This window comes from Tetrao urogallus (assembly GCF_951394365.1).
Source record: "Tetrao urogallus genome assembly, chromosome: Z".
In the NCBI taxonomy this organism is placed as follows: domain Eukaryota; kingdom Metazoa; phylum Chordata; class Aves; order Galliformes; family Phasianidae; genus Tetrao; species Tetrao urogallus.
Window position 1 is genome coordinate 7,785,274 of NC_136816.1, and position 72,089 is coordinate 7,857,362.

Consider the following 72,089-nt stretch of genomic DNA (forward strand, 5'->3'; position numbering starts at 1 on the left):
GCATTAAAAAAAAATTACTTACAGCAGTCACTAGTCAATAACTGCAGTTTTGCATGCCATTCCAAGTGCAATGATCACAGGAAAAGACTTTCAACTAGCCACTTACATTCAGAGTTACAGGAAGTACCATATAGTATTATCACAGCAATCATGGTAGTTTAACTGAACAAATAAGAAAATAGCAAAACAAAACAAAAAAAACTAATGCTTATCTTTCCAGTAAGATAGTGCATTGTAGACTACATATTTGCATAATATTTAATGCTATTTTTTAATCTAAGAAGGAAGCCATTATAAGATAGGTTATCCAACCAGGATAGATTTTATCTGACTGGTTCTGGGGCAGATACAGTGAAGGCTTGACCTACATTTCTTGTAAAGTTTGTGTAACACTATTATTTTGTGGGCTTTCTGATAAAATGTGTCTTGTTGTGGTGGCATACACATGTTGAAAGAGGTCTTGTTATCAGAATAAAGTTTTGATAGTCCTTACTTATTTCTTGTGTTTACTTATTTCTAGTGTTGAAGGGGCGCCTGGATGAGGAGCTACGAGAGATGGTTTAGTAGCTTGTGGTACTAATAGGAATGGGAGGGTGGTTGGACTGGATGATCTTGCAGGTCGTTTCCAACCTTGTGATTCTGTGATTCTGTGATTCTTGAGTAAACATTGCTAATAAGCTGCACTTCAGACTAAGCAGTTTAATATAAACATTTTGAGTTGCTATTTTCAAATTAAGAAAGTACAATTAATGTCAGTCAGATTCCACCTACTGGCAGTGGAAACTGAATTTACATCAGGCAGTTGGAGCAGTACAATGATTAACTTAAACCAAATTTCACAGTAAAATGATTAGTGAATCTCATAAACATTTATTTCTTTATAGCTCTGAAACACACGTAAGTAAATGAGGGTGAATAAAACAGCTCCTTCTCTAAATAACAATTTTCATTATAAAATGTAGAGAAAATAAAATGAATTTGCTTTCCAGCAGTGGTTAAACAATTCCTCAACCAAGAGCAGGTAACAAAGGTAATTAGCATGAGCGTGCCTTCTTTTAAGAATAATGAAGGCTAAAGATTTAAAGGACTAAGCCACAAGAGATCTATCATGTCTGAATAGCTTTATATACAATGCAAGAACAAAAATATAAATCTAAGATTTCAAGCCCTACTAAATGTTGATGAACCTAACAGCAAATCTGAGTTTAATTTGGAGAGAAGATACCTATAAATGTATTCTGGATATTCTTGTCAAAAAGTCAGATGTAGAAGACCTTCAAGTCGAGGAAAAATGTTATATACTTATATATATAGTGGCACAGAACCTGTTCTTAAGCTAAAACTAGCCAAGCAATCTCATGAAGGTGCTGAGAAAATGAAGGAATGACAGACACTTTAAATTCAGTAAGCCACGACAGAAATATGCCTTCCTCTTTCCAGAAGAAAAGAATATAAAATTTTCTGCTGTGAACAAGCAGCAGTATGCTCTGATCCCATCACTCAACTTTACAGCACAGCTCTTTCCTGTTCCTCTCTGCCAGCAAGCCACTAACGACAGCAATCAGACTGAACAAACAGAAGCAGTGGAGAACATCAAGGAAAAGCAGCTTTCCACTTCAGCAATGAGTTTTGCCATCCTGCTGATAGGAAATGAGATTAATGTTTTCATTATCATCATTTTAACTTGATACTGAATTGCTGTTTATTGTATAGTGACAGCTTCTCCTATTACTAAACTGTCTTAGACTTAGCTGCAGACAGGGGCTTCTGATGAGCTTGACAAATAAAGAAACACAATTGGATTAATTGGCAAGACTTTTCCTTGAATTATTCTTTTTGACCAAGTAGGATTGATCGTGTCCCTGAACCTTAAAGACCTAAAAATTACATTGTTAAGTAGGAGTCTGTCATTCAATGTCTGGATAATACCTTCACTGAGTATGAAGATGGTCAACTCAATTTATGTGTAGCTACTGCTTTTTGGGTTTTTTCTTCGTAGTTTTTCTTTCTGGCTTGTTCCAAAATTATTTTGCTTCAGTGGAACTTAAAAAAAGTTCCTTGTCTTGAATTTTCTAAACTTCTAAAGATTTTCTAGACTAGCACAGCCAGGGCTTTTTGTCCTAAGACAAAATCATTTTTTTTTAAGAGTTTAAGATAGCTATCATACCCTAACATGGGAGTCTTTACTCTTTTTTGGAAAAAGTTTCTCTAGATTTTTCTTGAAGCAAATCTGAATCCAAAGAGTCTAATCTCTGCTGAAGGCTTCTGTACTGAATGACATTTTAAAAGACTGTATATAAACTATGTTTTTCTTTCTGCATCTTTTTTCTTTTTTCCTTTTTTTTTTCTTCTTTCTTTTAACATGTATACAGTTATGATTGATGACCACCTGTAGTTGTTTTGCCTTTTTTTTCTCTTTAAATTATACTGTTAAAATATAATAAGAGATCTCACCATCACTTACATAGCACAAATCATTCCCTGGGTAATGATTAGAATGACAATTAGTAAAATTTTGCTTCTAGTTCTTTCCTCACTTTATTTTGTAAACTATGTTTGGTCTCTTAAAATGAAAGCTCTTGCCTGATGATCTGTCATGTTGCATGTCTCATGCTGATATTATATTTACTTTGTTTTAGTAATAAAGCGAATTGTTGTAAGTCAACATAGTCAGAACGTAGTCAGATGATTTGCATCTACAACAGCACTCTCACTTTAGTAATAATGAGAAACAGCAATAGTGAATTACAACTGATAGTTTAAAAAGCTGCAGTTACTTATCTGACCCACAGTCTTTAACAGGTTGCCAGTACAAAGTATAATTCTTGCCTATGTGATGGATGAAATAGGCTGGATCCTTCAGACCTTTACACCTGAGCAAGAAGAGTATGACAATAAATTATGAGGTTTAGCACCACTATAAATGAATGTAAGGAGAAAACGGAAGTGACATTGGTGATTTTATACTTTGGTAGACATAGTACTTTCTGATGCCAAAAGTACACATTTCTGCTACTAATATTGACTTTAAAAATGTACTGGGGAATTGTTCCCTAATTTCAGGTTTGATTTCAGATATCAATGCAAACTTTAAAAACAGTGTCACTCATTATTTCAGCACTATTGAAAGCTATGGGCAGTTTAATGGTAACTTATATGACACACAAAGAAATAAAAACTACTACTTTAAAACAGAAAAGGAAGGTTTATGCATGCTATTGCAATTGCACCCAAAGAAATAATAGTCCCATCCCCAAAGAACTCAGAGATAAGGAAAAGATAATGTGCAGGTAAACACACCTGAAAATAATAAATTTGCTTTTAAGTATCTATAAGTAGCTTTGGTTTCTCAGGCCCCATTAATACTTTATTTTCTGGTCAGGTGCACTATTGATTCTTCTGCACTGAAGCTATTTTTTCCTCATTAGCTTTCCAAACTTTTCCTTGCCTCAATTTTCTTCAGGTACAAAAGCTGAGCAAGATTATGTGAGACTTGTTGCTTGGCAACAGTCCTATTCCTAAAACGATAATGGCTGAGCACTCCTTGTCATCTTCTCTTTAGAGAGGTCATATTCCTCTCTTTTCTCTATGCTGTTTTGGATCCTTCCTCATTGTCTTTTTACTTAAATGAATGTGCAAAATGAGAATTATTCACAATTTATATTATTTATATTATGCTCACATATGCAAATGATATATATGTAGAATTAGGGGTTCTGTGTGCAAAAAAAACCAAAAACACCAAAACCAAACCAACCAACCAAACAGAAAAACTCCTAATATTTCAGAGGGGAAAGAAGCATCCCAAATCTACCAAAGTTTATTGAGGGAAGATGGGAGAGAATGGGAAAGATTTAGGAGAGAGAAAGTTCTATCCTTTACTACTCTCAGAGATATTATTACTCTTAAAGTCCTTTTGGCACTGCTAGTCATAACAAATCACATTAAGCCTCATGGAATTAAAGAATGCAAATATGTAAAGGAGAATGAGCTTCCCATCTAACAAAGAGTAAATCAAAACAAAGTCCTCATCCATTAATATCTCACAAAACAGTCCACTTAATTGCTGGTAGAGTTTTCAACAAGGAAGAGACCTTTTTAGAAAAGAAAAATTAACTCACTTCTGAGGGAAAGAGTGCACAATCTGTACAGTACATATGACAGATACTGTGGTGGAACCATATGAATCAACACTGGGAGAATATGAATGACAAGAAAAATAAACAGAGAACTGGGGAAAATCTTTGAAGTTGCTGAAGGGAGGCTGGCAGAGAAAGCAGGTCACTGTTTATGGTGAGTCTAAAAGACACCGGAAATGGAAGAGAGTATATGCTATGCATGAGCCCAAGGCTTTTGAATTCAAACATTCACTGGCTACACTGATAGTAGGCAGCATACATCGGGGTTGCTAGGAGTATATGGTAAAGGAAAAAAGGGTTAGGGAAGGAGGGGGTGAGGTGTGGGGGGAGGCAGGAGTGTTAGGCAGTGGTTAACAACAAACAGGTATTTTTGGTTCTAAGAGGGCAAATTAGTTTTAATTAGCCTTAAACAGTACTCCAGAGGTAACTGAAGTACTCTTGTTTCCAGAGAGATATTTTCTGCATACAGATGTCAAAGCCGTCCTTGCTGTCCCATTTGCTCTGTGATGGAAGAAACAGCATTCACTGACTTAAGAACATCTACCAGCTGCAACCAAAGTGTCTACCCTGAGGAACACAGGGGAGAACAATTACCAGAGACCATTTATGATAGAAAAGGCATCTGTGCTTTTCTACTACTAGTAGTCCTCCTTCAAGAGTGGGCAAATTATTGAGGTCCTGTCTAGGCAGTTTGCATCTGGCAGCAGAAAAGTGAAAGTGGGAAGATGTCATTAGAGACAACTTGGAGTTGCCTACACTGTACTGGGTTTTCATCTTCAATGCCTTTTCATCTCATGACTATTAGACTGAGATATGGCTCTGTATCCTCAGATGCTTGGAAGCCTATAACAGGTTCCAGCATCTGACAGACGAAACACTCCACACACTGCTGTAGAAGCTGCCTTTTCTTCTAAGTCAACTTCTATAAAGTCACCTACAAATCAGCCAGTTGTAAAAAATTGATTCCTAAAAGTATTGGTATAAAACACATTCTTCCATGTTTCCTGCCTCAAATGTCATGAACACTGTAACTAACTGTGCTAAGTTATTATCTTCGTAATTTTTTGTCTTCGTCAAATTCCTTTCTCTTCAAAGTGGCTCCTCAGTGCCTGCTTCTCTGTACCTTAGTGTCACAGGTTAGGTTCTACTAAAGCAGAAAGGGATCTGATGGTGTTGGTCATCAGTATAGGTTATGAGGATCACCTGGAGAACAATTTATAGTGCTGGGTTCCACAGTGTGAAAGGGATGTCAAAGTCAGTGAAAGAATGTGGAGAAGAGCAACAAAGCTGATAAAAGGAGTAGAAGGCATTTCTATGAGAAGAGTTTGAGGACACTTGTGTTGTGTAATATAGTGAAAAGAAGATGGGAGATGACTTCACATATCTCAGCAAATCCCAGAGGGGGACAAAAGGAGAAGGAAATGCTAGTCTTTTTTCCCTGGTAGGGGAAGAATGCAAAAGAATGGCACAAAGCCACATCATGGGACGTTCAGACTGAATATTAGAAAAATAAAATAAAATATTTAGAGGGAAAGTGGTTAAAGACTGGAGCTAGAGAGGAGGCCGATGTGCTAGTAGAGGTTGTTCAGACAGATTTTGAAGTCTCCCTCTTTGGAGATGCTCAGAACTAGTCTAACATGGATCTGGGTAACAAGCTCTAGGAGTCCCTGCTTGAGTAGAGAGATTGGAACAGCTGATTTCCAGAAGTCCCTTCCACCCTCAGACACTCCACAATTCTTAGAAATGGTCCAAGTTCATAGCAGGCTGTCTCTCTTGTTAGTTTTCCAGCTATGTGCATTCTGCCTTGTATTTAATGTATGTATACCTGATTACCAAGAGGAAAGAATTCAATATTCACCTCAGACTTCTCATGCGACCTACAACCTTTCAGGTAGGGCAGATAAAGACCAGAGAATATGCAACTTCAGCCATAATCAGAGCAGAATCCTGAAACCAGCTAACACACACATTGTGCTTGTGGGAGAAGCACAAATACCAAATTACTGAGCAAAATTTTGAGTGCTTGATAGATTTTATGAGGTCCTTTGCTTCCAAGCAGAAGATTGTGGTAACACAAGGGAAGTTGTATAGCATAGAATCACAGAACCACAGAATCATAGAATGGCCTGGAGTGGATGGAATTTTAAAGATCTTTCAGCTTCAACCTCCTGCCATTTGTAGGTTTGCCACCTACCATATCAGGCTGCCCTGGGCCCATCTAACCTGGCCATGAATGCCTCCAGGGATGGGACATCAACACTGTAGAATGGTACTAAGTATTCCACTGCTTTCCAACCAACATAAGCATTTATTAGTTATTTCAAACGCTATATTTTTGTCCTCTTTCATACTTCTAATAGGCTGTCTTCTGTATGATGTAACTACTAGAGTCTAATATAGCCCGGAATTGAATGACTTATAAAAACTATTGGGGAAAAAGACCTTTAAATTATCTTCCACTGCTTGCCTGGAAGAGTACCCTATGTACTTTTCTTGATTCTCTATCCTCATTTATTACAGAGTGAGCCCAAGCCAACATCTCTTTCCTAAAAGACAGGAGTTCCAGCAGCATATACAGAAAGAAGACTTCAAAATGACCAAAGCAATACTTTCTCTTTGATCTATTAAAAAAAAGGATGACACTGTAATACTAAGTGCACTCTATGTAGCAGAATCTTTGTAATCTGACAGAATTTAGAATGGGCAAAACAAAACAAGGCAAAGTGATTCTCACAGGTGTTTTTTTGCTGTTCAAATGAACAGCTGCAAAATGCATATCATTTTCTTTTTCAAAGGCAGAGAGAAGAAAATCTTCCTCCTTTACTTGCTCATATGTGCGTCTTGTTGGACTGTTTCTTTTTCTTTTGACATCTATTATGAACTTTCCTGCAGAGCTTTCATAACTAATGTTTCCATTTTGGCTATCTGCTCTCATACACTCCATACATCAAGTCTTCTGTTGCTTAAATTAATATTATATGATTCACACAGCTGCTTATTAAATGAGCCTCGACACTGTAATTGGTAGTATCATGAGTAGTTGAATGTACTGATTCACCTCCTTTCTTACTGGCCTTTTCCAAGAAACTGTCAGGTTTATTTCAACATTTCCACCACAGTATTCATCTCTACTAGCTACTCATCCAGATGAAAAAAATTAGTTATGTATTTCCATGGAAAATAATGAATAAGTAAGAAAAAAGTGATAAAACTTAGTGGAGAAAGCAGTTGATTTTTGCTTTGTCTTGGGCTGTCTTGGGAAAGATTTTTTTTTTACTTAGTTTCCACAGCAGTTGTACAAACAGTGCAAGATGCTGCAGTGAGAGGCAGGATATAAAGAATGGGAGGGGAAGAGGCAAGTCAGGTTTTCTATTGTGCATAGGTTTTTCTGAATGTTTGAGACTGTTTTCTATGCATGATAGAAGTAGGCTCAGAGTCACAGTTCCTCACTCCTTGTTACTTCCTTACGGGCAGTACATATTGAACTGACTGTTGAATGTACTTAACACATCATCGCCAAAAACTCCTGGGTGAACACAAAGCATGAGCTATTGCAGTGTTTAAATGAGCCTTCAGAGAGAAGTAATGTCTGTTTAGGGCAGGAATGCTATCAAAATGTTTGTTTTGTAAATGGCACATAAGCAATAATAGTTTTGAAATTATTATAATACTCATGGAAATGGTAAGATACTCATTACTCCATACTGAAATCCTCCTGTATTTTACATGATTGCAAATAATGAGAAGACTTGTGCAATACATGAACTTGCAGCTGGTTTTGAACAAATTGTTTTCAATATCAGTCATAAACTCTTGTTTCAAAATCTGAAAACTTTTTTTGTCAGCCTCTAAGAATTTTTATCTTCTGGATAGCAAAGGGATTTGAAGGGAAAAGCTTAACTCCGTGGTATGGGTAAATATTGGTTGGAGAAGATTTTCAGGTTCACCAAGTCCAAAATCAAATCCTGCATTCTTCCTTCCTTCCTTCCTTCCTTCCTTCCTTCCTTCCTTCCTTCCTTCCTTCCTTCCTTCCTTCCTTCCTTCCTTCCTTCCTTCCTTCCTTCCTTCCTTCCTTCCTTCCTTCCTTCCTTCCTTCCTTCCTTCCTTCCTTCCTTCCTTCCTTCCTTCCTTCCTTCCTTCCTTCCTTCCTTCCTTCCTTCCTTCCTTCCTTCCTTCCTTCCTTCCTTCCTTCCTTTACTGGAAATCTGGCTTTATTTCTTCCTTTTCAGAGTTGTTTTTTGTTTGTTTGTTTGTTTTTGTGGTTTTTTTCCCCCTCCTTTTTTCCTCCAGCCTGTAGAATCGTGATTTTAGTTTCACACTTTCAAAGTTATTTGACTGCTTTTCTTGTTAAGAGTATTTTTTGCACAGTTTGCCCATTGGAATGTTTACCATATACATTCTTTTGTCTTGATCTTCTCTGTCAGTTCTTATTCTGTAAACATTTTTCTCTCTTATTAGTTAAAAACCTATTTCTTTCCCTGTTACTAAGGCCGCACTAATATCTCATAAAGCTGTGGCTCGTATTTACTTTAGAAGTGCAAATATTAATCCATTTATTCTCCTGATAATAAACACTGATTTTCTAAATGAAACGTGTCACATGGTCTCTGAAGGTATTTTATTTTCCTGAACTCACTTTTTAGAGTCTTACTTGTATTATATTGTCCCATGCAAATATAATATATAACATATATATATAACACTGAACCTGCATTTTTTAGGCCCACTGCTCAGGTTGAGCACTCTTTCTTAGCATGATCTGAGTGGAGCTAGCAGATAATTTAGGGTCATTCATTGTTCCTTGTAGCAAGCTGTGAAAGTTGCATAGGAAATACTTAGTTTGAAGAAATAGAAAATTTTCTACAGTTCCCTTTTTCTCCCTTTCACTAAGAATAAATTTTGAGGAATGTTAGAATTAGAAATGTTTAATAACAGGTCTGGGGATTCTAAATTTTCCCTTGGTCCACATGAACAAAACTCTACCTCCAGTAGTAGAACACTCTGGAAAAGATGATTTTTTTAATGCTTTTGACTGGTGATGTAGCTGCCTATTTTCAGATTGTCACAGAAGTAAAATAATTTTAATATGTTTGGGAGTTACATGAATACTTTCTGATGCTGCTACCAATTAATTAATCTCCATACGTCAGCTCATATGAAAGCAACAAAGAAATTCTGACTTATTCTTATTGCATGGCAATTACATAGAAGGTTATCCTGTATGTGATAGCTTGGGATTACAGTCTTTAAGATTATAGCTACAGAGAATTATCCTTTATTTTTACCTTTCTTACTTTCTCTTTTCCCTACAAAGATTACTTAACTCTAAATACATGTGTATCGGATATATTCATTTGCATCTGCTTTCTCAGGCCTACTGAAGTTGAAAAGTTCAGGAGATATTCTGAAGAGTATTCCCCCTTGACTCAGCTGTCACAGCAAAGATGATTCAGGTTCTACAAAGCTTGATTTTTTCTTAATTCCCTGCCCTGAATTCCCTTAATTCCCTGAATTGTGGCACTCAAGATTTCTCCTAGCTCTATTTTAAATTCTAGTTTGAGACTTCGAAGACATCCTCAGACCAGGGAATTTGGTTCCCTTTCACCTTTTCCCTTTATCCTTTTGCTTTTCTCTCTACAGTTACCAGTGCTTCCCTCTTCTTCACACTTCCATCTGCTTTGTAAGCAAAATTGTTACTTTTCTTACAGATAGCACCCTCAGCTTTCCTCCTAGTTCAGCTGTTAAATTTACTTTTCTTGGACAAATGTGATGCCTTGTTTGTTGGTTGTTTTTTTTTTTAACCAATGAATTCCTTGAACTCTTGCACAGAATTTAGTGCAAAAGTGCTGGAGTAATGCACCAACCTTTGCTGTGCATAATGTATGCAAAAAATACAGCTCTACACTTCTTCTACCCAAGAAAAGTTGTCAACTTTTCTGCAGTAGCATAATCACAATAAGCCCCCTACAGTTTTCCTATTTTTTCTTTATCCTTCCCTAACCCTTGATAGGAAAATTGGATTGAGTGACTTGCCAAGATCCTATAATGAGACTGCAACCCTGTTTGAAATTTCCCTTAGTAGGTTCTTGTTGATTGTCAATCTGTTGATCATGTTGAATACTTTCTCCCTTCACTACTGCATGATTTCAGGGAGGCAAATACCCTAAGAAGCTATGAGCCTGCATTCTGTGATGAGCTTTGGAAACATGCTGCTAATTGCCATGGCTGTGATTCTCAGTTCGACTGATAGCTCTAGGAATCAAAGTGTTGTCTCTGGAGTTCAGCATGATTTACAAGTGAGCCCTCTGGCTTTCTTATTGCCAACCATTAGCAACATTTCTCCCTAAATGCATAACAGTCTACAAGCTTTTCAACTTTCTGTACATATCAGTGTAAGTGGTCTAATATACATTAAGTTTTGTTTAACAGACAATGTATATTTTCCTTTTATTCTTAAGGTTAGGTATGTGCATATGAAATAAGTGTGCATATAACAATCAACCTGTGGGCTACTATCACATGCATACTGTAATTCTTTATGTGATTTACTATGATGTTTTTTGTTGCTCTTGTTGATGTGTGTGCATTTATTTAAATGAGGTCTTATAACTTCATAAATTTAAATAAAAATCTGGACATGTTTTGTTTTCAAAATATCTCCCATATAACTCTGAAGTTTTTTTTCAAAGTCATTTCTATAAATCAAAATACCCACATCAGATTGAATATAAGAAAAAAAAAAGTTTTAGTAAGAAAAAGATGGATGTACGCATGTCCACTTTATGATAAGTGCTGAAAATATAATACAGATATATTTGTGGAGTTTGTTGAGATCCTGTTATAAAAAATTCTCAAAAAAGTATCATAGTATCAAGTCCTTGCACAGATGCTAGTATGTGTGTGGTGTAGGAGTATATGTGCACATATATTGTGTATGTGTAATATTTTTCTGCACAAAAATCAGATTTCTTGTTTGTATTTTGCAGTCTGTAACAAATTTTTGTGTGACTTAAGAGCCTCATGCTCTTGTCTTCTTGCAAATAGGTTTCTAAAAGAAAATTGAAATATTAAATAAATACCATCTTCATTAACTTTTCCACAGTTTTTCTGCTTAGAACAAAAATGTTCAGGGAGGAGAACGACTATCAGTAGGTGAGCATTGAGTCACGGGCTATTTGTGTTAAATCAGTCTATACAGATCTGTTGGACATTCAGATCTGCACATGATTGTGCTGAGACAACTGGTTTCACTGCTCTCAATTTTTTTTCAATGATGGTGAAGATAAGGTGAGGCTACCAACTGGAGAAAGGCAGATATCATACCCATTTTGAAAAAGAACAAGAAAATTGGTATGGGGAAATGCCAGTCGCTCTGACTTCATCCCACAAGAAAATCAGACTATGTGACCATTTGGAGCACATTCCTGGGATCACAAGGAAATAGAAATTCTGACTAAGGCAGGCTGCACAGATGATGAAGGGTGAATCAGGACTTAGCCTGTTGGGTATCTATGATGAAAAGACTAGATTTGTGGACAAACAGTGAACAAGGAATATCATTCACATTGACTTCGGTGAGGCTTCCAATACATTCCTAAAATGCCTGAGTGAGTAGAGTCTGGGTTGATGCTCTGTCAGATGGGTAAACCCTTGATTGGGTAATTTGGCTCAGAGATATCAGTTACTGATTTGGTGTCACAAGTCCTGCTCTGGAGCCTGTCTTATTTATTTCCCTAGTAATGAGCTTGAGAAGGAACTCTGGCAGGTGATGTCAAATGGGGTGAATAGCTGATGCACATGTGGGATGGGCCATACAGGGAGACCAGAACAAGGAGAAGGAAGGACCCAAGAGAGACCCTGTATCCTTGCGTCAAGAGGAACGAGCAAGTGGCCATAATCAGCTCTAGTGATAAGGTTCTGGGCCTGTGTTAGACAGTGAACTGATCAAGATCAAAGAGGCTGGAGTGAAGTGGATAGGTCCAGGCAGTGGGATAGGTCACAGGAAAGTGGTGTCACCTCTGTTCTTGGAAGGTTTCCAGCCCTCAAGAGGGAAAAGCCTTAGCAACATTGTTTGACTCCACAGCTCATCACCCTCTGGGAATGGTATTGGAGTAGGAAGTTTATAAACATATTAGACCTTGTTTTTTTTAGGAAAGCAAAAATATCATTTGATATCCAGTACAAAAAAGACAGGGACCTCTTGGAAAGAGTCCAGCGGAGGGCCACAAAAATGGTGAAGGGCCTGGAGCATCTCCACTATGAAGAAAGGCTAAGTGAACTGAGTCTGTTTAGCCTTGAGAAAGGGGATCTAATCCAGGTTTATACATATCTGAGGTGTGGGGGCCATAGTGGTGAGGCCAGTCTCTTTTCAGTGGTACATAGAGACAGGACAAGGGGAAACAGACATCAGCTGCAGCATAGGAAGTTCCGCACGAATGTGTGCAAGAACTTCTTTACAGTGAGGTGACAGAGCACTGGAACAGGCTGCCCAGGGGGATTGTGGAGTCTCTTCTCTGGAGATATTCGAGTCTTGCCTGGAAGCCTACCTGTGCGACCTGGTATAGGGAACCTGCTTTGGCAGGGGGGTTGGTCTTGATGATCTCTAGAGGTCCTTTCCAACCCCTACAATTCTGTGATTCTTTGATTCTGTGATGTGAAGCATCATATATAGTACAAGGGCAAAAATATGGATTTTGCAGATAAAATGTTCTCACCGTTCTTGTAGTGAACTGCAGCCTTAGTGGCTAAGAATTTTTTGTGGTGCAAAGTAAGATAATAGGCAGTGACCTGTTTCCAGAATTGTTTGGAATAAGCAGCTCTAAAAATGTGAGCTACTGGAAGATATTTAACTGTGTTTTATGGTAGCTGTTTCCCAAGTTTAGGCAATAAAAATCCACCTAGGAGAGACAAAGAGAGCTGAGATTTCAGTAACGGGTAGCATTCAGTGAAAGGAGCTGACATGCTTTTGAATTCTTCTGGGATCAAGAGCAGGAGAAAGTAGGTTTATTTATTTTTGGAAATCATGTCTTAGCTGCTAAGAGCAGCTTTCACAGACCTTCTTAGTTGGCTGTGGTCCAGATAAACTTTACATAAATCAGCATAGCGAGTCTTAAGAATGAATTTCACTCCAACATCAAGACTCTTCAGAGCAATGAAGAATCCTTATTCTAATTCCTGATTAGTGCAGCGCATCTTTTTGGGGGGAGGCAGGAAGCATTCACTGCTTAGACACACAAACACTGCCAGGTGGGATGAATCAGATCAGAGTATCGTGTTATTTAAAGGATGAGAGTTTTAAGGAAAAATAATAGTGATTTTTAGATTTTGCTCCTGAAGTATAGCTTTAGACACCTTTTTACTGTGTCTCTGAGCAACAGGACCCTTAATTGAGTATTAAAACACACCTAAAAAATAAGGTCCTCCTTATTAAAGAGGCTATATAACTTCACAGCTTTATAAATATTTCCAGTTTTACTTCCTTTTAAACACCTGTCTGACATGACTATCACTCTTTTCCTTTTGTATCTGAAGTTGTGCTGTCATTCATATTCTCCTAGCACTTGGGTCTTCCTCTGGATTCTTAGAACTGAAAAGTTGTTGAGTTTTCACTCTTAAGTCCTGCTTTTTCATCTTACTGATGCTGTTCAGAATGACCCAGCTTTGGAAACTCCCCCATGTGCCATGGAAATGATTACTATCTTCTAATAATGAACAGGGGATGCTTTGGAATACAGAAAATAATATTAGCTTTGTAATTTATTTCTCTTCTCCTTTCATGCTCTCGTTTTTATTTTATTCCCTTATTTCCCTTTGGAGATGTTAAAGATGACTGCATATAGTTCTGTCCAGGCTCATATCCTGTGTTGGGGAAAGTCAGTGAAGAAACTACAAGTGTGCCCATGCAGAAAAAAACAACTAATGAATATACAGACTTCTCCAAAATGGATTTGTCTATGTTCAAGATATGTTAATAGAAAAATTTTGAACTAAAATGTTCAGAAACATGAAAACAGATGGTGATCACGACAAGCTGGTTAATATGATTTAAAATATTTTTCCTATTTCCAATTAATAAATAAAAATGATTTCATTTCTCTAATTAACAGACTGGAGAGCTTGGGAACAAGGCACGGAGAGAATCTGAATTATCTGGAACACAAAGGGAGACATGTCGTTCCAGATCCAATATTTTACTGTTCTTTATGCTTCCTTATGGAAACAATTTGGAAACAAAACACTACAAAATTCAATTTCAGAAGTGGTAAATGTTGTTAGATACTTAAACAGCTTAATTTTTAAAATTAATTGAATGAATTATTTAACTAGTGTTATTTTTGAAATTTTGATTAAATTTAAAAGAACTTTTTTTTTATCTTTAAGTTATTTAAAAGAAAAATTACAAAATATCAGGGTAAAATTCTTCATCTAGAACAAGTATTTCTCCATATGTCTGCTCAAGATTCAGGTCAAAAGAAAAATTTGAGCAGTGAAGGGTATTTTCTGTTGGAGAGAAATCATAACTATATGTAAAGTAGCAAGGATTCTGGTCTGTTATTTTTAGATAGGATGCTTTGTGGTGCCTTGATGGAGCAGTTATATAGACCAAGATGAAAATTGTAATCTGTGGCAAAAAAAAAAAAAAAAAAAAGATAGTGTTTTATAGCACAGATTAACATGGCATTTTGAAAGTGTAGTCTTCAGAATAAAATACCAATCTTAGCAATAGTCTGCCAAAGAAATATGGTACACTTTTGACTACTTTGCTCTAACTCATATAAAATCAACTCAACCTTCTTGGGCTGTGCTGCTATATATATCATGGCCTTATTTCCACAAGTGTAGATCACTAATTATTTCACTGTTGCTTTCACATTCTTTCTGTCCACAACAAAGCCTCTAAACAAATAATCTATGCACTTGAATTAGATTTGGTAGAATTTTGCCAACTTTGTTTGCCTCAGTGCAGGATAAAGACAGAGATGGAAAATTTCAATAACACTGTATTTATTTTTAAACATCACGTAGAAGTTCCGTCCTATGCAGATACTGTACAAGCTGACCCTCACCTCCTAGAGATCTCAGAAGTCATTTTTACACATGGCATTCAAAGTAATTTATTTTCAGCCCAGACTTAACAACTATTCAAAATTACAGCATTTTCCACTTTTACTTCATTTTGAGAGAACAACATTGATATAACTAATATTTTTAAGATAGACCAATGTCAATTTGTCATTTGACGACCCATTGGTGAAGTTTTAAAAAGAAATCATTCTGAGTGTTTAAAAAATGCAAATGTTCATTGTCACATCAAGAAAAGGAAAAGGATGTGGAAAGAAAAAGGTATTGATCATAGTAGGTAAAAGCCATTCAAGTGTTCATGCATTCATGCTGGTATTTCATCGCATATTTGTCCCTGTTGAATCAGATCACAATTAAAATCGAGAATAACAGCACTCTTGAAGATAAAGAAACACAAAATCTACTGCTCATTATATGTCATATGTTCAGTTGAAATCACATCTACCAAGTTATCATTAAAAAAAAATCTGAGAGTAGAAAGCATTTTGGATTACATTATAGAAATTACAGAAGACAGAGATTAGGGTGATTCCAGTGTCTGGTGTATAGTAAATTAATTTGTGGCTTTGTTGATAATAACAGGAGTACTGATAGAAAAATTTCTCAGGAGCTGTAAAAGAATGCTTGCAGAAAAAATAAGCCAACTGAAAAGGCGGTAACAGGAAAGCAAAGCTCAAACAGGAAGGAAAAGGTGTCAGTTTAAAATTATTTCTTCTAACAGTTGGAAATAATTACTTTTCATTTCTGTGCTTTATATAGTATTAGGGAATACTGTCATTGGAATCAAATCTATTGTAGAATCTTAGAATCATAGAATCACAAGGTTGGAAGCGACCTATAAGATCAGCTAGCCCAACCGTCTCCTCATCACCACTGCCATCACAAGCACTAAGCCATATCACGCAGCACGTCATCCAGATGCCTCTTGAACACTGCCAGGAACGGCGACTCCACCACCTCCCTGGGCAGCCATTCCAGTGCCTGACCACTCTCTGAGAGAAAAAGTTCTTCCTTATGAATAATCTAAACCTCCTCTGATACAACTTGAGGCCATTACCCCGTGTCCTGCTCTTTGCCTGTATCATGGCTGTTGAGGAAAATTTTGTTAGATAGCTCAGAAGTTCTCCAAGGTTATGATACTGGAGAATCAGACTCAAGGCCAGGGTCACAGGTAAGGTGTCAGTTTACAAATGTAGCCCTTCAAAGGTAATTTAAAATCCAAATCCAGTTCCACCAGGCTATTTAGAGTAAAGGAAAATGAGGATGATCGAGGAATATTTATTACATTTGCCAGGAATGTTAAAAGTTATTAACATTAAAAAATTTCTACCAAAAGAATGTGAATTACATTTCAAACTGTACATCTGATTGAAAGTATGTTCATGCTACAAAATTAGCAACAACTTCAATCTTGATTTGGAGTATCCTAGAAGGAGTGAGCTGCTAGAGTGAAATTCATAAAACGTTTCCCAGATCTAATGAAGTCTTTGGTAAGCAAGTGAAAATTCAATATTAAGTTTGATTAGTCTGCATTTTTCCCCCTTTTTTTCCTCTTTTTCCTGCATGCTTTTGAAATCCTTCAACTGTTCTTGCTTTTAGCACTACTATTTTTTGCAACATTATTGCAACTACTTTTACACATGTGTACATATATATATGAAAAGGAACTCAGTGCAAGAAAAAGGTTTAAGAAGTATATATATATATTTAAAATGATATATAAAATTGCTACAATAAAAATGCTATGATACTTCACAGGCATGCAGATAGTTACTTTGTGCAGCTATAGATGGTAAGGCAAGACTGCTACATTTTATGAAGAGCAGGTAAGTATCATAGTTGCCAGCAATGGCAGGTGGCGACCAGCTCTGTGTCAAGTTAATACTTTACCTCAACTATTTTCATCAATTATTGAGAAGATAGCTGAAGAAAAATTTGGTATGGCACAAAGATTTTTCAGAATTATGAATGAGGAAGATCTGACATTCAGGAGAAGGTGAAAGCTTGCTTGATAGGCAATTCTCGTGAAAAAAAAAGGATATACACATGCAAAATTAATATTGTTTGAGTATGCAGTACACTGTATAGAGAAAGATTATATTTATAAAACACTGACTGAAAACAGGCAAAGTATCTACTTTAAGATTCAGCTCAGCAGGTTCTCTCAGTGCCCTGCTGTGATATAATGGTCCACAAAGGAAAGGAATACTGACTGAGTTAGGAATAGGCCTTGCCTCCAAGAATGATATTCTCTCAAATGAGTTATTATTCAGGTAGCTGCATGTTACTAGAAGCTGATATGTAAGAGAGGTTCAAAATTCTATCAAAATAATTAAAGAGATGAAATTATTAAGAAATGTTTAAGTGTTAATAATTAAATGAAATTGATTATTTGATACCAAAGAATAGCAATTCTCATTTTTCATCACAAGAACCCCATGTAACACTACGGGCTTGGGGAGGATTGGCTGGAAAGCTGCCTGATGGAAAGGGATCTCGGTGTACTGATGGACAGTCAGCTGAATATGAGCCAGCAGTGTGCCCAGGTGGCCAAGAAGGCCAATGGCATCCTGGCTTGTATCAGGAATGGTGTGGTGAGCAGGACTAGGGAAGTCCTTCCGCCTTTATACTCAGAACTGGTGAGGCTTCACCTAGAGTACTGTGCTCAGTTTTGGGAACCTCGGTACAGAAAAAACATGGAGCTGGAGCAGGTCCAAAAAAGGGCAACAAAGCTGGTGAAGGGCTTGGAGAATGTGCCCTGCAAAGAGCGACTGAAGGGACTGGGGCTAGTTAGTCTGGGGAAAAAGAGGTTGAGGGGAGACCTTATTGCTCTCTTCCAATATCTGAAAGGTGCTTACAGCAAGAGCACAGTTAATCTCTTCTCACTGGTAACAGGATGAGAAATGGCCTCAAGTTGTGCCAGGGGAGTTTAGTTTGGACATCAGGAAAAACTTCTTTACAGAAAGGGTTGTTAAGCACTGGAATAGGCTCCCCAGGAAGGTGGTTGAATCACCATCCCTGAATGTGTTTAAAAACCATTTGGATGTGGTGCTCAGGAGCATGACTTAGCAGAGGGTTGTTAGAGTTATGGTAGTATGATTATGGTTGGACTTGATGATCTTTAAGGTCTTTTCCAACCTGAGCAATTCTGTGATTCTAAGAAGGAGCCATAAGTCTTGCAAGGGCTTTTAGATCAACCTGAGAGGCAATGGTTTAACAGGAACATTGAATAAGTTCAAATTAGCACCAGACAAGACCTTTTAAATGTGGTATAACTCCTGAAATAAGCTATTTAAGGAGGGGTTAAAATTTCCATTCCTGTAATATCAGGGAAAAGTGGTACCCTCAGAGAAAGCATATTTGTTCAAAACTAAGATGGAATCAAGGAAGTAGTAATTGAGGGAAACAGGAAGTGTATGAAATTCAGTGTGGAAGACTGCCTGAGATGTAGCTCTTGATCTTCAGCTCATTAAATCTTTGAAAATACACACCTGTTTTAGGAGTGCCTAAAGGAGACTGCTTTACCTTTCTAGCATGTTGTCACTGAAAAATATAGAGATGTTATATTAGGCTTCAGAATTTCAGTATTTCAAAGAATCATTTTCTTCCAGTTTGACTTTATGTTTCCCTACTTCTTTGCTTGTTAACAAGTTGAAAATGTCCAGCCATTGCCTGCAAATATTGCCAAAGTTCGTTGTTTTATTTTTGTGTGTGTGGCACTTTTTCTGTAATAGTTTAATTTGGGTTAAATCCATCTCAATCCTTTTGAGTGACAAAGGCAGAATATCTAGCTTTACTCTTTTTTTAATACTTAGTATGTTTCAGCAAAATAAATTGTGGTTCTCTGAGCAGTCAGCAGATATGAAGAATAATACTAATATGGTCCTACAATTTGACACTTGCAATTCTTAGTTTTGTGTGAAAGGTTTTGTATTACTATAAAATGTTGTTTACTGATTATGCTGACAGTGTCAGTGAAGTTAGACCTGTTTGAGGTTTCAGAATAAGAATGAGCTTCATGCCAAATCATATTCTTACTTTTCCTGTTTTCATATTTCTCTTTGAAACCTCAACTAAGGAGATATTTTCTATGGTATTTTCCAATTTACTGATATCATTATATTATTTATTGCAAGAGAGAGTAGGAGAGACAGGAAAGGAGAAGTTGATGAGCAAATACAAAAATGGACTGAGGATATATAATTACTGCTGCTTACTTTACATTCTAATACACTGTGTATCTTTTACCCTCAAACTTCACCTCTAGTCTGTAAGCAAAAATTGCATGGAAGTACTTCCTGTTCAGAGTCACTTGATCAATGTTCTGGTTATTTCTCTGTGCACAAGTACATATCTACTGCTCCTGTGCTCTTCCACATCTGGATGTGAAATGTATTGTCGAATTTGATACACTCTGCAACAATCTATTATTCCCTTTCCATTTTTAAATTTTTTTCTCTGTGAAACTACATTTTTAATTCTCTCTGCCTGTCCTTTCGTTATTTGGACTTCAACTGCACTTTTTCAAGATTCATGAAGACTTTTCTTAATCACTGTAATGCACTCCTCCATTTCCTACCAACAAATTCTGGTTCATCAACTATTGCAGAGGTGATTTGAAGAAAGAGAGATTGGAACTCCCAACTCTTTTCTTAAATCTAACAGACTCCTTTCTAATACATTTCAATTTTGCAAGTTTATCTTCCTCATAATTATTATTTATAGCCTATCTTCAGTAAAAATTTTATTGGTAAAGTTATTGTATGGGTCCAACAGCACAAAGCAGCAGAACACTTGTGTCACTGAACGTCATTAAATAGAAGTGATGTTTGACATTAAGAATGGCAGTCAGCCACAACAGATGATGCAACAAGTTTCAGATAATTTATCCACATGAAAATAAAAGGTATTAGTTCTAGTTTCCGTGGAATACTTTTGATACATTGAGATACTTACTGTCATTGCATTCATTCAAACCAACAGAAGGAACAATCTGTTCTTACTGTGGTGGCCTAAATTTACATTAGCAAATGTATGCTCTTTGACAGTAAGAATTGTTGTTTGTAACTGTCTGCAGCAGAGCAATTCAGTCTTTCAAAAGCAATACCACATGCCTCAAGACCTAGTCGTAAGATAAATACAAAGTTCAGTTTTATTTTAATAGCTCTCATTCAAAATATCAAAAACCAGTTCATAATGATGCATAGAGCAGAAAGGGAACATTCTGAAGTGCCAGACTCATCAATCACAAATGCACAGAAAAATGAATAGAAGACTGATGCAAGAAGACAAGAGAAAAGCAATAGGTTAAGGGACAAGTTTCTCCAGTGACAGGTAAGAGGTGAAGGTGATTACTTGGGAACCACTCACTGCAGTGAGGGCTGCTCTGAAATGAATGCCAACTTATTATTTTATTGTATTACTCAACATTAGCAGCAGATGGTGGTGGTACGGAGTAGAGGCTGAACTTTCCTACCGATGCTCCATTCCATTTTGTTGCTATGTGACAGATGGCAGCAGAGAGGCAGTCTGACGCAATGGCATCCAACGTGGAAGTGTATATGGAGCAAAAGTGTGTCACTGAATTCCTTCATGTGGAAAAAATGGTGCCCATTTACGTCAGTGCTTGCTGAGTGTTTATGGAGACCAAAAAGTCAGTGTGCGCACAGTACAGTCATAAATGGAATATTTCAACAGTGGTGACTGATACTGTGGTCACCTCCTGTGATGAAGATATTTATGAGCAAAGCATGCAGGTTCTTGTTCACTACTGGCAGAAATACATAGCTGAATATGATGAAAAGTAGCACTTCATAGCTAAGAATTTGCTGTATCAATAGTGTTATTTTGCTCTTTATATTTGTTGTAGTTCCCATGGAATTAAGCAAGAGGCATTATTTTTGGAGTGACCTGCGTGACTCTCAGCGCTGATCTTTACCATGAGACTTTAGTTTAGAAAGGAATTCACTAAGGACCGTTTTATTTCCAAATTCTATTCCACTGTCAATTGCAGATATGCATTCAGGGTGCACTGGAGGAATAGCTGAATGCTTTTAAAATCTCTGTGACAGTGCAAAGTGTTTCTCTGGAGACGAAGCAAGTCAACAAGTGGGATTATCCTAACAAAAGTGAACTGAGGGATTTAGGGAAGCAATCACAGCTGCTGTAGTCAAAGTAAGCATTATGAAATAAGAAAAATAAAGATAATGTAAATAGGCTGTGAATTCTTTAGCTTCTTAATCATCTTTACAATCCAGTGCATACAATGTTAAACATCAAAAAGAAAACTAGAGCTAATGTAGTTGAGAAATTGAGGCAGTACTTACACATATAATTCATTTTGGCAAACATAATTTTGTTCTGTTACATGTTGCCACTAAGAGTAGCCTGTAAAACACACAAACTGTAAGTTTTATCAATATTGTCAACGTAATATTAACTTGATTTGAACACAAGGGTAGTGTGCTAAAATAGTGTAACCAATATGTGATAACATTGCCAAATACTATATATAAATCTTTCCACTAAAATAGCAATGTTCCAACAAGGAGGTAAACAAAGTCTTGAATGGCTGTACTTAAGCAGTGTTAAGAAGCAGTTCAATTATTGAACTTCTCAGGAGGTAAAAACAGAGCAGGATAAGTACAAAGAACTGCAAACAGGCAGAATGTCCTGCTCAAAAATAAGAAGAGACATCGCTAAAAGCCGAAGTAAGCTAAGTAGGTCAGAAGCAGATCAAACCTCTCTTTCTGGATGGGGACAGGAAGCACATCTGTATCAAATAATACAAAGGGAAAACAGAAGGAAAATGACAAGACTTCGCCTTCTCAGACTTTCTTTGTTGGAGAACTTTCATGGCTGATCACTTCAGCCTCTGTAACTGGGGCCACATAGGGCACAGATAGGGCACAGGATGAAGAGGACAGTGATAAGAATGGACAATTTTGTATTTTTTACAACAATGTTTAATAATTTGTAGCCATAATCAGAAAGTGCATTCTTAAAAATTTTGATTTTCTCCTTGATAAATGTATATTATATATATAAGTTTAGTTGCAACAGTGTTTACTTTGAAATCAGCATGAAGTTGGCAGACCTGAGAGAGTGGTAGATAGCCCTAAGGAAGAATGGCACTATGTTCAGCCACAAAGCAGGTAGCCAGTGCTGCAATAAATTGAATCTTAGAAGGAGGATAATGCTGTAAGTTCACAGCTCTTGAAGTCCGTGTCAGCCAAAGAAATGCAAATTTGATCATGGCTATATGTACTACCTGAAAGCAACAACTTGTCTTCCCAGTGATGAACAGAGAATGTACTGAGCAGTCCTTAAATGAGTTATGATTCAGGTATTTTACAGAGTTCCCTGTTAATTTAGACGTAGAATAATCCACATGCTTTAAAAAGTCCTTTGCACCAACAGTGTTGAAGGTGGCAGCAGTACAAATGAGAGCTGGAATCATTCCTATTCAAAACAAAACAAAACTCTTGGAAAACCCTGAGACATTGGGCATGGTCTAGAAATATCATTGAAAATGAGTTCAAAAATAAAACTCCAGTAGTACTCTCTACTGGAGAGTTTCTTTTAAATTTCTTAATAATCAAAGCAGAGGCTTCTTTCAGGTTGTTGGTGAGTTTTATTTATTTATTTATTTTTGCCCTGGGCATAATGTTGCATTCATACATTCTATTTTCTATAATCAGAATCACATTCCACCTACTGTATCTAAGTAAACTGATTAAAAAAAAAAATCTGGAACTGATGAAATAGTTACATTACATTTTGATGTCTTTTGAATGTTTGTGGTATTCTACATTGACTCTCAGTGACTTTAGTTTTGAGTGGTTGGGAAATGCAATTATGAAAAATATAATTAAATGAAATTTAGAGGCCCTGAAGAATTAAATTTATCTTTCTGAAAAGCATGAATAATAATACCTAACTTCATAAAATGATGTGAAATTTGAAGATATGAAATGTTATCGGATAGTAATACTATTAACTTTTCCAGAAACGTAGTGTAAAATCTCATGATGTTGCATTCAAATTAAAAATATTCTGATTTGACGTTCATATTACTGCTCTTGTGAATGCTCCTTAATGCTTACAAGCAGATAAAAATTGTCTTTACAAAAGTATATATCAGGTTGTAGTAGTTCAACGTAGCAGGCAGCTAAGAACCAGGAGGTTGTTTGCTCATTCCCTCCACACAAAGTGATGAGGGAAAAAAAGGTAAAACTGCGGATTGAGATAAAGACAGTTTAATAAGAAGAAGAAGGAAGAGAAAAATATTATTATATAATGAATATACAAAACAAGTGATGCAATCTTTAAATGCTCATCAGCTGCTGGCCAGTACCCAGCCACATCCTGAGCAAAAGTAACATCCCCAGAACACAGGGCCATATCAGCCACTAGGAAGAAAATTAACTCCATCACGAGTGAAAACAGGACTGTCATGGTTTTGTGATTTTTGGTTTTCTGTATTCCACATCATAACATCATGTGGGGCACTGGGAGTTTAACTGTTAATGCTCAAGTTCTGGGTACCTGTCCAGAAGAGAAGAAGAACTACATTCCCCAGGGGACTTTGCGGTCACAGAGATGAGATAGAACTCCTGGCAAGGTCACCTGATGGGCTCTTTTTCATCCTCTGTTCTTCATTGGCTCTCCTCCTGTCTCCCCGCTGCTCAGCTGGACTGCTCATCTCACCTCAGCGTTGTGGTGAGGCCTATCCACCTTTTGGACATTCTCTCTATCATTATATTTGATTTATTAACTTCAATTCTCATTATATTGTATTATAGTGTGTTATCTTGCATTCCGATACAATATTTAGTAAATTAGTTTATTTCCCCTCAGTTGCCGCTGTTTTTAATTATTTTGGCGTCCCCTGTTCCCCTTTTCCGGATGCGCAGATTTTGCAAAATCCCTCTCCCCCACTATTCACGGAACTGGGCTGAACCAGCCCGTAAACCGCTGACAGGACACAGGTGAATTTTTCTTTTGAAGGCATATTTATCAGATTATGTCAATGTATTTACCAAAAGAAAGCCACTACTTGCTCATTTCTGAATAAAGGACACTACAGCAAGTAGACAAGCAGCACAGTATGGCAACTGAGTTTTGCAAGCTCCAGTGGAGACACCGAGGAGATTAGACTTATTTAGAATCATACAATCACAAGGTTGGAAAGGACCTACAGGATCATCTAGTCCAACCATCCTCTCATTGCCATTACTACCACAAACTACAAAACCACATATCATAGCTCTTCATCCAGATGCCTCTTGAACACTGCCAGGGATGGTGACTCCACCACTTCCCTAGGCAGCCATTCCAGTACCTGACCACTGTCTTAGAGAAGTTTTTCCTTATGTCTAATCTAAATCTCCACGGCACAATTTGAGGCCATTTCCTCGGTTCCTGTTTGTTGCCTGGGAGAATAGGCCAAACCCCTCCTTCCTTCAAGAAGTTGTAGAGTGCAATGAGGTCTCTCCCAAGCCTCCTCTTCCAGATTAAACAATCCCAGCTCCCTCAGCTTCTGATAAGACTTGCGCTTCAATCCCCTGAATAAGCTTCATTGCCCTTCTCTGGACAAGTTCCAGGGCCTTGATGTATTTCTTGTAGTGAGGGGCCCAAAATTGAACACAGTGGTGATGAAGACAAGGAAAGATGAGAAACTCTCAGAAAGAGAGTATGTAAATATATTGGAAAAAACAGTAAAGTAACTGTTTTTACTAAGCTCACACAGCTGACAGAAGGAGGAATCCTCAGCACTGCAACACCAAGTACTGGACAGAAAAATTCCTAGGGAAAGCCCATGTGAATTCCTTGACCCTCAAGGGCCTTCCTCAAGGGAAGGCAGTGTATTGGAGTGAAAGTGGAGGGGGTCTCAAATTAGATGTTGAAAATCATTATATTTTATCTTTATTTCAAATTCCACTTTGCATTTAATTTTTGTATGCAGTGCTCCAAATGGTGAGGGCAGGCTGTGATCCTTCTGTGTCATCCATTCACCTCTGCTTGAGAGAGATGATCACTTTGAGAAAGGTGAGAAGGAAAACGTGTAGTAATTGCTTCACAGAATCACAGAATTGTAGGGGTTGGAAAGGACCTCTAGAGATCATCAAGACTAACCCCCCTGCCAAAGCAGGTTCCCTATACCAGGTCACACAGGTAGGCAACCAGGCAAGACTTGAATATCTCCAGAGAAGAGACTCCACAATCCCCCAGGGCAGCCTGTTCCAGTGCTCCGTCACCCTCACCGTAAAGAAGTTCTTGCTCACATTCGTGCGGAACTTCCTATGCTGCAGCTTATGTCCATTTCCCCTTGTCCTGTCTCCATGTACCACTGAAAAGAGACTGGCCTCACTATTATGGCCCCCATAATATCTAATCTAATCTGGATTAGATCCCCTCTCAGTCGTCTTTTCTCAAGGCTGAATAGACCCAGTTCACGTAGCCTTTCTTCATAGTGGAGATGCTCCATCATTTTTGTGGCCCTCCGCTGGACTCTTTCCAAGAGATCCCTGTCTTTTTTGTACTGGGGAGCCCAGAACTGGACACAGCTTCAGTAATCTAATCACATTCATGCATGTGATGAAATGGTGCACTGATATCTTTTAGTGGCAATGCAGTAACAGATTATGTGTACATATTTAGGCATATAATTGCAAGAAGCATCTCAAATTCTCTCCAAAATAACATATTTTACTTCACAGCTTAAGGATGATACAAGAGAACATGAAGACTGCTATTGTCTTTCAGTGGCCAGACACTAACTTCAAAATTACCATGAAGGTGTTGTGATCACAAGTTTGAACATTCCACTCTCCAGAGATATGTAATATTTCATGATTTCATGAATTCACTTCCTAGCCCTAGTGACAAGCATTTAGCTGATGTAAATCAACATAGCTTTATTAACTGTGGTGGGTCTACATCTATATATATGCACTAAGCATCCAGACCAAAGGCTATGTTTATATTTTTAAAAGGGTCTCAGAAAAATTTTAATATCCAGTGTTAAACTAAGCTTGGTTTACCAAGTTCAACACATCCAGTATAAAGAAAATGAAGCACTATGCAGCAAGACCTTCCAAGACAAGCAAAATAACTTACTAAATTATTAATTTGTTATTTTGAAGTAGAAATTTTTATTTCTAACCCAGGAAGCAATCATCTTTTCTAGAAAGCACTTCTTAGACTGAATCTAATTTTTTTCTTGTTGTTTTCTCCAGGTAGGCTGTTCACCTTTAAGGACATAAACCAGGCAGTGGAGAGGCATTTATATCTGCAATGCATTGGCAGACTGCCATCAACCCACGACTCTGACCACCAAAATGGCCATCTATCTTCTGACATTTTATGGCAAAGATATTTATAAAGTTAATTCTGGCAGTGTAAAGAACAACCGTCTCACAGATCATGGAAAAGATGAACAGATACACTTTGGAACATAACTCATAGCTTACGGACATTGTCATCAGGGGTTGTGACCTTTTCATCTGCTACTGAGCATAGATGGACAGAACATAATTCTTCTGAGCGTTGTAACACAACAGCAATTCATCCCCTTTATGTCAATCCACAACACAAAACTTATAATGTTATAATGTTTCATTATATCTTTCAGGTCAGTGCTGAATTTCCCATCCCCTTTCCCCCCCCCCCCAAAAAAAACTTTTGATTTTCACCATCTTAGAGAGTTTGCTATATAAAAGAAAGAATATGCATTATTTAAAGTAAATTTGTAATTTAAAAATTTCTTAACTTCCTATATTCTGTTTCCAAGTGAGTGTCATGAACGTCCTTAAAGAAAGAACTGCTGGATTCACCAATCATCAAGCGTAACTCAAATTGTCACATTAATGGAGAAGAAAAAAAAGAAGGTGAAAGGGAAGCTGCTCAGCTATTTAGATATAATCCTAAACAAACTTTCAAATAATATAAATAAGTTTTTTGAAAAGTTTTCGTAGTTTGTGCTTTAAGTTAGAGTGAACAAAATAAAACATTAGACCACATATGAAAAAAATTAAGTTCCAACCAAGCATCCTACACATATGAAGTTTGAAATTAAGGTTGTCACTCATAGTTCATGGTTCATTTAAGATCTTAGGGGAAAAGAAAAAAAAAAAAAAAAAAAAAAGGCTGTTTTTAAGCTTTTCTGTCATTTGTCTGCTCTCTCACAAAAAAAAAAAAAAAAAAAAAAAAAAAAAAAAAAAAAGCAGAAAATGTGTTTGGAATATAAGATAATTGAATTCTTCTACCTCTGAGCATACTAGATGTGGAAATATATAAAATATTTAGCACTGTGAAGCAAGGAGGTCCAACAGAAGGTTGTCAAAAGGCATGCCCTTTACATGGATGGTAGGCTTATACATGCCCTTTATTACTTACCTGCAAGAGTGAGAACCAGAAGGAATGAGTGCAGATGACTCTTGTATTAGTAAGGTCATTCTTGCCCCCTCTCTCTTTTTTTTCTCTCTCTTTTGTCAGAATTCTTTCCCCAGTTATTTTTAATGATTCTGCAATGCTCATTCCCAAGGTCCAGGCTTAGTGACATAAAATACTTTAGCTGAATTAAATAGATGTGTTCATGACACCGGGCAGTTGTAAGCTGAGCAGTCCTTCTATCACAGTAAAACTGCACACAAGAGAAATGAGATAAGCAAGATAAACAAGATAAATCAGTTGACTGAAAAATGAAGATATTCCACTTATATTAAATTAAACCCAATGTAAAAAGTTAATATAATCTTTCCATCTCTTTGTCTCTCAGTGTTGGCCAGAAAGAACTAAGTATTCATTGATCTCCTTTAGTTCCATATTACTGACGCAATCTGAATTTTTGATTATCGTGACTATCTATCTTTAGAAGGCACAGTCATCCATCAAATAATATTTTAATTTTGTTAGTGCGACCTTTAAAATTCAAATGAGATTTCTAACTTGTATCTTTAAAAAATTAACCTAGACGCACAGAAACCAATTATGTTCTCATTTACACTTCTATTGATTTTACCAATTAGCTTCAACAGCAAAACTGTAAAATTACATTAAATGAAAGTAACTTCTGTTGTTCTCTAATACTGCCTTATTTTATTTATCTGCTTATTTTAAAGAAATTGGAATAAAAGAATAGAAGGCTGTATATAAACAAATGCAGACTTCTGTAATTTACTTACATTTTTAGCATGTAAAAGTATATTATCAAATAATTTGATATATTTCACAATCCATGTGATTTTCAATAGGAGAAAGGATGATGAAGCAATTTAAATGATCTAATAATATATGTTCTGTAAAAAGAGTCAGTCATGTTTTATTCTTTCAGATGTCTCAAACTGCACATTCAGTGATCAAAAATCTCACTATCTCCTTTTGCTTTGACTCATCTCTCTTGTACTGAGGCCAGCCTATACACAGCGAAAAATAAAGCAGGTAAAAAACATGTTCAACTTTTATTTTGTGGTAGGCAACAGATTGTAGGGGATAATTGCCAGTGAACAATTATGGCAGTTTGGTTTTGAAACAAGTCCTTGTTAAGCAGCAGTAAACCTACAGCAGAGGCTCTTGAGTTACCGACATGTTACAATAGTTCAGATTGAGGTAAATAATCATTACAGTCTAGAATGTTTCCAGTTTTGCTTGCAATTTTGTAATTGAAAATAATTATTCTCTAAAGCTTTTGCAGTTACATGTAGTTTTCATTGTTATTTTTTAGGTTGGGAGCTATGAGTTTTACCCATCCTCCTCTCTCACAAAAGTACTTACACACCTCAGTTGGATAGAAGAACTGGATGTTTCTCACCTGGGTCTTACAAATTGATGCTTGGAGAAGGATTTTATGTCATTTTCTGTCTATAGCACTGATCTCATTTGAACAAGGTTTGGAGGAAAGGGTGTTATCTTAAAAATGCAGCTGAAATTTGCAAATACTTGTGGGAACGCAGAAAACGTCTTACTAAAGGGAAGGTCTAATTTCAACCTGCATGCCTTTGAAAATATATATTATATATAAATATATATGTATGTGTATATATATGTGCATTTAAATACATATGTATGTATATATTATGTATGTAAATATATCTATATACATAAATACATCCATTTAGTATGTATGTTACCCTTCAGTAAGATGTAAAATTTAGAAATCATCTTACCCTTTAGTAAGATGTTTTCTGCATTCCCAGAAACATTCACCAATTTCAGCCTTCACTCCAACATATATTATATGTTATAACATATGCTCCTATATATGCACGTTATATGTGTATTTATATATATACATTCATATATAATGTATATACATGCATATGTGTTAACATGCACGTATGTGTACAGATACATATACATAGACTAATATATATAAAATATACAAACTTGGATGTCTTGGAAACTTTTACAGAAACCCTGATACCTTCATAAGTTATTCAACAGTAAAAACATACATTTATATGCTTTTAATTTTATGCCCTTCACAGAAAAAATGTTTTGTACTACAGCTTTTAAAACATGTGAAGCATGTCTGTGTACTTAACGATAGATAGAAGAAGCAGTGACTCAAATGCCAAAGAAACTTGCAAATGACCCAAAGAGAACAGGTTTTTTTTTTTTTTTCAGATTTAGTATTTATAAAATTGAAGACAATTTTTATTATGCACAAACAAGTTTTGTTAATCTTTACTTAGAATTTAGCTCTGAAAACACTAGCTTCATTAATTTCAATTGTCTGTCAACTCTAAGTAAAGTTTTATAAGACTGGAAAAATGTATATGTTTTGTCAGTGTTTTGCCAGAGCTCAAAGAAAAGCCTTACAACAATCATAGGTAGAAGCTGATGAAAATTATAAATAAACACAGATTATAGAAATTTATTGATCTAGATTTTTTACAAAGAAATTAGATTTCAGATTTTGTGGTGAATTTTGTGTTAAACAGAGAGAGAATTCTGCAGGTGTAGCAAAATGAAATTTGTCTTCAAGAAGACATTGTAGTAACTACAGCTCATGCAGACTTCATTAGTCTATTTTTATACCAGTTCTTTTGCTTATTGCTGTTGTGGTGCGATGCTCTGGGGGATATGTATGCTGAATATCTTCCTGGATTCCTAATCTCTGCTTACCCAGGGTTCCTATACACACATTAAATATACATATTAAAAAAAAAAAAAAAAAAAAAAAAAAAAGAAAAAGAAAAAAAACCACCACATTATTTTGCCTCTATAAGAGTAAATTTCTCACTCCTTTCCGTGCCTTGTTATTTACATGTTGCAAACAAAACTATCCATTACTGTCAATAGTGGTGATTAGTATACTGGAAGCAGCAGAAAAATTGCTAAAACAGAAGGAAGAAGAGCATCATGGACTTTGAACATTTTCACATGTATTTGGTCTGTTGCCAAAATATTCTGCTGTTCATTATCCGTTCCTTGGCAATGTACATTCTATAATTAGTCAAAAGTTTCAGATTCTTAGTACCTTTTATAAACTGCTATATAAAATCCTCAGAGTTTACACTTGTAATTTAAAGCCATATTTTGTTTTGCAATAGGAATATCTTCATTCTTCTCTATGAATATGGTTACAAGACTACAACACTGTCTTCAAATGGAAGAAATATTTATTAATACAAAATATTTCTGTAGTATGTCATTAAATTCTCTTCTAGCAATCTGTTCTATCTGGTTTTGATGATTCACTTCTTTGGTTCAGGACGATTGCTAACTGCAATCTATATCAGTTGCACAGGAAATGGTGTTGATAGTCTTATACAATATATCAATATATATACAATATACAACTCAGAAAAGCATTCCTGAGTCATGTAGTATTATTTAGTCACATATAAATCCATCTATCTGAAATGAATGACACAATTAAATATTAATTTAAGTAGGAAGTGACTTAAATGTAAAACTCACTGTTTTCTCAGTACTCCTTGATGCAAACATAATTTTATTCAAAAAATTATTCTTCCAAATTTCTATATCTTGTTAATGCTTTATAAGAATACTAACGTGACTAAGTGCTCATGATGGGGCTTAGGACAACCTGTTCTTGTGGGAAGTGTCTCTGCCCACGGCAGCAGGTTTGGAACTCGGTGATTCTTAAGTTGCTTTCCAACCCAAATCATTCTATGGCTCTATGAAATTCTACTAAAATAAATGGAATTTAGATGAAGAAAATCTGTGAGGACATTATGTTATATGTTATAGAATTTAATTGCTATCACATCTAGCTTTCATGTTTTCAATTGCTTTTCACTGAAATACACCACACTTAGTTACTTCTTGGTAAAATAAATCTCTATTTCTTAAAACTAGCTGTGTGCATACATCGTTTTCATACAATATTTTGTTTGCATAGAGTGAATATTTAAAGAGAAAATGTTTGCTAAAGCACATTCTTCTATACCCAACACACACTTTGGTGTAATGCTCACTTTGTATTTTTTTTTTCACTGTGCCTCAACTAAGCTGCAACAATAAGAAGAAATTTTTGAAGTCTAACTACTAAAAGTCAAGTTAAAACCTAATAAGAAATAACAAGTGCTGTTGATACTGTTTAAGGATGTACTTCCATATCTTTATTTCTCAGTTCGGGCAGCCCCAGACAAGTCAACATGACTTTGCTGGAAGAAGGACAGTAAAGAAGCATGTGGTGAATCACAGTATCACTGCTTTTTCAATGACTCACTTATAGCTCAAACCCAAAAAGTGCAAAAACAGAAAAAATATATTTTGCTGTCCAGGAACAACTGGGCAGCTTGTATCCCAGTACAATATTTTTTTCCACTTCTAACACTTGCATCCTCTTTTTCACCTATTAACTCATTTTGCAGAAAGAAATTCTGTCAACAAACTCTGATGACTGACCTGAGAAGGAGATGTGCCTTAAGTAGCTCATCTACAAACAGAGCTGCATTTCACTCCTGTCTATTTCAGAATTTTCCATCTAACGTGGGGAGATGATTACTTTTTTCTTCAATCTGAGCTTCCTCAGCTGTAAAATAAGAATAATAACATTTGCTAGCATTGGTTTTGTTTTATAGAATGTAAGCTCTTTAGGGTATAGACCAACTATATACATTTGCATAGCACATAGCAAAATCCTGGCAAAGGTCTCAAAATGCTAATAAAGTACATAAAATAATAAAAAAAAAAGAATGCATTGTCTTTAATTGGTTTTACTTTATGTTCCCCTAAATTCAAAGCAATAAGTTTAGGTGAGGAGCAGTGCAAAATATGATACCATTAGTGTCACATCACAACATGGGGGATTATTTTATCCCCTGCAAATAAAACCTGCAGAACTCTTAATGAAGAATTCTCTAGACGTACTCTTCCCTCTTGAAGAGTTCTCTCTTCGAGAGTTTTTCCCTTTCAAGGCACTACAGTAGTAGGTATATTTTAAGCTCAATCTGTCTCCTAGCTGTTCAAACCTTTTCTAATGCTAAAGAGAGGAGAGGGGAGGAGAAGAGAGGTGAAAATAAGGAAGATATTTTTCTACAATAAAAGCCTTGAGACACTGGAGCATATTTTTCAGAGGAGCAGGTTTTGGCAAAGGAAGTCTTTAAATAAACTACTACTTGCCAATTATATACTTTTTTTTTTTTCCTTTTATTGCTCTATGACTTTTCATTCTTCTTTTTTTTCCCTGAGTAGAACAGTCCTCGGTGCCTTCATGCCTTCATGAGGTTCCAAGCTATAGATTTGCGTGTAATACTAAGCACTAATACTCTGCTGTTAGACAGGCTTTAAATTGAAAACTCCAGAAGCTATACATTTTCTCCATGTTTGGAGGGACCAACATTTGTTGATGACAGCTAAGGCTTTTACCAAAAGCCTTCTTTGTTACCCCTGAAATGGGTAACAGGAAGCAATGGGCCTGAAACTAAAAAAATAATTTGGTAATTCAGAATAAGATAGTAATTGAGCAATCAGTGGAAGGGACAAAATTTATTTGCTGCTTAGTTATATTTATGTACTTTATATTTATATTTATTACTTCTTGCCTTCTGTCCTGAATTGGCAAACCAAATTAATAGTACAAACATGAATAAGCTAGATAATGTAGAAATCATTCACAGTGTTCAAGCTAATTTTGTAATGCACTTCAGAGCTAGTGTAAAGCTAAGCACGAATAGAGCCACAGAGTACAACTAGTCTTTCTCCTATTCTGTGTAGCAATATAGAGAATGAATAGGCTTGAGATGTTTTAATGTGATGTGGAAATAAAAACAGGGAGAAAAATGAAAGATTAAAAATGAACTTTATTTCCAATTATCTAAGAAAATTAAATAAAGCAAATCCACTTACAGAGTTTTCTTAGACAAGGAGATTACAAACTGTACTGTTCTGTACCTGAAGGCAATTTTTTTCTTCATTATGTTCAATTTTTTTCCAATCTGTTATGCTTTTTTTGTACACCAATATCAGAAGTTTGTAAGTAGTCCTGATGTAACATAATCACAGAGAGGATTCAAATTGTATTATTCCTGATCTGTCCAAATTTTACTGAGCATTCAGAGAAGTGGATTGACCTTCCTTTTAGAGTTCATTGGCTGAAAAACAAGTAACAAAAAAGGTCCTTACTGCTTGCACACAGTTGGTTTTGCTGGATGGATAGTTCCTTCTGATCTCTATACTGTAGATGTTTCTTCCTTGCAAAGGATATTTTAAAATGTTTATTTCCTATTTTTAATTACTTCCTGTTTTGTTTGTCAGAAATTTAAAGGCAAAAATATCTTGCTTCAGAAATGTTGCCTGAGAACTGCTAACTGGGTTTCCTGGTGGAACTGAACTATCCCAGTTCTTAAGGAAAATGCTGTTCGTGTGTCTGCTTGTTTTAAGAAAGGCATTGCTCATTTATGGAGTTTGCACTATGTGGAATCAGACTATACATTAAATGGGATGAAGAAATTTTAGCCCAGTATGAATTTATCAGAACATTTTGAAAACATTTTGAAACCTTTAAAATCTTGGTCTTGGGTCCTTAACACAAGAAAGATGTAGAATTGTTTGAACAGCTCCAGGGGATGACCACAAAGATGCCCAGAGAGCTGGAGCACCTCTCTTATAAAGAAAGTCTGAGTGAGCTGGGCTTATTCAGTCTGAAGAAGAGAGAAACTTAAATGCTTCAGTGACACCCTAGTACAACCTTTCAGTATTCGAAGTAAGCCTATAAAAAAGATAGAGAGATTTTTTTTTTTACAAAGTCAGATAGTGTCAGGAAAAAAGAACAGTTCTAAACAAAAAGAGAAAAGATTTAGGTTAGATGTTAGGAGGAAATTCTTTGTTGTGGTGTGTGTTGTGCACTGTAAGAGAACTTGTGGGTGTCCCAAACCTGAAGATGTTCAAAACCTGTTCGGATGGATGGGCCCTGGGAAGCCTGATCCATTGTCTAATTTAGTGGTTAGCAACCCTGTACATTTTCATCTTTAAGATCTATTCCAAACCAAGCCATTACATGGAAATATATTGCGAAGGTATCACCTCATATGTGACTTCTGTACATCCATCCTAGAATGTTTGCAACCAGATCATTAGTGCATTCACCCCAGAGAAGAAGAAGATATTGCTCACTTGCCACTGCCTATTTCAAAATCTCACAAATACCACAAAAAAGAACTGAGAGTAAATTAGAATTGAGAAACTTATTTATGAGGATACCTCTAAAGTTAAGCATTTATTTGAACAAATTATACCCAATTTAACGTAAAAGATTGCAGTGAGAAACGTATCAATATATTAAACTCTATCATGAGGAGACTGATAGCATGTGTAATCACAGTGCAAGAATATAGTCCTTTTAACTTAACTAAGACTTGCTACTACTGTAAGAACAGCAGTGGGTTTTGGAGGTTTATTTATAGTTTTACTGGTGACAAGAATGATTCATATTCTCTTAAGCAATGAAAAGGAAGAAAAAAACTCTGCCATTTGGGTTCTGAAGGAGCTGGCTGAGGTGGTTGCTGAGCTGCTCTCCATCATTTTTGAAAAGTCATGACTGTCAGGTGAGGTCATAGACGACTGGAGGAAGGGTCTCATCACTCCCATTTATAAGAAAGGGAACAAGGAGGACCCTGGGAACTACAGCCCTGTGAGTCTCACCTCTGTGCCTGAGAAGATCATAGAACTGATCCTCCTGGACAACATGCTTGATCACATGAGGAATAAGCGTGTGATCTGAGACAGCCAGCATGGCTTCACCAAAGGAAGGTCGGTCATGCTTAACCAATCTGGTGGCCTTCTATGATGGAGTGACGGCATTGGTGGACGGCGACCGATGGACTTGAGCAAGGCCTTTGACACGGTCCCCCACCACATTCTTATCTCCAAATTGGAGGGATGTGGATTTGATGGATGGACCACCCATTGGATAAGAAACTGGTTGAAAGGCCACAGACAGAGGGTGGTCATCAATGGCTCCATGTCCAGGTGGAGGCTGGTAATGAACAGCATCCCCCAGGGGTCTGTCTTGGGACCAGTGCTCTTTAACATCTTTATCAATGACATCGATGACAGAATCGAGTGCACCCTCAGTACATTTGCTGATGATACCAAGCTGAGTGGTGCAGTTGACACAGTGGAAGGAAGGGATGCCATTCAGAGGGACCTTGACTGGCTGGAAAGGTGGACCTGGATGAACATAATGAAGTTCAGCACAGCAAAGTGCAAGGTTTTGCACTTGGGCTGGAGGAATCCCACGTATCCATACAGACTGGAAGGAGCAGTTCTTGAGCCCTGCAGAGAAGGACCTGGAGGTCCTGATGGATGAAAAACTTAACATGAGCCAGCAGTGTGCTCTTGCAGCTTGGAAAGCAAATGATATCCTGGGTTCCATCAGAAGAGGGGTGGCCAGCAGGGACAGGGAAGTGATTGTCCCTCTCTACTCTGCTCTTGTGAGGCCCCATCTGGAGTACTGTGTCCAGGTCTGGAGCCCCCAGTACAAGAAAGGCAGAGAGCTGTTGGAGAGGATCTGGAGGAGAGCCACAAAGATGATCAGGGGACTGGAGCTACGAAGACAGGCTGAGGGAGCTGGGCTTGTTCAGCCTGGACAAAGGAAGGCTTTGGGGGGATTTCATTGCAGCCTTTCAGTACCTAAAGGGAGCCTACAAACAGGAAAGGGATCAACCCTTTGAAAGGGTAGATAACAGCAGGATAAGGGGAAATGGTTTAAGTTGAAGGAGGGAAGATTTAGGATGGATGTAAGGAGGAAGTTCTTTACAGAGAGAGTGGTGAGGTGCTGGAACAGGCTGCCCAGAGAGGCTGTGGATGCTCTGTCCCTGGAGATGTTCAAGGCCAGGTTGGATGGGGCCCTGGGCAGCCTTGTCTAGTATTAAATGGGGAGGTTGGTGGTCCTGCCTGTGGCAGGGGGATTGGAGATTCATGATCCTTGATGTCCCTTCCAACCCTAGCCATTCTGTGATTGTTGGTATGTAAAACTATGTTCTGACTTTATCAATTCTAGACCAAACAAAAGATGAAGGAAAATAAACACAGAGATCTACTTTAAAATATCATTACTAAATCCCACTTTTTTTTTAATAATAGAAAGCTAAGTCAGCATTAGGTAAAAAGTTAGCTGTGTTTGAATTCTATAGTGATGCCACAGGTGAGATTTTAATGCTGTAGCAAATGAAAAATATACATGAAAAATTGGTCTCGTAGCCAATCAGCCTCATGGCTGAGCTCTGCTTTCTAGTGACAGTGACAGAGCTTGAGGGAATGGCATGGAGCTGTGTCAAGGGAGGGTTAGGGATGGACTCTGTATTAGGTGGTGGTGGGGATGGAATGGTTGCCTCAGAGTAGTAGGTATAACAGTGGACAATGCACTCAGACATAGCATTTGAATTTTGGTAACCCTATTCAGAGTCAAGAGTTGGACTCGTAATTCCAACTTGGGATATTCTGCTATTCTATGTTTCTAAAGGGTGTATTCAAAATGATATGTCAGTCTTTAGATTACAACCTAAATGGCCTAGACTTCAGTTGAGCATGTCATCTGCTTTCTGCAACTGTATATTCAACTTTTAAATTTCTCTACTTTATATTTTCAGTCTTAATTAAAATCAGGACACTTTTAGATTATGTAACCAAGCAGGGAAATAGCTCAAGCACATAAGTGCATCAGAGAAAATGTGCTCCTGGAAAATGACAAACCTTGTCCAGGTGTATCTCTAAAATCCCTTTGCTTCTTACAAGTTTCTCCTTGACTTTGATGTTTTATTTCTATGGCAATGTGAGTAATACAAATAACAGAAACTACATCCTTAATACATCAACCACTGACATAATAGATTCAAAAACAGTTTGTACCAAGTGAATGTCGTGGTACTTGTGAACTCTTCCCTTTTGTAAAGTAAAATCATCTCTTGAGTCAAGATAGTTATAACACCAATGGTAAATCATCATGTTAGCTAATAAGAAAACAGAAAAGCGGTATGTTTTCTGTGAGAGACATTAGAAAGTGATTTCTTCCTTATTCATCTCTGTATCTGTTACATTATCCACTTGCAAGTTCCTAGTGTGGACTGTACTTTAGTTCAGATTCGATTAGGAAGCTTTATGATAGCTCTGTAATATTTTTATGCAGACTGAAAAGACACATTGACAAATTGATGACATCAAGGTACTCTTTCCTGTAAAAGTTTCTCCAACTCAAAGCAAGAAAATCTTTTGCTAGCAACACATATTTTGTAACTGCACTAAGCTTAACAAATTTCTGTATATGCTCTGGGCAGATTACATATTTGCATCTTATATCCTGCTGGTCTCACAAGAAATTTCTTGCAAGAACTTAAAAATCTTTCCTCTTTATTTACTCATCAGAATGTTACTGCTGCAGGTAGGAGCAGGAGTGAAAAGGAAGCCTGCAGGAAATATTTATAGGGAATAACCTTTAGTTAGCTAGGCTCTCACACACACACATTTCTACTGACTACAGCATGCCTGTGTTCCTCCAAATTGAAACTTTGCCAAGATAATCAGTACCGTGTTGGTAGACAGAAGATAAAAACAAAAGAAGGAAAAGCCTGAAGTCTTTTCATGAAATCAGAACTAACTTCCTGTCCTGGCTTTAAATCCAGGCAGCCCTCAAAAGGGCTGTTGTTTAACATCCCAGTGTCAGGAGTTATAGTGTTTGTTTTTAATTTGTTGTTTTTGTGGCTTATGTCAAAGCTGTTTTGTTTGACGCATTTCTTTCTGAGAAATATATGAAAACTAGGACATTCACCCTTTTTATCCTATTGGAATGCTATATTAATTGAAGAAAACAGCTTACATTTTTGGCAACTTATATTTTCTGCATCCAAATAGGCATAATTGAGGAAAGTTATACCTGAGTACTTAGCTATTTATTTAATGATTTTTCCTTAATTCAAGAACAATAGAGAAATGGCCAGTGAAATCTCTGATGATAAAAGGAATTATTTAGGTCACCTTGCATTGCTGAGGTGAACTATTTCCACAAACTAGGGACCAATCTTTGTATGTTCCAATGATGATTACTTTCCAGGAAAAATGCTCTTCAGAGATTAGGTGTTTTAAGTCTAGCGATTGTTATAGGTTTCTGTACCTCCTGTGCACCTGTAGAGTATTGACTAAGCATTGCACAATATGTAACAATAGCTAGAACATAACCAGTGCCTCATTGACTTGACAAAGTAATTGACTGGCATGTCAGTTTGGAAGTTGCTTTTTTCAGACACAAGACAAAATGGTAAAAAAATTTTATTTGAGGAAGGTGTAGGTGGATGTCCTGTTTCAGCTAAGACAGTGTTAACTGTACACCAATGTTCGCTTTGCTGCAGAGTGATGGGCCCAGGGCCAGGCTGGGCTGCTCAGTAGGGAAAAACCACTGTCATTATTGGGTAACTGGGATAGAAGAGAGCCAGGACAGCTGGCCTGAATTAGGCAACGGGTTATTCTGTATAACATGACGTCATGCAGAAAGCCATAAAGATGTGGGTATCTGGCTGAGAGTCACCTCTCAAGGACTGCTGTGCATCTATAAAGCGGTGATGAGTAGATGCATTGTGGATATCTATGTTGTTATCATCACATATTTTTCTCTTCCTTTTCTGTCTTAGTACATAATGCTTATCTCAGCATGTATGTTCTAATATTTTGTCCCTTTTCTCTCCCCAGAACCACTGGGAGGATGGAGAATGAGCAAATGGTTGCATGGTACTGAGATGCCTGCTGGGTTGAACCACAACAGTGGAATTTATAAAACACATCTAAATAAACAAGGTAGCTATTTCCCAAGATTTTCAAAAGCGTTTTTTAATTCTACTACAACATTTATCACTGGTTGTTGATAGATATTAAGCTGTGTAAATCATATTTTAGTTCAGCTTGGAGTTTTCATTTTAATAATTCTCTTCCTTGAATATTCCATCAACTCTCTCAGAAAGGGGAGAGTTGTTAATGGAATCATTCCAACCTTTTCAGAAGAAGATGTAAAAGCTACTGTTTTCTTGGATTTCATGAATTGCTGCAGCATTCACACATACTTATAATGCACTGTCATGAGAACTGGCAGCTGAGAGAATAACATGCTATGACTTTTGGTGACACTTAGGCATGAGAAGCCTACTGTGCTTTTGAAAAACTTCAGTTGGGCACTCCAGTCACTTGAGGACTTCAAAAATATTATCTCCTAACTTAATATGATAGGTAGGCAGAGAGAACTATCTGGAATTTAGAGGAAGTGTTCAAAACCTAGTAGAGAAGAAGTGGTGAAGTAGAAATCCCTGGCATCCTCATACAGAGAAGCAGCCCTGTAACAACACCAATGTCATGACATGATGACTAGTAGCTTGTAGGAGAATAAATAGTAAGATATTAAGGAATAGATTGGATGGATAATTTTAACTTTAAAGCTGCATCTTCAGGTCATGAAAAACATCATACTGTTATTCAGTGGTCTCTCATATTCGTTGACATTATTTTTGGAAATTTTGTGTTAATTCCTGCAGCTACTATACCTGAAACTCACCACACTAAAAATAATTTTTGCATTAACCCCAAAAGCAAATAGCATCTTGTTTTACAATGAAGAGCTCCATGTTTCATTTACACACACTTCCCTTTTTTTTTCCAAGCCATTCACAAAAGTATATGTTCCAACATGTGTAAGCACGAATGTAGTGCAAGTATGAATGGAGACTGCTAGTAGAGAGTTGCAAAAACTGAGACCTGATGAGACAGCATCATGTAAGCAGCAGACAGGTAAAAATCCTTCAGTACAAATGGACAGAGAAGAAGAGGAGGGATGGTCTTCAATGTAATGGAGCAGCCCAGCCACAAGACTCTGTAAAGGACCAAAGAGAGTGTAAGAGAGCTAGATGTCAAGGGATGTCAAGAGGAGAGAGCAGTGAGACAGTATTTGTTGACATGAATAAGCAGGTAGAATTAATTACCTTCTTGCAGGATAATAACAGCAAATGCCAAATTATTTTTTTTTTACTAGAGCTAAAGAAGAAATTTACTGTTGTAGTACTAAGATAGTTTACTGTGAAATTGCCTATTTCTTCCATGGTAGCAGTGTATTTTAAAAGCTTTTTCTAACTCACGTACTCCAGTTATGGAGACCATAGTTGTAATAAGACCTCCATCTCCATCCTGTTTGTATTTCGCAGTCATGAGATATTTCATTTCATTTTCCCAGTTTTGGTATTATTCCCTTAAATTTTGTGAATCAGATTCAAATTTTAAATTTTTTAATTTTCAGACACCTTCCAACAGCAACATAGTTTGATCAGAACTTTATTTCATTTTGCTGAATTATTTTTTTTTGTATTGTTGCCATCCAAAAAATTGTCCCCAGACATTAGCTGGCTCTTAATGATTTGATCAGATTCATTCCTGAATCCAAGATTGTTCCTTCCAACCTTCTTTTGCCACCTCCAGGATATTCTATTTATTGTTAATCATCATTGTCCTGGTATTCTTCCAATTGTAACAATTCTGTGTCTCAACAAGATTTTTTTGAATATTGAACAATAATGCAACAATGAACTGAATAACAAGATACCAGGACTTTGCAGCATTGAACCTTAACTGCACAAATATATAGTTCTAAGAGAACTAAGAGAACTAATTTAACTAAGAGAACTAATTTAATCATTGCCCTAATAAGCAAAATATGAGCAATTTTAACATGATCTTACTAAATAAAAACAAGAAATTTGAACACAAACATACCAAAGTTTATTAAAGCAGGAGAAAAGCACACTTTTCAAATTGACAAGAGATGATACCTTTAATGAATAATCTCACCTGCTGTTGTGAACACCTGGCGAAACTTTTATACTCTTTGTCAGTATTGGATGTCTCCTTCACTTGGCAGCAATTCTGGACCAGACAATTAGAACTATCCTGAGCTCAAGTTGGGGAATTACTGTGAGAAGGATTGTTACTTTTGGTCATAAAACTAACTGCTTGATGCAAGAGCACCATAGGAGTTTTTACAAGGTTGCTGGATCACAAATAGTGGACTACATTCTGGCAAATAATCTTATCTATATTCCTGAGGACACTATTGAGTAGTGACTGAGTAAATATTGCTGTGTCACCTGTGAATAATCCATGTATATATTTAAGGACCACTGTGCAATAAATCACAGGTTTCTTTGTTTAAGTTGACTATGCAAACATGTTACATCAGCATCCTATTCTCCTGTTGTTCCATGCCCTACTTGAGGAGAGTGGTGTCTTGCCAAACTATTTCTCAAAATACATGTAGAATTTTGGGCTGGGTTACTGCTTGGCACAGTTAATGAACAGCCTATTGGGGTGATAAACTACTGGATCTGCTGTCCACAAACAAGAAAAAAACTGAGCAGGTAACAATCAGCAACAGCTGTGACTATAGTGGCAGTGGAAAAGAAGGGTGCAAAATCTCATAGAAAGAGAGGTAGGTGAGTAGCAAAGCACAGATCCAGGACATCAGGTGAGCACATCTTGATTTACACATGGAGTACGTGGAAGAGATCCTAGGAGAGGCAGCTGTTGAGGACCAACATTTAAGGGCAACATTCTCCAAGGGTGAGAGTGATCATCCCCATACTCAGGCTGACACATCAGGACATCAGTGCAGCTAAGCGGGGAATTCATCACAGAATTTCAATCTAAAAAGCAGCAAATGGAAAGGGAACAGGCAGTAAATAAATAAATAAATGAATAAATGAATAAATAAATAAATGAGAGAAATTTTAAAATGACACCTGAGATTATAAGAACAGTGATAGGGAATGTGAAACACATCTGGAAGTGAGACTGCAAAGGATGTCAAAGGCAACAGGAAAAACTCCTATGACTAAACTACAGAATGAACATAAGAACAAGGTGAAATGGACAAGATTATTAGGAAAATGGGCAGATAAATCTAAAGAGCACGGCATTTTTTTTTACTTTGTTTTTCAGCAGCAAGTTCTCACGTACTTCTCCGAATTAGTAGAGACTGGAATTACATGTATTTTGGCCAGGAGAAATGTCTAGCCCTGCCCCAAGCATGTGGAGCTGTACCAGTGACATTAGTAGAGACAGAGGAAGCTCTGGGGTGAAAGTTGCCCAGTAAGGCAGCAAGTTAGGCAGGACCAGAGAGGCTGGTGTTAAAATTTTCCTATGATAACTATGATGCATTGTAACGGAGGACTAGAAGGGCTGCATGATGGTCTAGATCTAGTTATAAATTTGGGTATGATCCTGGTGAAGTACTATATTTATCTTGTAAAATATTAAAATATTTCTGTCTACATTATTGCACTGTAAACTTTCAGTTTGCAGTGAAGGAAAATAAATAAGTAAGCTGTTTGGGCATAAACTACATTACACAAAATAAACATAGTATTTCTGTGTTTTGGGGGTTTTTTTTTGGTTGTTTTTTTTTTTTTTTAAAGAGAGAAAAAAAACTATAATAGTCTATTACAGCAAGAAACTGTTGTTTATATCCAATATAGAGTTCTATAAAAAGTGTATAGGTAATTGAATATGTACTGAATTTTCACTGTGGAGAAAAAAAAAAGACAATACCTGCTAAGACCAAACATCTCTGGTACAAGTATCAAGCTGCTAGCACTAGTGATGAGAACAGAGTCAAGCTTCCCATAATATATGTTCACAGATTTTGAAAACAAGTTTTTAGGTCCTGAATGTCTCATTCAGACTGTCACAATGGTAGTTTTTTGTTTTTTTTTTTCCATTAGTTGATTTATTTCCTTTATCTTTATATTTTTGAGTTATATTAAACTTTTGACTTCAGCAATCTCATGTGGCAATGTATTGCAAATGTTATTTGTTATTAAAAAAAAAAAGCTTTACTTAAATAGCTTTAAACCTACTGCTTAATCAACATATTTAGTACCCTAGTTTGATTCTTGTGTTATGAAATCCACTGAACAATATTCCTTCCAATCATGATTTTATAAAATTCAAATCCAGAGAGAACTAGCTTATTTGATTTCAGTAAATGTAGCATTTACAGAATGTGTTAGTTATGCAAGGATCTGCAAAGCAGGAAAATAACTTTCAACTCATGGACTTTTTTTAAACCGCCCCACAGCAAGAGCTGTGTCTTTTGGTGACAAGTAAATCACTACTTTTTACCTGACGTGTGCAAAATAACTAACTGGAACAAACCAAAAATGAAAACCTCTTACCAACAGCACATTGTAAAGTGCTTTATAAGCACCATGTTAATTTAAAAAATATGAGGGCTTTTTTTTTTCTTAAAGTTTCTCACAGCAAATACAAATTTTGCAAAGCCATTTTCAGCTCATTCCTTGTGCAGCTGTGATAAAAAGATCTGAAGACCTTCAATTAAATCGAGTATAATTGAACCACAGCTTCCTTACGATTATTCAACTTATTTGCTTTAATGCATTGAAGATCAAGATACAAATCTCTTCCCAATTCTTGGCCAAAATTAAATGCTGCTAATGAAATGCTACCACCTATTGAGAGTCAGTGTTTGACAAGATACAGTATATCTATGTGAAAGGCTGAAGAATGTTTGCATACACAGAAATGTTCTCAATCTGCAGCTTCTGTGCTAAATGTGAAACTTCTGCTGGCTACCCTAATATATTGGCTCTCATGAGTTTTGAATATAACTAGAGTTTGTGAAAATATCCAAAACGGTTTGAAAAGAAGGAAGGTGACAGAGCAAAACCACACACCTGTATTTCCAGAGATCTAACTTTTAAAATGTGATAAATGCTGCAGTGTAAAGCTCAAGGTTTTCATACTAAAACTGTCTAGCAAGGTTTATATAGTGGCTGATAGATGGTTTAAATCATATGTTAGAAAAGGGTAATGCATCTTATCCACCCGATGGATGCTTTTACACCTAGCTCAGTCTCTGAGTAAATGAGAACAGAGAACTACCAGAGAAGTGTGAAATGTTTTTTTGTACAGCCTGATATGAAAATTTGAATATCCTCTCATTCTGAATATGTGTTCACACTGCCACCACCAACAAAAGCACCACCTCCAAAATACACACACACACACACACACACACACACACAACATCTTTTATGAAAATACATCCCACAGTTTGTTTCAATAATAGAAAAGAGTATACAGAGAACCTTCCATCCACCAGGTTTTTCAAACCACACTGTCCTTGATTTCCATGTATATTAGAAAGGGGAGCATGAACACAACCTGTCTGCCGGGAAGACAGAGTTTGGTTAAAGCTCTGACAGATGTTCATGAAGACTGTCTTCATGACACCATGCCTCATGTATTACTTTGACTTCTAACACAGCAGAATATGAGCAATCCACAGTTTATGTTGCCTTCACCCTGACCGTAGTTTTCACAGGTACCATCACTTTACTACATAGAGAAAACATAACTGTTGGTCAATTTCTTAATTTCTTCGTGTTATTTTAGAAATTTCCCCTACAATAAATGAATTGTATCTTTTCTCAGTCAAAATCAGCTTCACTTTTCTTTGTTGTACTATGTTCTATACTTTACTATACTGTACTATACTGTACTATATTTTCCCCTATATTCAGCACTAGTGAGGCCGCACCTCGAGTACTGTGTCCAGTTTTGGGCCCCTCACTGCAAGAAAGATATTGAGGCCCTGGAACGTGTTCAAAGGAGGGCAACAAAGCTGGTGAGGGGTCTGGAACACAGGCCATATGAGGAGAGGCTGAAGGAGCTGGGAATGTTCAGCCTGGAGAAGAGGAGGCTCAGGGGAGACCTCATTGCTCTCTATAACTTCCTGAAGGGAGGTTGTAGTGAGCTGGGGGTCGGCCTCTTCTCTTGTGTCATTAGTGATAGGACCAGAGGGAATGGCTTCAAGCTACGGCAGGGGAGATTCAGGCTGGACATGAGGAAGTATTACTTTTCAGAAAGGGTGGTCAGGCACTGGAATGGACTGCCCAGGGAGGTGGTGGAGTCACCGAGCCTGGGGGTGTTCAAGGAAAGGCTGGATGTTGTGTTGAGGGACATGGTTTAGTGGGAGCTATTGGGAATAGGTGAACGGTTGGACTGGATGATCTCTTAGGTCTTTTCCAACCTTGGTGATTCTATGATTCTATGATTCTATGATTCTATGATTCTATGTAAGTCATACCCAAATAATAATGGGCCTATTTAATCTTAGCATATCTTTTGGAAATAAAATCTGAAATCCTAAATCTTAGAGCTGGTTTCTTTAAAATAATCCCAGCGTGTTAGCCCTTGCACAGACTCTTTTTTTTTTCCAGGCCTCTGTAAATGTGAGTGCACCTCAGTCAATGCCAGGCTGAAAGAGCTGCACAAAATCTTCTTCCCATTCCACTTACCCACAGTATTTTCCATTGGAGGAAAGCATGGGCCTTTAACCCAGAAAAAGAAGTCACATTTTACTTCATCCAGATCTTCAGTCTCAATAATCATGGATTGATGAAACCATCTTCCAGTACTGTCGTTTCACTAATCCCCAGCATTGCAATCAATGGGCTCTGGAAGTCCTCAGGCAAGAAGAACTGGCAACCAGCAAGCTGCTTCCTGTAGTGGAAGAATGAAAACTGTAGTAGAAGGACCATGTGGAGGAGAATATGACTGGGAGCTTAAACAGAATCTTTGTTTCAGGTTTCTTTGTTGGCTTCTAGATGATGTGGTACCGTGTTTGACATTTGTTCATTCCTTTCCTCTTCAAAAATAAGTCACAGATTAAGTTCTAGTAAGCCACTCATCTGCCGTAATAGAAACATGATTCTTTATAAAAGGTCTTTTTATCTTCTCGCATTTACAGGATTCACATGTAAATCTGTACTTAAACTTCTCAACCAATGTTATAGGAGAGGCTTCTGAACCTCTCAGGAATTAATGTTTTTACAGAATCATACAATCATAAAATTGTTTGGGTTGGAAAAGACATTAAAGATCATCTAGTTCCACTCCTGCTGCCAAGGGCTGGTTGACAAACACTGGTTCAGACTGCCCAGGGCCCCATCCAATCTGGCCTTGAGCAATTCCAGGGATGGGGACATCCACAGCTTCTCTGAGCAGCCTGTGCCAGTGACTCACCAACATCTGCATAAAGAATTTCCTCCTAGTATCTAATTTAAATCTCCCCTCTTTAATTTAAAAAAATTCTGCCTTGTCTTATCATTATCAGACTCTGCTAAACTTGCTCTCTCTCCATTTAAGTTTCTTTTAAGTACTAGAAGGCTGCAATGAGATCTCCTTGGAGCCTTCTCTGTTCCAGGCTGAACAAACCTGGTTCTCTCAACATCTTTTCATAGGAGAGACGCTTTGCATCTGGTCATCTTCATGGCCCTCCTCTGGACCTGCTCCAACCAGTCTATATCCTTCCTTACTGGGGGCCCTAGATGTGGATGCAGTACTCCAGCTGGGGCCTCACAAAGGTGAAGCAGATGGGAAGAATCCTGTCCCTCTCCTTTCTGACCTCTTTTGATCCAGCCCAGGATGCAGTTGGCCTTCTGGGCTGCAAATGCATACTGCTAGCTTGCATCAAGTTATTCACCCACTTTTCACCAACTTTTGGTGGTAATTTTGTGTGTCAGATAGTGAAGCATTGCCTGCGAAGAAAAGATGCATACACTGAGCATGTGTTATTTCCTCTTCCACTGAAATATTCCAAAGATTGATTTGATATAATTAATACACAGTCATGTAAATAATTAAAATTTCCTGTGTTGAGTAACAGTTTCAATCTCCTCATGACTATGAATGCATGTTATATAATGCACTGTTTATGATAATTAATGTAGGAGTCAATGAAGGAACAGTAATTAGGCAAGCTTTCTAAATCATTACATTCTCAGGTTAATAGTGTAAGACAAAGGAATACAAGCAGACCCTTTTTGATAGAAACCAGATATACAGAGAATATAATGGTGCAGAAAGGAGGAGTTAGATCAAAGTGCAATGAGATATCCAGAGTAGCATTCAGGCTGACTTAATGTCAGTGATATTGAGTATTGAGCCATATCACATTGTAAATTCTTTAAAGACTTAGGACTGTGCCTAATGACAATTAATATCCAGCATTCACTACACTGATTTATTGTAAAAGCACTGACATTTTTTTCTATTGCATACTAGCATAAAAGTGGCTCCACAAAAAGTTTCATACAGTAAAGAAACACAAATCTAGAAATCAGGTAATATTTTGGGGGATGAGGAGGACCAAGGGGAAAACAAACAAACAAAGAAACAAAAAATATAACCCAAGGTTTTCTTAATGACAGGGCATGTGAAAATTTTTTTTCAAGACTAGGAAACAATCACATACTGAACTAAAAACCTGAAGAGGCTTCAGGTGGACATTCAGGAGCCTCTGAACACCATTATATTCACTATAGTAAAAACGAAGGGAATAATCTGGAAATACTGACAATAGTAACACTAAAAGCAGATCAAAAAGTAACTCAATATTCTATTTCTGTTGTATCAGAGGAATGTACCCATAGATTTTCCATACTTATATGCACTTCATAATATAGAGGTACACTGGAACTCTGTATGGATCTCATATCATTTAAGCTAGATATTTTAATTGATTTTGTGCACATGTGGAAATCACCTAGAACAAAACTTTTGTTTCATGAAGTATAAATATGGTCTAATATGCTATTTCTGCCATCCCTCAAAAATATAATAGAAATGAAGTAAACATGAACTACCAAAAGAGAAGATAAAATGCCAAAAAAGTGAAAGGATTTGTCTTGTTTATAGAACAGAATTTGCCTAAGAATAAGCAAAAACCAAAAAATCTTTCCTTTTCCTCTGCCTTAAGACTTACAATCTAACTGCATGCTCAACATTCTGCAGAAGATATATTTTACTTTGTGATCCATTACTGTGTTGTACAAGCTGGAGAAATGCATATGTATATATTGATAAGAATTAATTACAAATCTGGAAGTCCAGTGCCAGGGAAAAGCAATGAATTCCAAAAGCTGAGTTAATTGAAAGTTTCCACAGGGCATAGCATTGGCATTTAATTATCCTGGCTACCTCCCCATCTCTTTCTTCTCCCTTTGGTTATAGAGCGTTTAGGAACAGTTTTTACAGTCCCCTTGAAAGTCTTATTCTAAATTATGAATCAAAATTATTTAGCATATTTCATTGCTAAGTGTTACTTATGAAAACCACTCTCAGTTGTTTAAGAAATGATTTAAACATAATTTAAACTCTATTATTTATCTTAAGTATTTGCTTCAGTAATTTTCTTTTAAAATGTTCTTAGCTCCTATTGATTATCAGACTCATGTTACAAAACAATCCTCTGGAGTTGGTTTCTGCAGAAAAGACACTTAGGTGTACTGCTAAGCTTTACTATGTAATGTAACGTAAAATTCTCTGTCCAGAGAATGGCAGATAATCAAGCTGTATATCAACTAAGGAAAAATAAGTTTTCCTTTTAACTCTAAAGGAGAAGATGTTTGAAAATGAACAAGTAGAAGCTAATGGAATTAATTGGTAATGAGAACTACCTAAGTGGCATATTTACTAAGTGTATTTTAAATTTTTTGTCCATCTCAAGAGTGAATACAGGCACATAAAACTACCTTTTGACTAAGAGCTTCATAATACTTGGGTTAAAGTCAGAGAAAGGAATCAAAAAAAGAATCAAAATAATTGAAATGATTTACATAATTCACTATTCAAGATGGTCTCTAGCCTTTCTTTTTGGCTAATTTAGATGTGTTAGAAGAAAATATGGTTGCATATCAATTGTCTTTCTGGAATTACCAAGAATTATGAACTTTTCACTTGAAAATTTTTTGCAGAAATACTGGTGGTAGGTATTTCTTCAAGGGCTGAATTTATGGCATGTACCTGAAAATATTTACTCTAGCTTTTTTTTTTTTTTTTTCAGAAAAACCTTGCTCTGCCTCACAGGATAATCACTGTTGCTAGCACTCTTAGACATGAGGGGTTTTTTGTTTTGTTTTATATTAAAGGCATATCCTGTAAAATATACCTGATATATATTCTACATGAAGCATGTAGCTACAGTTAGGAATGCTCATCCTTATGGCATTGACCAAGGTAATTGCTTTATGAGGCTCTTTTTGCAAGAGCTGCATCCTTTGAACTCCAGAAGAAAGTATTTCTCTACCTCAGTGATGAAAGGGTTTTCCTCTGATAGTTTTCATGAGATGGCTGTTCTTAATCCCTGTCAGGGAGGTGTTACAGGAATTTTCAGAAAATCAAAGCAGTTGAACCTGTGACCTCCTTACAAAGATTAATAACAGTAGTCTTTGGATTTCAAGGTTCAGAAATTTTACCAATTGAGAAAAAAAAAAACTACAACTATTAGTAAAACAATCTTAGTTTCCCAGGTGCAATGACTTTTATGAAAGTATTAGTGTTTGCTGTGATAGCCCGTTTTATTCCCTTTAGGATAAAAAATACTCATGTAGGGGTGAGTAATAAAAGCAAAGCATTTATATGCAGATATCCACATGTGTGCTCTTTATAATGTCTTGTATTTAAATCTGTCTTGGAGATTCGTATATCTCGTGCCTATTTTGTTAGTATGAACATATGTGAGTACAGCAGAAGACATATTCAGAAACAATGATCTGGTGTTGCTTATAAAAGTAATATTTGTATCAAATATTTATTCTGTTTTATATTCCTGGAAGTTTTTGGGTAGCAGGGACAGATTTGGTTTGCTAAATAGAGGTGTTCTGTTTTATCTTAGTCACTGTGTGTATACCACACAGCATCACCTGCTCCAGAAAGGAGGTACATTCTAAATTGTCCTTATCTATGAGTATTTGATATTATAGAATAATAGACTCATTAAGGTTGGGAAAGACCTCCAAGATCAAAGACCTGGATAGACTGGATTGATGGGACAGGATAAACTGTATGAGTTTCAATAGGGCCAACTGTTGGGTCCTGCATTTTGATCATAACAAGCCCAGGCAACAGTACAGGCTTGGGGAGGGGTGGCTGGAAAGCTGTACTGGTGGACAGTTGGCTGAATATGAGCCAGCAGTGTGCCCAGGTGGCCAAGAAAGCAAATGGCATCTTGGCTTGTATCAGGAATGGAGCAACAAGCAGGACTAGGGAAGTCATCCTGCCCCTGTGCGTGGCACGGGTGAGCACTGGCCTCACCTCTAGTACTGTGTTCAGTTTTGGGCACTTCAGTGCAGACAGAACATGGAGGTGCTGGAGCAGGGCCAAAGAAGGGCAACAAGGCTTGTGAGGGGCTTGGAGAATATGCCCTACTAAGACAAACTGAAGGAACTGGGGCTGTTCAGTCTGGGGAACAGGAGACCTTATTGCTCACTTCCAATACCTGAAGGGTGATTGCAGAGAGGTTGGGATTGCTCTCTTCTCACTGGTGACAGGATGTGTGGAAATGTTGTGCAAGGGGAGTTTATGTTGGAAATAAGGAAAAACTTCTTTACAGAAAGGGTTGTTAACCACTGGCATAGGCTCCCCAGGGAGGTGGTTGAGTCGCCATCCACGGATGTGTTTAAAAACCACTTGGATGTGGTACTCAGGGACATGATTTAGTGGAGGGCTGTTAGAGTTAGGGTGGTATGGTTTGACTTGTTTGGTTTGGCAAGTGTTTGGACTTGATGACCTTGAAGTCTTTTTCCAATCTGAGCAATTTTATGACTGTATGATTTTATCACCAAGCCCAACCTCAGTTCATCCCCATCATGTCCACTACCATGTCCCTCAGTGCTATATCTCCATGGGTCTTGAACACCTACTGAAATGGTGACAATGCTACCTACCAAGGCAGGCCATCGGTCTTTCACCTTTTCCTAGACATGCTCCAAGGCCTCAATGTCTTTCCCGTAGTGTATAACCCAAACTGAACACAGGGCTTGAGGAGTGGCCTCACCAGTGTCAAGTACAGAGGAACTATCACTTGCTCCTGCTGGCTGAACTGTTTCTGATACAAGCTACATTACCGTTGCTCTCCTTGGCCACCTGGACAGACTGCTGGCTTGTGTTCAGCCAGCTGTCAGCTAACACCCCAGATCCACCACACAACTTTCCAGCCACCAAGAAGGAAGCTCCTTTGTTAAAAAAAAATCACGGGTTGAATTTTACTTTGGGGAAGAAACATTTTCTTCCTACGCAACCCAATCATTTTGCTGGGTATCTGAGAGCATTCAGTCATGAAAGCTGAAACTAGTTTCACTGCATTAAGAATCTAGGGTATTAAGTGTTTTAATCAAAATTTCATTCGGTAGAACTTAGTAATTTATGAACAGATGTTTACTGAGCTACTGCAGCTCAGTGTCCTACGGGACAGGGATGAATATTAAATATTCTCTACAAGACCTGCTCAACCTATCTTTATTAGGATATTGTGTTAGAACTTGGAGCTCTTAATACCGGTTCAGAGCTAATGGGCAGAAGTGTTGTAAATCAACTTCTTAAGCATAGCTGCATTATTCAGGCAACAACAACTACACAGCCCTCTAGTAAGGATTTCAAGAATCTAGTCAGTGTAGCACTCTGAACTTGCACCATCACCATTAATATGAACGATGCAAGGATACTCCTAGAGACATGTGTAACAAATGCTACATAATATTTTCATCTTTTCAGTATTTCGGTATTGAAATTACAGAAGCAATACTAATTGAGTCTGTGATGACATAATATACAGGAATAGTGTTATGAATCTTAAGTCATATCCTTCTTCAAGACAGCAAATACATTCAAAGTAAGGACAGCTGTCAAATTTAGATTCTGCAAAAGAGACAAGCAGTGTGATACCAGGTAAATTCTAGTAAAGACATATACATATTGTTTTAATATAAATATTAATAAATATAAATAAAATAAAAACAGCCATACAGCACCAAGATTTCAGAAAGGTTTTTTATTGTTATATGAAACAAACAAGTGTTCTAAAAACACTATAATTTTGTTATTTTTCTTTAGCTAATGTTATCATACATTCTTTTTTTTGTGTGTGTGTACTTGCTTCGCAACACATGTACTAAATTGATATTACAGGTGTTTCCGACCACCCCGGACAATCACATTTTTATTAAAGATTCATTTCTATTGTGCAGACTATTCTCCTCCCAGTACTAAGATAGTAACATATTTTCTAGAACCTCTGTAGTAAAATGCATTTAATACAGTAAATAAAAGTAAATTATATTTAGCTTACTCAGTATGCTATTAATTTCCTATGAAGAGTGCTTGCTATATAATAAGATAATATTTATATAATAGGTAATATATAATAATAGATAATATTATTATATAGAGATAATATATAATATATAATAATAGATAATATATAATAATAGATAATAAGTTTATCAAGTATAAATGTGACTTCATCATCTTTTCTGAGATACATCAAAAATGTTTTTTTTCTTCAGAAGTTCCAGTAACTGTGCACCTCTTCAGAAAATAAAATATGACAAAACAGTTAAAAAACTTAGTATAGTAAGTATGTTCTGAATTTAGTCCCATATAAAGCACGATTATTATTTTTAATTGAAGGCTGTAATCCTGCATCCAGTTATGTAAGTATTTTTAAGCTTATGTATCTAAAATATCTTACAAATACAAAAAAAACACGAACAAAAAACTCCACGACTTTAGAGCTGTAGATATTTTTTAACATGAATTTTCCTACTTTTGTTCATATGTGTTTTGATTTCAGTTTATTTGCCAAAAGTAGCAAGATACACAAATAATACTGGGAAAGGGCAATTGTTCCTTAGTTGATTGGTTTATTTGGTTTAGTTAGTTTTGTTTTTGTTTTTATTGTGAATGGCACTACGTGATTTCATGTTCTGGTGACCCTATCCACTTACTCAGAGCATAAGTCTTAACATAATGGGGCATCAGATATGAAAAATAAAATCATGTATTTGAGAATGAGAATGAGAAAAAAAAGAATGAGACTAATAATTAGCCCACTCGTGTTGTTCTAAACAAGTGACATTCATAATACAATGAGCATAACTTGAACATTATTGAGAAAATTGTTTATTTAAAAACGACCTGGAATTATATGGTTTTGTAAGAGCAAAAGTGGTAACCCTCAATCCATGTGATTAGTCTGTCAACCACACAGGGCAGCCTATGTGAAACTACTCTTTCACATCCTCTATTATTTATTTTAATTACCTTTTATGAAGTTAAAGTAACATGTAATTTAAACTGAAAAATTCTAAGGCAAATATGGGAAATACTGAAATACTGAAATTAAGGGCACTGGACAGTTACTGAAAATTCTTGTCCTGGTTTTATCAGTATTCCCTTCCCTTTCCCTTTCCCCTTCCCCTTTTTTCCCTTCCATTTCCCCTTCCATTTGCCCTTCCCCTTCCCTATTTTTTGAAATCATTTTACTGTAGTGAATCTTTTTCATACTGAATCTAGATTGGGTTATTCTTGAACACGAATGTCTTCAGAGTATAATTGTGTTCATCAATGATAGTAGCATCCCATAAAATCAGTAATCTTTCCATTCTTTCTGACTAGGTCTAAAGTTCTGTTTCACCTCAGCCTTTGCACACTGTCTTAGAAATAGTGTCCAGAAAAATATGTTTTCTAATATATTTTTGATGTGAAAATAGGTTAAAATGTCAAAGATTCATATGTGATAGAGTGAAAGATATGCACCACCTTTTTCTACAACAAGTATTGAATGTTGGATCAGATATAATTCTAAATGAGAAGAGTTTTCCAATTAGTTCAGTGAAATTCCATTATCAAGATTTCTAGTTAAAACTGCATTAATAATTCATATATTTTCCTGTTTAAGAAACCTTCATGCTGGCCTATTTTCACTCTCTTTCTACCCATATGGTGCTAAATGGAGACTAAGAAAAAAAACAAAACTCACTCTAGAATTGTAGAATCATAGAATGGCCTGGGTTGAAAAGGGCCATAATGATCATCTAGTTTCAAACCCCTGCTATGTGCAGGGTTGCCAACTGCTGAAGTTCTTTGCAACTTACTTTCTTGTTAAAGAAGTTAATCCAAGATACATTTGCTTATTTAACACTATGTGTGGCACTACAAGTCATAGATTAGTGCTATGCACAATATAGTATTGCTTTTACCCCCTAGATATTGAATAACTGTATATATTATTAGCAGCTTAAATAATCCTTAATAACTTTAACTTCCCTTCGATGAAGAAGAGTATCTTCCTCCAAAACAATTTTTTTTGCCTTATGTTTAAGACACTATGCTTCAACTCAAACTTTTATCTGACAGTTGTGGTTTTGTTTTTTTTTTCTATATCATCTACCTTCAAAACTTATGTGATTTTCCTCTCTGCATCAGCTTAATCTTTGAGGAATACAAAATCAGAGCCTCCGCTGCTTATTTCAATATGCATTTCTCACTGGCACCACAGCATACTTTCTTAATGTTGTGGTAAGATTTTGAGTTTCTGATATAAATAAGTTTTTTTCTCTTGTTCTTGCATCTCTTTACTTTTGTATTTCAGGCCAAATAATTTGAATATGACAGTTCTTTTAGAATAGAATGTATTCACAATGGAAGAAATCTATAGAATATTTTAAAAATGAAAGGGATGCTTTCCCTAAATTATAAACTGGAAGTTATTCTATCTAGCATTTTCAGTAAGATTTAGTCCCTAAGGATTCAAAGCAACTGTAAGTTGTTCTTTTTTTTGCCAATTACACTGAATATATGGGTTAATCATATGATAGAAAATGGCTCAAAATGCCTGAATATAAGATAAAATTGTAAGATACATTTTGTTTCATTGTTTTTCATAGAATGAGACTTTAATCATGTTGCCAATTTTTGGAAATCCCATCATTAGAGCTAATGGTAACAAATGCATTTCTATTTCAGCTTTAATTTTATAGTAATTTATTTTTCTTAAAGAAATTGCAAACACATTTCATATATATTGGTATTTAACCCATTATTTAATTCTACTTATGGAAAATGCATTTATTTATGTTCCTAAATAAAGCTCTTTTACCAAGGGTGTGTACAGTTTATTTCTGTATTCATGCTAGAAATAACTGTCCTAGTTTTTTTTCCAGAAATTGGAATTGGTTTAGGAAGACCAATTTGTGCATTTTTAGCACTGAACATAACTCTGAGACTTGATGCAAGGAAAAATACTAATATTACTAAAAGTTGATTTATGCCTTCAGCCTTGATAACTATCTTCACTAAATTTAAAGATCAGATGTGTGGGTTAGAAGGATACTCTAAGCCTGAAATCCTGGTTCAATCCAATATTCATGGAACGTTTGTCCACAGTTGTCCTTTCATAAGATTTTATTCAAATATAAGTAATTAATACAAAAGGCTCATGATGAAATATCATTGACTTTTAATTTTTTTCTCTAAATTAAGACAAAAGTTACAAAAGGTCACTCTGAAAGTAATGCCTCTTATTTATTTCCATGGAAATTGTAGCAGATACAAAAAGTGAAATAACACTGATAGTTCAAATTCTCAGCTACAAAACACTATTTTTCTGTGTAATCACTGACACTAGCTGTGCACTTTCATCAGCAACAAACAAGAGCATGTATACCACTCTCTTAGAAATCTGCATCAGCAGAGATGACCCTCTGTTTCACAGCTGTTATGAGAGCATTGTTGGTAGGAAAACATTGCCCTTCTATCACCTTGAACATGTAGAAGTCAGAAGATGACAAATCCAAACTATGTGGTGGATGTAGTGTGACAGTCCAGCCAAGATTGGTAATGTGCTCTACAGTTTTCAGATTGATATAGGGCCTGCTATTATTGTGTTGCAAGACAAACATCATCTTCTTCTGTGAGCTTACTCTGAAAGCTTAGTCAGCATCATGATGCAATGGTCAGAATTGAGGTCCTGGTTCCAGGAAATGCAGAAGGATCCCCCTATTTCCTAGCCAAAATGGCAGCGTACATAATTTAAGCTGCTGAAGGCTGCATCTTTAACATTGTTTTCATTGTGGAAATTCACATGTTGACACTCCCTGGGCTGATGTGATGACTCTGATTCACTGTGTGATGCTCATCACTGACTGAAGCCAAGAGTCAACTCCATGCACAGTAACCTGGTCATGATCCTTCAATTTGTGTAAATAAGTTTTTTGAAATGCTCTTCCTGGCTTGTCTTTCACATTGCTGTTACCACTGCTGAAATGCACCACCTACTGTCTCACTATGTTCATATCCATTTTTGGTCTCCATTAATTTTCAGGAAGCATCAGTGAATATCAGTGGTTGCTCTTTTTCCCAAATGGAGAGGTTCAATGACACAATTTTGCTTCACAGACACTTATATGCCAGGTGAATTCTGTCAGACTGCCACTTAGCTTCCATCTGTCACGCGGAAACAAAATATAATGGAATATTGGCAGGAAGGTTCAACCTCTACTTTTTTATCACCAAAATCCACCTCTGATGTTGTGGCCCGACATAAAAAAAGGTAAAAGGTATTATTTAGAGAGCAACCTTCATATGTAACTTAAGCTCTTTTTTTTAAGAACCTTTAGAGCATTCTTTTATCTGTTCATGGAAAATTTATCAGGATATCATTTCAGTATCTGTACAGTCATATGTTTTTAGCTGTGCTTCAGTCTTTTGCAGTCATAGAATGAGCTAGCTAGGACTCTATGAAGTCAATTTAAGACTTTCCTATAACAAGTTACATTAGAAGCAGTTGTGCAAAACACTATGACTGTATTTTTCAAGTTATCAAGTACGTGGTAAGTAAACAAATAAGTATCTCTTAATCATGTGAATTTTGCATAGGAGAATAGATAGGGGGATGCTGGGGATAAGAAGCCAAAAAAAAAAAAAAAGAAAAAGAGAGAGAGAGAGAGAGAAAGAAAGAAAAAGAAGAAGCTGTAGTCTTAAATGAAATTTAAGTATGAAAATGATATTTATGTAACTGTTGAGTAATTCTACTGATTATAAAAAAATTAGAATATCTGATATAAATAGTGTGTAAAAGGTATTTCAATAGCTCTACAGTAGATCTTTTAATGTATTTTAAAAGTCCAAATTTATGGAAAATGCATTGTGAAGAAGAAATCATGTGGACCGATAGATGTATATGACTGGTGCACTCTGAAAAGTAAGAAATCCAACAAATGTAGTATGAATTTGCAAGGAGCTCATGGAAAAAATCAAATGGAAGAAGTCTATGAAATGTCAGAAAAGGGATGCATCAAGTAAAGCCAAGGCCCACTTCGAATTAGATTTGGTGAGAGAGGTGAAGTACGAGAAGGGCTTCTTTAAGTATACAAGTATCAAAATCAAGACTAGGAAAAATGTGGGCCTGCTGCTGAATGAGGTGGGTGTCCTAATAATGGAGGGCACTGAGAAGGCTTTAATTTCTTTACTTCAGTCTTTACTGCTAAGACTGCCCCTCCAGAATTCCAGACTTTGAAGAAAAAAAGGAGAAAGTCTGGGGAAAGAAAGATTTCCCCTTGGTTGAAGAGGATCTTGTCAGAGATCATCTAGGCAAACTCAAGCCGTTCAAATCTGTTGTCCTTCATGGGATGCACCTACAAGTACTGTAGGAAATGGTAGAAGTGACAGCTGAACCACTCTGTCATCTACAAGAGATCATGGAGAATGGCAGGGGTGCCTGAAGACCTGAGGAAAGCCAATGTCACTCCAGTCTTCAGAAAGGCTAAGGAGGAGGACCTGGGAAATCACAGGCCAGTCAACCTTACCTCCGTGTCTCAGAAGGTGATGCTGCAGCTTATTCAGAATCTCATCTCCAAGAAAGTCAAAGAAAATTTTATTATCAGGAACTTCTTTACTTTGGGGCTAATAAAGAACTGGAACAGGCTGCCCAGAGAAGTTGTGAATTCTCCCTTCTTCTCTGGAAGTATTCAAAACTCGCTTGGACACCTTCCAGTGTGATCTGCTGATTTAACTTCCAGAGAAGCTGATTTAGCACCAGCGATCACCCTATGACTGTGATTTTGTGATTCTGTGAATATACTTTCAGAAATTATAAGTCCAACCGTTCCCTCCAAAGTCCTCTTTGAACTGAACAGGAACATAATACAATAGATTTATAGGAAGTCCATTCAGAGAGCAAAATTTTCTTCTCTGGACTACGTTCAAAAGTTGCACTGATAATTAAATACTAACTAAAGAGCTGATATTAAATAATGCTTGTTAGAGTAATCCAAAATGAGATTGAGAAATTAGCAGGAACAGTTCTCCTTGGAAAAGCAAAAAGGCAAGGACTGGAAGGTGATGGCAACTTCTGTATTTCAAAGGTAATAATCTTACAAAACAGGTTGTGCAACAGCAAAGAAAACAGCATATTTCAGACTTCAGTGAGCTAAAATAAAGAATTTTATTTCTATTTTTTTCTTATAGTATTATTTTTTTGTAATGAACAGTATATTCCTAATGCATATTTTCAGTTTTCATGACTTTACAAGATGATGAACTCTGAATCTACCTGAGGGCAGCACAGCTGTGAGTGGCAGCTGTGAAGATGTTGCAGTGCTCCAGGATGAAGGTTAAAGCAACTAATCCATTTTGAGTTATGAAGCATTTCTGCTTCCATAAGATTTTTTACTTCTATATGCATTATTATACAAGTTCTTATGGTGAATCAAAATGATTTAATTAATCAGAATTCTGGTTATCTGATCTAGAGATAAAATCCTTTGTAAAATTAATTTAAGTTTTATATCATAATACTTCACAGCAGATAAATACATACACCCCCAAGAGCAAGAAGATGAAGAAAACTGGAACATTTATTGTACTCATTAAGCTCAAATTCCCCAAATACAACACTGGTTATGCATACAGTGTAGATAAGAAGGTGATACCGAAAGGTTAATTATTACAAATAGCTTCAGAAACATCAAAGCCAGAATCAAGTATCCTTTGCAAGCATAAAAATTATACAGCCATTTCATAAAACATTTTGAGAATTTAGAAGGCAGATTTTCCAAGTGAAAATTCAAGTGCCCAAAAGACTTAAAAATTTTGAAAAACTCAAACGATGCTTACTCCTCTCTGGAATATGCCCAATATTCCTTTCAGTAACAGTTTTTGTTCCTATAGTTACCCGAGTTAAAGAAAATAACAACAACAACAAACAAACAAGCTCCAGAATTTATTTTTTTCTTTGAAAAGAAAAGCATTCAATGAAATTTGACCAGTGATAACATTTCATTTATTCATTCGTGAAATTAAACTGCATCATGCAGGAACATCATTTCTGAATGCGGAATTAGATCACAAACTACTCCTGACACTGTATTTCAAAACATTATTTCATAACATGTAATATTTTTATTTTAGTTCTTCCAAGTATTAAATGTTTATCAGGGAGCAAATATATCTGACTGAATTAAATCTCCTTGGCATGACTTTAATAGGAATGTCTCTATGAGCTGTTTCTTCTTGTTAATGACTTTAATGCAATGCAAGTACCTAGGAGCTGCACAAACATTAATGCATGAAATTAAAATTCATTACATTTTCTGTTCAGATTTTGGTAGTATATCTCCTCTTGCAAAGAAGAGGCTCATTATTTTTGTGAGCCTTGTTATCATGTCCCAGTGTTGTACCATATCCTTCAGTTACAGCCTCTATAATGCATTTTCACATTTCAGTAGTAACATTGTCTTCTATTACTGGTTTTGAAGCACATTTTGTAAGGTGGTGGGGATTTTTTTTTGTTTTGTTTTGTTTTGTTTTTTCTCTCTTTTTTTTTTTTTCAGCTCTCCAATCTATTTTTCAGTGCTCTAGTTCACAGATTACAATATTGCCAGAAACACTCAACTGATGTTCAAAGAGTTATCTGTCAAAACTAAGCTATCTCAAAAGCTTGTGTCAAAAATATAAACAAACAAACAAACAAACAAAAAATTTTGTTCTTTTTAAACCTAATAATCATATATTTACATTTTGGAGTAATATATGAATTTAATGGAAGACACATAAATAATTTAAAAAATGGTTTTTTTAGTCCTACTCCCAGTTTACTTTGGCTGCAGAAAATAGTTAATATTTAATGTGAGTGGTGTTAAACAACACTATCATGTATTCTGTAGAGAAAATAAAGTATGTGAATGATCTTTCTAGATACATACATAGAATTTTTGTCCTGTAGTCTTAATCTTTATGTCCACAAAAATAGAATTTGAGTCATTATTGGAGCTTTAGTTCTTCTTAAATCCAGTTTCCTTTCTTTCTTTCTTTCTTTTTTTTTTTTTGTCTTTTTTTTTTTTTTTTTTTTTTTTTTCCCCATCTTAAGGTGGAAAAATAGAAATAAATAAGAAAAATGTCTCAGAAAATGTATTGAATATGGACTGGAATAACAAACACATCAACTACTTGCACTAATGGGACATGCAGGAAGAAGGGGTGATGGTGGTTTGCAAGCATGTTACAATAGTTATGAAGGTCTTATAAACACAGTTGGAAGGCTTTCATACTCAATTCCCTTTTATTGTTTTCTTCCTCATATATTGCTGTTGTTCATTCTTACAATAAAAGCTGAACTTTTGACATTACCTTGTTCCTAGGAGAAATGATCAAACTGTTGCTGAAGGGAATATACTCTGTCTTTCACAACTCTTGTTTCTTTGATTGTTTGCTTCTTTTTACATTTTTCTGTTATCACTGACAGCTGCTGTCTATCATTTTTCTACAGGAATTTGTCAGTCAATGTTTAGTGTTTAAATTATCTAGTAGCATGAAACAAAGAAGCTCCATACAAATTAGTGCAGAATTTACGTGTAAGACACGTTTGTTGGTTGGTTGGTTGGGTGTTTTTTTTTTTGTTTCTTTTTTTTTTTGTGTGTGTGTGTTTTTTTCTTTTTTTATTATTATTTTTTCATTTTCCATGAAAGGACCATTTATGAACAATTATGAACAATTTTTTATACTTAGTGGGTACATGCTAACCTCTGTACTGCGTACACAAGTACAAAATGGAAAGATTACCAAATTGGAGTGGCTAACTGGCTCTTTTCCGCCCTCTTCTTGTATTACTCAGGTGTTGGCAGAGTGTAAGTGAGGTCATCATTTTGCACTTTTATATTCGTTAAAGTCTAGCTTGCTGCAATTTGTGCTCTGGAAAGAAGGCAAGTGTTTTTTCCTGTATAATGATAACAATTTTTTCTTGAATAATGGTAACAATCTATCAAAATTTAAATAGATACTAAGATGCTGATATGTTAAGCACTATGAGGTCTCAAGTGAAAAAAAATTCTTGTTGTAATTATAGATTTCAAATGAAAAGCTGAAAATGCAAACATCCCACCTCTACAACCAATACTCCATTCAGAATAGACCTAGCATTCTTTTTTAGTCAAAAAGTAAAAGTAGTGTTGATAGATTAGTGTAAAGCAATTAAATCCTATTAGGAATACCGAATTGTATATATGCCAGAAAACTCCAAGACCATATATTTCTGTTAAAATCGGTGTGTGTAAGAAGGCATCTGAAAGGTCTAAAAGCAAAATATGAATTCTTACTATGTGTCTGATGGATTATGATAAAGTGATTAGTTTCTCTAGAGTATTAGCTTCAATGTATAAAATACTCTTTTTAAATCCCTGGTGGAGAAAATATTACTGTACCATTGTTCTTATGCTTGAGGTCATTAATAAATGTAACAGTTGAGGAGAGAAACATTTACTTGCCAAAAGATTTAAAAGTAACAGTTGCAAATATCATGTCTATTTCTACCTTTACTGACTTGAAAGTGTGGTGTAGGCAAAGGTATAAATGTTCTCTCATTGTAATGAGTGTTTAAGTCAGTATAATAATTGACACAATAATGAAATATTTTATTCAGAAAGACCCTGTGTTCTGAAATGGTTTGACTCTGCCAGTATGTGAAGGCCCTTCTGAGATCTGAAATTGCTAAACTAGATTGGATGGGGATAGGGGATGTATTTCTAAATGTCAGAGGAGCAGAATTCATTTTAAGAAGCAGCAGAGAAAACCTCAGATTTGTCCCATACGAGCCTGAGGGCTTCTTGAAGAAGATTATACTGCCCATAGCCCAGCTCCAGTGCCACAGCAGCAATGCATGCATCATGGAAATAAGCAGCAAGAGTTTTTGGAAACTATGGTGTAATTAAAAAACTATGACCTAATTGGTAACACAGGACAGTAGTGAGACAAATCACACATCTAGAACACTGTGGTTAAAGACTACAAGCTTTTGGATTTAGGATGAGAATAATTTGTATAACATATAGATGTTTTAGTTATCCAAGAAGGACTACAAGGTTTTTGGAAGAGACAGGCAGGGAAGGAGAGGTTGTCTTCTATGTTAAGAAGTGAATAGATTGCAAAGAGCTGACTCTGACAAACTTGGTCAGGTTGAGAGCTTTGGATAAAGATTAGGGATCAGAGCAGTAAAAGACAGATGCTGATTAGAATTCACTACAGTCTGCATAATCAATGGCCTGATTAAGTGCTTGTCAATCCTGCCCAAGGCAGGGGATTAGTGCTAGATGATTTTTAACGTCCCTTCCAGCCCAAGATATTCTATGATTACTCCTCATCTTGAAGATAAGTTTATCCACTGTAATTTTCATTAACATTTCTACATGGCCATGGTACTGCTGATAAAGCAAGTTTTACAGATTATGTCTGTTACATCACAGAATCACAGATTCACCAAGATTGGAAAAGGTCTCCAAAATCATCCAGTCTAACCATGCACTTATCACCAATATTTCCCCACTAAACCATGTCCCTCATTGCAACATCTAACCATTTCTTGAACACCTCCAGGAGCAGTGGCTCAACCACCTCCCTGGGCAGCCTGTTCCAGCACCTGATAAATATACATTGCACATGATTGCCTAGACTTACACTTTTTCAGTCAATACATCTTTAGCTGAGTAAAGAACTATTTGCTCTCTATGACATCATGCTGCTTCTGACATCATGAGGTCTAACAGTCTCCAGAGAAACTGAATGTTTAATTGTCTCCAAAAACAACAGATTCCCTGTCATTCCTAAATTTCTACAGACAAGTTCCTTCCCAACTATGCAGTAACTAACATTAAAAATACATCTTTCTTAGTTTATACCATTTCTCCAATTCTTTTTCAGTAATCAATAGTTAATCATCATTTTGCTTTTGCTCAGATGACTAGTGGCTACTTATTCTAGTAAAATCATTTCATAAAAAAAATCACTTCATAAACTTCGTTTTTGAGTTTTGACATTCACAAGGATAAATACGTGCTGACTTTGTAAGTTTTCTATTTTACTGCAGCAGGGGAAATAAGATATTCCTAGGCAAATGGGGAGGATCTACAACAAAATTATGTGTATCTTCCATAAGCAGGCTGTGATTACCATTCAGTTCCAATATCAGCACCACTGCTTGTGTGGATAACTGTTTTCAGCATCTGACAGGGAAATATATTTCATTCAGATCTGAAGGCCACAGTAAAGAAGTTGCCACAGGAATTTACTTAAGTTTTGTGTTTTACCATCATGGAAGGTAAGTGTGCTATAGAGAAGACTTGGGTGGAAGCTGCTATGTGCCAACTAGAGAGCAAATTTTGATTTTTTTAACTAAAAAAAAGTTATTCAGAAATAATTGTAAACAACAATCAACAACCCATTCCCCTCATCACTTTTTTTACCTCACACAATGTGCTTAACCCTTCTTGAGAAACATAGTTTATGTTTAGGGAGCTCCTACTATCACTGTATAGGCACATGTTGGATAGCTAATATTGTGAGCTAGTAAATGAAGAATGCCCACTTATAATTTGAGCAATTTAGAATTCCTTTGTTTCTCATATGAACCAAAAAGGTAAGTTGGTTCACTTTTAAATTATCACTACACCCAGGAGAACTCAAGCTATTTGCAGAAATGAGCAAAAACACAGTATAAAAACAATTCTCCAAAACATGTTGTAGGCAGTGGAACAGAGCATTCTACGTGTTCCAGATAATTTCTCTGCCATTAATTCAGAACATAAGTGTCACAAATTCTTAATTATTTTTGTAATTAGAAAAGGAGATCAACAGTGCTTAGAAAAAGATAGCTCCTCGCAAATTTCTTCTAGAATGCTTAATATAGCATGTGTATATTCCTTAATCTCTGAATGGAGAACAAAAATAAGGCAGGTGGATAAACAAATCGTGTTTAATGCACTATATATTTTGATCCCTTGACTTCCTCTTTCTCTAACTGTATATGATGGGAGTACTTATTTCCTCTTGCCCTTACTGATTCCAGAGGACTAAGACTTACTTCTTGATATGCAATTATAAACACAGTATTTGGATTAAAACTTAGAGTTGTTGTACATCTCCAGTCTTTTATAAACTTTTCTTGCTCTTTTCTTTACCTCATTGCCATTTATCAAATAAGACAAAAGGTAATATTATGAACACTACACATTGTAATAGCACATATGAGTACCTGGGGAGTCAAGCATGTATAAAGAGACAAGGAGCCTTTTTTTCAAGAAGGCTTTTCTTTTAAAGACCAGAATGTAAAGACTCTAGAGGGATAGACATTGTCATTCTTTCCCATTGTTAAATAACAATCTTGAGTGCTCATTCAGGACGTGTGGTGGAAAATATCAACTCATTAACTCTCATGCTGTTCACCAACTAAATAACAACAGAATGATGGGCAAAGATTTGAAGTTTCACAGCGAGGAGTAGAGTATGCCACATGTTTTGTGTACTGGATTGCTGATAGAGAATGCAGCAAGAACTTTCTACTTCTCATTGCCCCTTGTAGAACTTTTCATAACACAGTGAAATATTTTCTCAGTGGAAGAGGATTAGAAATCAATATTAGGAAAGGAAGAAAAGGGGGAAGGACTGAGATAATTTCCTTTTAAAGCCTCATGAAATCAAATAAGACAAGTGTATTCTTACTTTTATCTAATTCACATCAAATTCTCCAGCCATGCATACTAATATGAAAACTGTACTTGCTTCCTTTTTCCAACTTTTCAATTTTCCAAGCAAAATGTACTTAAAAAAATTAATTTAAGTCATTTTTATGTGATAAAAATAAATCAAAAAACTAAAGCTTCCACTTGAGATAGCCCTATCACATAAGAATTCTACATTTGCCTTGGATATCATATAGTTACAAAGTCTTTCAAGCAAAAATTTTTTATAAACTATTTTTGGAGGTGTATATGCTTATCAGTTCGTTTGTGTGCTTAAGTATGTATGTCTGTGTAAAGTGTGGGGAAGTAAAGATTGCAATAGTGTTAATCAATTAACATCTAAAAGACCAAATTAACAAAATTCAAAATGCTATGCACTGTTTAAGCTGTTAGTGGACACTATTCAGTGTGCATACCTTTGGTGATGACTGTGCCTTCTCCTGGAATGGCAGCTTGCACTAATTCTGTCACAAATTTAAACAGTGTGAGACCTCTTAAAAAGCTCTGTTAATTACGTAAATATTTTCTCATTAGATGGGTGGAGATTACTGTTAATTCTTTTTTTTTTTTTTTCACTTTTCACTTTTCAACTCAGATTGCAAAATTATACTTAATTGCTTTATTTGCTATTTGGTAATTGGCTTGTTTATCCCAGTAGATATCCCAGTAGCTATTCTTCACTGTAGAAAACATGGTGCTGTGTTTTGGATTTTGAAAGTATTGTTCATAGCATACCAAAGTTTTAGTTCTTGCTGAGTAGTGCTTATGAAGCCAAGGACTTTTCTGCTTCTCATGCTGCCATGACATTTCTTGTGGTTTAACCCAGAAGGCAGCGAAACACCATGCAGTCATTCACTCACTTCCCTCCCTCAGTGGGATAGGGAGAGAACTGGAATAAAAGTTAAAACTGTGGATTAAAACAGTTCAATAGGACAGGAAAAGATGGGAAAATAATGAATAATAACTAAAAAATAAATAAAGAATATTCAAAACAAGTGATGCACAATGCAATTTTTCACTACCCACTAAACAATGCCTAACCATTCCCTCAACAGTGGCTGCCCTCCATTTCTCAATGCACTCCCACCAACTCCCCTACTTTTACTGTTCAGATTAACACCATGTGATATGGGACAATTTGATTCAACTGTCCTGGCTCTTTCTCTTCCCAGCTCTTCATGAACCACCAGCATCCTCGCTGTCAGAGCCATATGAGCAAAAAGTCTTTTACTTAGTGCTAGCACTGCAGCAATAACTAGAACATGTATGTTATACAAATTATTCTCATCCTATATCCAAAGGTCAGCACCATACCAGATAACTAGGAAGAAAGTTAACTCTATTGAAGCCAAAATCAGGACAACATTGTAGATAACTTCTTCCATTCATCAGGGTTATCCTTCTGTCTCTGCTTTTCAAAGATATTAAGTAGTGGTCTTGCAGTAATATCCACCGTTTCTCTTAACATTTTGAAGTGGATTCTATTTGGAATTTATACGATTTGAGCCTGTGAAAGAGGTCTCAGAGAAGCCCTTCCTTCATCTCTGATAGCTCAAATTGTTTTAGCTACCTCATCCAGGGATACAGGGTCCAGCTACGCATGTAAAGGCACTGCTAAAGAAGATACTAAGGGCCTCTACTTGATCTGTTCAGCAGTGTTCTGTGTCATCCCTATGCTTTTGCTTCTTGCTGCTCTCATGGTTGAAGAACCCTACAGTAGATTGCCAAAGAAAACATCTAGGAGGATTTTGAATATCTCCAGAGAAGAAACAATAACCTCTTTGGATAGTCTGTTCCAGTGCTCTGTCATCTTCAAAGTAAAAATCTTTTCCTCATGTTCAGATGAAACTTCCTATGTTCCAGTTCCTGCCTAATACCCCTCATTATGTCACTGGGCACAGCTGAAGAAAGTCTGGACTCACCCACTTGATTCTTGCTCGTTAGTTATTTATAAGCATTTATAAGATCCTCCCTCAGACTTCTCCAGGCTGAAGAGTTTCATGATGCTGAGTGTGTTGGGTGTCTTTGGAGAGCAAACCTCACTTCCAGAACAGGAAGAAGACCAATTCTTGACTTCTGAACATTTCAGAACATTTCAGATTACCTGCATGTACTCGGACAGACCACATTTCAAAGATAAGCAATACAAAATAAAGAGTATCGTCTATTTCAGAATAATTCTCATCAAACTGGATAATCCATTTCCATCTTGCATTACCAACAATGTTTGAGTGGAACAAAACAGCATTTTTTCACTTCTACTCCCCTGACTCATTGTTTTACTGAAAGGCAGTTCTCATTTCTAGTGTTCCCAGCAAAACAAATGTGTAAGAGAGGTAACAAAGCAAGATGTTGTGTCTAGTAGTTTGAGTGGTATGTGAAATAAGAGGAGAACACATAAGTGGTGTTCAACGGTAGTAAAATGCATTAGTGAGGTGCATAGATAGGTGAACAGATGTAGCAGTCCTATATATGGAAGCACAAATCTGTACAGCTTGCTAAGGTTGAGCTACAACTTCATACATAATACTATCATTCATCTCTGTAACTCATATTTAAGAGTGAGTTGTGCTAGTGTGGATGTTGATTAAAATATGTTTATAACTTATCAATGGGTTACTGAAAAGAACAGGTTTCATAATGTGAACTGCAGTCCTTTCATTTGCTACAACAGTAGAACCAGAGAGAATGGCTAGTGATAAAACATACAGAAAATAACACTAAACTACATTACAGGTTCTTTATTTTAAAATAAAACTTATTAAAATATTGGATTTGTGCCTCTGGAGAGAACAATTTGAATCAGAGTAATAATTGTGTAGGTTACTCTGAAAGAAATGGAAATTTATATCCATGGAAACTATAACTGAGACAAAGAGTACAATCAACCCATTTGATAGAGGAAATTCTCAATTACAAAACACTGTTTTTCAGCATAGACACCGTCACTAGCTATGCATTTTCACCATCTTGGCTCTCTTGAATAAACCTGAAAAAGAAGAGGTGAACCACTGTTTCATAGCTGCTATGGGGACGTAATTGCTAGGAGAACATTTCCCATGCAGTACATAATTCATTGTTCACACAGACAGCAGTGAGAAGGCACGAAATCCAAACAATACAGTGACTACAGTAGGACAGTCCAGCTAAGACTGGCAAAGTGATCCATGGTCTTTAAACTGGCATAGGGCCTGGAATCATCAGTTAGCAAGAGAAAAGTTGTCTTACTCTTTGGACTCATACTGGATGATTGGGCCTTCAGTTCAGTCATTCTTACAATGTATTGGTCAGAGTTGATGGTTACTTCATGTTCACAGGAATCCAGAGGGATCACCCTTTCCTATCTCACGAATAGTGTACATCACTTTACCAGCTGCATCTTGAACATTTTCTTCATTGTGCATGTCATTACTCCAATGACTACTATTTTGACTCGAAGTCGTAGTAGTTACATCTCATCACTTGTAATGGTGCAATCCAGGAAACTGCCTCCTTCAGGTTTGTATTGATTCAACAAGTCCTGACTAATCTGCATACAGTGTTCTTTGTGTTTCTACGTGAGCATTTGTTGGATCCAACTGGTGCAAACTTCATGATATTTCAGTGTTGCCACCACCATATTCAGTACACTGAAGCCAGTATTCTGCTCCATGCACAATGACCTGGTCTTAATCCTCCAGTGTTTGTAGATGAGCTTATCAAGACATTTTGTGGTGAGAAAACCATGTGTGGTCATCCATAGCATGGCTTGTCTTTCATGCCACTGTTACCAATACTGGAACACACCACCCACTGACTCACTGTGCTCACATCCACAATATCGCCTCCATTAATGTCCAGGAAGTGTCAGTGAATGTCAATGGATGCCACTTTTTTTGCATAGAGGAAATCAATGACACACCTTTGTTCACATGCACTTCCATGTCAAATGACATTCTGTCTGATTGTCCCTCTGTGTCACGGAAAAAAAAAGGAATATTGGCAGTAATGTTCAATCTACTGCCATGCCACCAACATCTTCCTCTGATGTCATGGACAAGCATAATTAAGTAGGAGGGATTATTTTTGGAGCAATCCTGGTTCAAAATTATTACAAAACAAATAAACAGAAAAGATTTTCAAATAAAAATGATGCAAATAGATACTATATGAAAGGAGCAGAGGAGATATTCTTTCTTTTTTTGGAGAAAGAATCTAGCTCACCACAGAGTACTTGAAAAGGTACTATTCGGAGTTCAATACTTTGAAAATGCTTCCATTTAATAAGAAAATATCATATTTTCATCTCCTAGAACATAGTTTTCCACTCCTTGATTGTCATGTTATCTTTTCCTATAACGGGTAAAGAAATAATTCAAAAAAGAAATACACTCCTAAAGAGTGAAATAAAATAAGTCTATTTGACTAATAAAAAGTTAGAAGTGGAAGTGATCTCATTGGACACACAGTCCAACTTCCAATTAATGCCAAATTTTCCCTAGTTCGCAGTTCAGGATTTTGTTCAGTATATTTTTAAGTCTACTTGAAGCAGATTCAGCCTCAGGTGACTGCCATTGAGAGCTCATCTCTCCTGTCTTTACAGAAGGAAATTTACAGGGAACAGGACTCATGCTCTTCGGCCAGGGGGTAGCTAAAGAGAAGCTGATGTAGCTATATTGTGTATGATACAGTCACAGAAGACCATACTGTGCAGATCCTAGTGTCTTTCATCTTTACACTTATGATGTATAGGAAGAAGGGTTGGCATAATGATGAAGAAATCATGTTATTCACAAAGACCACTGCAAACTCAAACACTGCTGAAGTAATTACTACTTGGCCAATCTCTCTAAGCTAAGACAACTCCTGCTTTACCCTTGCTGTAGGAAGCTTTACTCTGAGGAAAATATTTTTCATAATTAAAAACACTGTTCTTCAATTTCCAGTTTTATGTTCTTACTTTCATCTTATTATCACATTTATATTCCACACTGTGACGTGGAGTGAAACCTCACTTTTTAAATGTACTCCAATATTACCTCTCAGCAGCTGTGGAAGTAATACATCTATTTCAATTGCTGAAAGGAACATGGTGGAATATTTGTAAAACGATAAGTGAAGCAAATCAATATACATTGTGTGCTATAGGCATATTCTTTGAGGCTTGTTTATAACAAATTGCTCTGAAAAACTGACCACCAATTTCAAGAACTAAAAGTAATTAGAGTGTATTTCAGATAGTATGTATAGATGTAGGGGCTTGTATTAAAAGATCTCTCATGCAAACCTTTATTTGTAAGTAAGGCAAACTTTTTCTCTAAACTTACTTTCTGTAGGTTTTGTCTAGAATTTTATTCAACTCAGTCACAATGGTGTTAAATGAACAGCTGTATTCTTGAAATGTATTAACATAGGAGTCTAAAAGAGTGGAGTTCTGTTATGACTGTGTCATGTTATGAAAAGCCATGTATCTGCCACTAAACCACTTTTCATTTAAGGTGGCTATTTCTAATAAAAACTTGTGAGGTTTTTTTTTTTTTATTATTAGTTACATTTTAAGTGAAGAAAATGTCATATTCACTATGTTTAAACATAATGAAAACAATTGGAAGTGAAAAAACCCCAAGAGTTTCTTTGTCAAGTAAGTAAGATTATAATCTGAAATAGATATATAAGATTATATAATATATAGGGCTATTTTCTGAAATAGAATTAATCTGTTTTTCTCAGGGAGCACATAAGAACTATACTGTGTTTTGTAACACATCCTGAAGAAAATTGAAAACAATTTTTTGGAAGAGATGTTGAATTTTGTGTATTTAAACTGCCAAGCTCTCTTCTAAAATTGATCCAGTTTAATTCTGCAAGTATGTTAGATAGATCCAACAGGTAAAGCAGTGGGTTTGAAGTGTTGAAATGTGGGGTTAGCCATAATATGTGAAAAACATACCTTAATTTTTGCCTCTGAATTACTAGGAGTAGTACAGGAGTAGCAGCAATAGTTTTACAAAGGGGATTCAGAGTGTGCCTGGTGTGATCATGTGTACTTTAGGGGAAAATTAGCACAAAAGGAAACTGCAAGGTTGATGAACTGTGCTGTAAATTGGCTACTTGGTGCTTAGAACATGGAGGAAGAGAAAATGTTATTTAGCTTTATTCTCCTTTTCACAGAAAAAGCCTTCAGCCTTGTTTGTGTGAAGGTATCAGCTTTCAAAAGTCAAGTCCTTCTGTAATTTGCTAAACTCTAAAAAAATTATTCCAAAATAAATTGGCGGCAGTACATTTACAAATAACATCCTGAGTTTACTGCACATATTTTATCATGGAGAAAAATACATCTTGTAAGACATTTCTTTCTGTTTAACATCTGACACTTCCGTATTTGGATATTATTGGTCAAAATGGAGTAGTATTATTCTTAGAAATAATCGTTTCCATGTTTTTCAAATATAGATACATATATATTTACCTAAACTATTTTACTGGCATGCTAAGCTTTTATGCTACTATACTACTATATCAC